Source organism: Dendrobates tinctorius, unplaced genomic scaffold, assembly GCF_039654945.1.
Source record: "Dendrobates tinctorius isolate UK_male_01 unplaced genomic scaffold, ASM3965494v1 ptg000018l, whole genome shotgun sequence".
In the NCBI taxonomy this organism is placed as follows: domain Eukaryota; kingdom Metazoa; phylum Chordata; class Amphibia; order Anura; family Dendrobatidae; genus Dendrobates; species Dendrobates tinctorius.
The window spans coordinates 4,478,686-4,547,500 of NW_027361686.1; the positions used below are offsets into that span (position 1 = coordinate 4,478,686).

Consider the following 68,815-nt stretch of genomic DNA (forward strand, 5'->3'; position numbering starts at 1 on the left):
CGCAGCTTAGCCAGGGGGGACGTGTTTCAGCTATGGTGTCTGGACGAAGGGCTGGCATGGCGTGGTGGGGTCGCAGTGATGGTGTCAGCGGGAAGTGTCTGCATGGACTGGTGGAGTGGCGACTATGGAGAGTGGCACTCACCATGTGGGACTTGGCTGCTGAGCTGGACTCAAGCATGCTTGACTTCGTGTCAGAAGCTGAACTCATTCTTGGGACTCTGGTACTAAGCAGCTGCAACTGGTGGTGGACTCTGCTCCGAGGCTGCACTAAGGTGGAGGATCCTGTTATGGTGATGGATCCAGGTGGAGGAGAAGATGCACGCAGGTGGTGGGCTCTGTTGCTAGGAGCGTACGCAACAGAGCAAAGCTAAGTGGTGTTTCCCCTGTATTGTCTCTTTCCCTCATGTGTGTTATTAGTGCAGTGGTGGGATTAGTTTCCGCACCGACCTATTCCCTAGTGAGGGTTTAGGTTCAGGCCGAGCTAGGGCGTTGAGGTATGCGTGCGGCGCTCGGTGCGAAACCGGCATAGGGAACGTTAGGAGTGCAGGGACACCTGCTCAGGGGAGCTTAGGAGGTCTCCACGTCCCCCATTCCCTATTGCAGGGCCCACCACTGTTGATGTTTCCCAGGTCCCCCTTATTATTAAAATTCGCCATACTGGAGGCGGGGTTTCCAGATTTTATGTATAACGTGTAATTCCCAAATTCGCCAGGTGGAGGCGGTGTATCCACCTGCACGTTTTATTATTTAAATGCGCCCCACTGGAGGCGGTGTTTCCAGGGTCACGTGTGTTATGGGTTCGCCTTGCGGAAACATCTGCGTCCAGACACACGTGACCATGACAGCAACAGGAGAAACTGCAAGAAGGAATCCCACTGAAGATGCAATAATCGAAGGAAGAAGTTATGTTGAAGAACCCATTATACAATGATCTGAAGACCCACTGACCTGGTGGAAGTGCAAGGCTGAAACATACCCCCGACTTGTCAAGGTGATGGCAGAAAGATTGTGTATAATAGCAACATCGGTACCTTCTGAAAGAGTTTTCTCAAAAACAGGCCAGATAATAACAGAGAGAAGAAACCGACTCAGCTCAGATAAACTGAAGTACTTAGTATTTCTTAATGCCAATCTAATATATAAAGCTCAAAGTGTGTATGTATGTATGTATGTATGTATGTATGTATGTATGTGTGTGTGTGTATGTCCGGGATAGGCATCCGCACCGTCGCAGCTACAGCCACAAAATTTGGCACAGTCGCACGTCTGAACCCCGAGAGCATCCTAAGCTATGTTGTGAGGCGAAATTTTAACCCCGCGTGTTCCAATTCACCAAACAATTTTGCCCCTATCTACATTCTGGGGAAAAAGTGTGTGCGTCAAGCCCCGCCCCTCATTATGATGTCATAATGCCCCTATTTGCATACTGGGGAAACAGTGTGTGTGTATCAAGCCCCCCCCTCATTATGATGTCATAATGCCCCTATTTGCATACTGGGGAAACAGTGTGTGCGTATCAAGCCCCGCCCCTCATTATGATGTCACAATGGTTGCCATGGCGACGCTGATGTCATCATAGGTTGCAAGCCCCGCCGCCGCTCATTATGATGTCATGATGGTTGACTATGGGATGGAGGATGTGTGATGGGTATATGGGCACTGGACTATGGGATGGAGGATATGTATGATGGGTATATGGGCACGGGACTATGGGATGGCGGATATGTATATTGGCACGGGACTATGGGATGGAGGATGTGTGATGGGTATATGGGCACTGGACTATGGGATGGAGGATATGTATGATGGGTATATGGGCACGGGACTATGGGATGGCGGATATGTATATTGGCACGGGACTATGGGATGGAGGATGTGTGATGGGTATATGGGCACTGGACTATGGGATGGAGGATATGTATGATGGGTATATGGGCACGGGACTATGGGATGGCGGATATGTATATTGGCACGGGACTATGGGATGGAGGATGTGTGATGGGTATATGGGCACTGGACTATGGGATGGAGGATATGTATGACGGGTATATGTGCACGGGACTATGAGATGGCGGATATGTATGATGGGTATATGGGCACGGGACTATGAGATGAAGGATGTGTGATGGGTATATGGGCACTCGACTATGGGATGGAGGATATGTATGATGGGTATATGGGCATGGGACTATGGGATGGAGAATATGTATGATGGGTATATGGGCATGGGACTATGGGATGGAGGATGTGTGATGGGTATATGGGCACTCGACTATGGGATGGAGGATATATATGATGGATATATGGGCACAGGCCTATGGAATGGTGGATATGTATGATGGGTATATGGGCACAGGCCTATGGGATCGTGGATATGTATGATGGGTATATGGGCACGGGCCTATGGGATGGTGGATATGTATGATGGATATATGGGCACAGGCCTATGGAATGGTGGTTATGTATGATGGGTATATGGGCACGGGCCTATGGGATGGTGGATATGTATGATGGGTATATGGGCACAGGACTATGAGATGGAGGATAATTATAATTTGCTATAACTAGCCACAGTTAGTTACTATGCCCGGGCAGCGCCGGGCTCTTCAGCTAGTCTGCCATAAAACTTGTGTTCAAGTGATCTCACATTGAAAATGCAGTCTTGTCTTTAAAAATTAAGTCATTTTGCAGGAGAAACTGAGCAGATTAATTAACTGGTATTTTGATTATGTAAAGTACTGGTCTTTCTATAGAGGCAGGTGTATCGGTGATAGGGTTTCTGGAAGCACAGCTGTATCTGTCAGTCACTTATTTGGAACATTTTTATGCTAGTAATACCAGAATGAGCAGGGATTTAGAATGATAAAATTAAGTTATTCTAAATTACTCCTCAAAAACATGTTTACTTGCTCAACTACACTTGCTCTATAACATGCTGCCTACAGATAAGACTTCGTATTTAATGTGACAGGTTTACTTGAGGCCAGTATCAATATATGCAAAAAGTGACTCCTAATCCCTTGTAAATTAAGATTTACTTTAATACTGTTTGCACTTTTATGCTGTTTTCATACATTTTTTATGGGTAATAATCCTGTATAAGGTGGTGAGATCACCTCAGTGTTTTTTTGTTCTTTTTTTGCACTATATTAAAGGTTTTGTCTGGTCACAGCATATTGACATTATATCAACAGGATAGGTCATCAATTTGAGAACATTGGGGTCAGACTCCAGCATCTCCACCCATCAGCTCTTATTGTCTCCTGTGGCTGCTCAATGTAAGCACTTTGAACTAAAGGCCCCGTCACACTAAGCGATATCGCTAGCAATATCGCTATAACGTCAATGGTTTTGTGACGGTATAGCGATATTGTAGCGATATCGCTATGTGTGATACTTTCCTCCGACCTGCTCCCCCGCTGGTTATCGCTGATCGCGTGAGAATGTCCTGGGCCATTTCTCGTCGTCAGCTTCCTCCTGGGCTTCCTGTGGAGAGACGAGCGACGCGTGGAGGCGGGCGGGAGGACGCAGGATCACCTAGTGTGACAGGTAAGTAGCAACCCCCGACCGCTGCTATGTTGCTGGTGAGATCTTCCTGTGTGGCAGCTCACTAGCGATCATTTAGCGATGCACCAGTGATCCTGACCAGGTCGTATTGTTGTCGGGATCGCTGGTGCATCGCTAAGTGTGACGGTACCCTTAAGTTGCAGAGTGCACAATAGATTTATTCAATTTATGGTGGCTGCTGTGGAGTAGTGTAATTTTCTTTTGAATAGAAGCTGTTTTGCAGTATCCACCAGTTGTGACTACAAACTAAATGGAGTTTTTTGCAGCTCTGTTCAAAGTTTTCTATTCAGCAGCCATTGAAGCATTTGAGGGAGTGTTGGGTGAGTGTCGGACATCAATATACCTTCACCAGACAAATCTTTAATTTAATTACTCGTTTCCAAAAACATTCCTGTCGGTTGCTATGAGTTGTCACATAGCACCCAGTTAGGTAGACTGCTATAGTGGTATTAATCCTCCTCTTGCAATAAGGCACGTAATGTGATATGTGAGAATCATGTGGGAATAGTGGATGAGGGCAGGTATATCTCGCCCAGATTCCTTTCCTATGTGGCCTAGTCTGGTCAGTATCGCACCGGCTTGCTAATGAATAATGGGAGGTGGATATAAAAGGATGTCAGGTGGTTGTGTGAGTGTCTCAGCCTGGGAACACAGAGAACCTGTCTGTGTGAGAGACACACGTGAGTGGAAGCAGTGCCCACTGCAACTGTGGTTTGGCTGGACGGGAGAAGCCCGCCAGTTGGTAGTTAGGTTGTCCATTGTTTAGTTAGTGCCAGACAGGCAAGGATTTGTTTTATGTTTTATTTCCTTTTGCATTGCTTTCACCGTTAATAAACCTGACCCAGGGTCAGTTACACTCGAATCCCAGCTCTGCGCCTGAGTTTCATGCTGAATGCACGTGACCTTTGACCCCAGCAAAGGCGATCCCGGAGTGTTTTATCACATTGTGGTGGAGAACGCGGGCATCACGATGCAAGCATGAGCATGGAGGACGTGGTGAAAGCGCTGGTACAGTCCACCGCTGTCCAGCAAGAAGCTAATCGGGTGATGATGGCCCAGCTGAAGGAGTTGGTGGACATGACAGTTACCGATCATTCGCTTCTCCAGCAGGTGGCGCAGCGCTTGGCAAGCTTACCTGAGCTTAACCTGGAAGCCGAGTCGAGAGTGATTCATGTGAGTCGGTACTGGCAGAAAATGACGCCTGATGATGACGTCGAGGCATACCTGACCACGTTTGAACGGACGGCGGTGCAAGAAAAATGGCCGAAGGCACGATGGGCCGGCCTGATTGCCCCGTTTCTTTCCGGTGAGGCCCAAAAGGCGTATTATGACTTGGAACCTGAAGCTGCGCAGGACTTTGACAAATTGAAAGCCGAGATCTTGGCCCGGCTGGGAGTGACGACCGCTGTCCGGGCACAGAGAGTGCATCAATGGACTTATCAGCCGGATAAACCACCGCGGTCACAGATGTTCGACCTGATCCACGTGACGAAGAAGTGGCTACAACCCGAGGTGTTGACAGCGCCAGAGATAATCCAGAGAGTCATCCTGGACAAGTACCTGAGAGCTCTACCGCCAGCCCTGAGGAAGTGGGTAAGCCATGGAAATCCTACGACGGCAGATCAACTGGTGGATCTGGTTGAACGTTACTCCGTGGTGGAAGGACTCCGAGACGACGCTACCCCACCTCGTTCTTCATCATCTCCACGTGGAACCGGTAAGACTGTTCCAGGGAGTAGGGGAGATGGAAAAATCCCTAAGACAGTGGGGGAGGAAAACGGGACTGCCCGCACTGCGAGGCCGAGAGTAATGAACTATGGTCTAAGCAAGGGGCCTGTTAGGTGTTTCCGCTGCCAAGAGATGGGACATATTGCTGCGAACTGTCCGGTCACTACTGAACCCATGCAGTGCGACGTCACAGACTCTAAAAACCGCATGTCTATGGTTGCACGGGTAGTGAGTGTGAATGCCGGTCAAAAGGATGTGGAAAAACACTTGTGTGATTTAACTGTTGATGGCAAAAATGTGGTGGCATTGTTAGACTCGGGAAGTGTGGTGACTCTGGTGAAGGCCATTCTGGTGCCAGCCCCGACTGGACCATCAGACAAATTCTCTGTAACGTGTGTGCATGGAGACACCTGTTCGTACCTCACCACGGTCATATGCATTACAACTTCCTATGGGTCTGTGCAACATAAAGTGGGACTCGTCCCGGCGTTATTGCATGATGTTATCCTGGGCCGGGATTTTCCCCACTTCTGGCAATTGTGGGAGAATCAGTTGATGCCCTCGGGTAATAGTGTACATGATTCTTCTCCCAGGGCGCGTGTGGGTCCCGAACCCCGGGAAGAGGTCTCCCCGGAAGACTCGGGGGAAGAGTCTGCGGGAAATGACCTGCAGTTCCCGTTTTCAGTCATGGCGGGTGATACGGAGGAGACCGGGGAAGAGGAGGAGGCTGACAGCCGTCCACCTCCCCGTTTGCCGGATTTAGAAGTTCAGAAAGATGACTTCCAAAGCGAGCAAATAAAGGATCCTACCCTCTCAGGCTAGGACAAATGTAAAAGTGATAAATAGGGTACCCGTAGAACCTGGCTCTAGGCTGGCATATCCTTACATGGTTCTGGAGAATGATTTACTCTATCAGATAGAGAAAAAGGGGGAAGATACGGTGCAACTATTAGTCGTGCCAAAACCCTACCGGCGGCAGGTGCTGGACCTGGCCCACGGACATGTGATGGGAGGTCACCTGGGAGTCCAGAAAACCACCGAAAGGATATTACACTGTTTTGTTTGGCCAGGCATGCATCACGATATCCGTGTATATTGTGAGTCTTGTCCGGACTGCCAAGCCTCTGCACCTAAGCCCCGGTTCTGTAGCCCTTTGGTACCCCTACCTATTATTGAAGTCCCGTTTGAGAGGATTGGGATGGATTTAGTTGGGCCCCTTCCACGGTCTGCACGTGGACACCAACATATCCTGGTCATCTTGGATTATGCCACTCGTTACCCGGAGGCCATCCCTTTGCGTAACACGGCCACCAAGATGATTGCCAAGGAACTGGTGCATGTGTTTAGTCGGGTCGGTATACCAAAACAGATACTCACCGACCAGGGGACCCCCTTTATGTCCAGGGTAATGAAGGAGCTCTGCCGATTGTTACAAATCGAACCGTTACGCACATCCGTGTATCACCCTCAAACAGACGGGTTGGTCGAACGGTTCAATAAAACTCTTGTCAGAGACACCGCACTGCACTTGCTCATAGAGCCAGTGCACGTGTCCTGAGTACAGAAGCAGTGCTAAGAGTTACCTGTGGAGCAGGGCAGCAGAGGTGACCAGGCGTGCTTCAGGCTAATAGTGTCAGGATCCAGTCAGTGCTGGAAAGTAAAGATGCATAGGACCTGCGGACACTGAAACTGAATAGTCTGCACGGGACCTATGGTCATGTGACTGCAAGGGGGCGGGGCTTAGCGTCCTGTATTCAGATAGGACAGGACACCATACAAACAACTCAGAGTCAAGCAAAACAGAGGTCACAGCAGTACGGGCAAACGAGGTACAGAGGGACAAACGGACGGGTAGTCAGACAGAGCCAAAGGTCATACACAAGAGGGCGACGTGGTACCAAGGGGACGAGCAGAGAGGAGTCGGGTCACAAGCAGAGAGTCATACACGAGAGGTAGCGCAGTACAAGAGGGTCAGGCAGAACTCGTAACAGGGACAGAACCAGATCACAACCGAACAAGCAAGCAAGATATCAGGCACAAGGCACACGTATACAAACAAGAGGTCACTTAACTCAGCCGAGGGCAGGAGTATAACTGACACCGGACCCAGGTCAAGTGAGCACTAAATAGCCTCCTGCTGCCAGAGAGAGGCAGCACAATTAACCCATAGTCTAACCAGGACGGGTCAAAGCGAAATCCCGTCCTGGATCATGACAGTACCCTCCTCTCAATGGGGGGCCACCGGACCCCCAGGTCTCTCAGGGTACTTGGCGTGAAAGGCTCGGATCAACCGATCCGCATGAACTGATCGAGCAGGAACCCACGAGCGTTCCTCAGGACCATAGCCCTTCCAATGTATCAGATACTGAAGGGCGCGACGGACCAACCTGGAGTCGACAATTCGTTCCACCTCGTACTCAGCCTGCCCATCTACCAGAACCGGTGTCGGGGAAGATGATGATCCCTCCCCACTGGACCTCACAGGTTTCAAAAGGGCCTTATGGAAAACATTAGGGATCCTTAGAGATGGCGGAAGACTCAACCGAAAAGCCACCGGGTTAACTGCTTCGATAATTACATAGGGACCTATAAACTTGGGTCCAAGCTTCGCAGAGGGGACCTTGAGCCTTATATTTTTGGTGGATAACCATACCTTATCTCCGACCTGAAACACTGGACCCACGGATCGTTTTTTGTCCGCAAAAAATTTAAATTTGTCCTGGGCCTTCGTAATGTTATTCTGGACCTCCCGCCATACCTCCCCCAACCGCTGGATCGTCTCGTCCGCCCCAGGACACCCAGAATTCAAGCGGGAAAATTCTCCAAAATGAGGATGAAACCCATAATTGCAAAAAAAAGGAGATGTACCCGTAGACTGGTTAGTGCGGTTGTTAAATGCAAACTCAGCCAATGGTAACACAGAACACCAATCATCCTGTCGGGCTGAGGTCAAACAACGCAGAATTTGCTCCAGAGACTGATTGGTCCGCTCAGTCTGCCCATTAGTCTCTGGATGGTAGGCAGATGAAAAGGACAGATCAATACCCAACCTCCTACAAAAAGCTCTCCAAAATCTGGACACAAATTGCACTCCCCTATCAGACACCACATTCAGGGGTACCCCATGCAACCGCACCACATGCTCCACAAACAATCTGGACAATGTTTCCGCATTAGGTAGAGCTGCCAAAGGTACAAAATGTGCCTGCTTACTAAACCTGTCCACTACGACCCAGACCACGGTATTACCCTTGGAAGGGGGAAGGTTGGTGATGAAATCCATGGACAGATGAGTCCATGGTCTCTCAGGAATTGGCAGTGGTACCAATTCCCCGGCCGGCCGGTTATGGGGAGTTTTCACATGGGCACAAACCTCACACACAGACACATACTCCCCAACATCAGAGGCTAAAGAAGACCACCAGAATATTCTAGCAATGGCCTTCCGGGTCGCTGAGATCCCTGGATGTCCACCCTGAACTGAGTCATGGAACTCCTGGAGGACCTTGAGACGAAACTGAGCTGGCACAAAAAGTTTATCCAACGGCTTAGCTGGAGGTGCAAGAGACTGGGCTTCTCGAATCTCCCGTTCCAACACATTAGAAACCTCTGCCACCACCACTCCAGGCTGAAGAATGGAGGATGGAGGTTCCGGGGGGGACACCGGATCAAGACTGCGTGACAATGCATCCGCTCTGATATTCTTGGATCCTGGTCGAAAAGTGATCGAGAAGTTGAATCGGGAAAAAAAAAGTGACCATCTAGCCTGTCTGGGAGTCAACCTTTTAGCTGACTCAATGTAAGCTAGGTTTTTGTGGTCCGTGATTACCGTTATAGGATGAACAGCCCCCTCCAAAAAATGCCTCCATTCTGCAAAAGCCAATTTTACGGCCAGAAGTTCCCGATTCCCCACATCATAGTTTCTCTCCGCAGGGGAGAACTTCTTTGAGAAAAAGGCGCAAGGTCTTAAATTGGTCAAAGTGGCGGGTCCCTGGGACAATACCGCCCCCACCCCCACCTCTGAGGCGTCTACCTCAACAATAAATGGTTCAGAGGGGTCCGGTTGGATAAGAACCGGGGCCGACATGAAACATTTTTTCAAAAACTGAAATGCCGCTACCGCTGCGGTAGACCAATTCTTGATATCGGCCCCCTTTTGAGTCATGTCTGTGAGGGGTTTAACCACCTGTGAGAACCCCCTTATGAATTTCCGATAATAATTAGCGAACCCTAGGAAACGTTGCAGACCCTTCAAATCACACGGTTGAACCCACTCGAGAATGGCCTGCACCTTATTAGGATCCATGCGATACCCTTCAGCAGACACAATGAACCCCAGAAAGGACAGTTCCTGAACAAAAAATAAACATTTTTCAAGTTTAGCAAACAGACAGTTCTCCCTGAGCCTTTGGAGAACTGCCCGAACATGACCAATGTGAGTCTGTTTATCAGGCGAGTAGATTAAAATGTCATCCAAATACACCACCATAAAACGTCCAATCAAATCGGAGAACACATGATTTATGAAATTTTGGAAGACAGCTGGAGCGTTGGTCAGGCCGAAGGGCATGACCAAATTTTCAAACAACCCTTCGGTAGTGAGAAAAGCGGTCTTCCATTCATCTCCGTCCCGGACTCGGATAAGGTTATACGCTCCCCGTAGATCTAATTTCGAAAACCACTTAGCTCCGGACAACTGATTGTATAAATCAGGAATAAGTGGAAGGGGATAAGTATTCCTCACAGTTATTTTATTTAACTCACGAAAATCGAGGCATGGGCGCAAACCACCGTCTTTTTTTTTTTTACAAAAAAGAACCCTGCCGCCACAGGAGAAACAGAAGGACGAATATGTCCCTTACGGAGGCTCTCGGAAATATATTCCTTCATCGCAGCCCGTTCCGGACCCGAGAGGTTATACAGGCGGGCTTTGGGCAATTTAGCACCTGGAACCAGGTCAATGGCACAATCAAATGGGCGGTGTGGTGGTAAAACCTCAGCCTCTTTTTCGGAGAAAACGTCAGTATAATCTATCAGGCACTCCGGAATGCCTTCTAGACCCACGGACGACACAGACACAGAAACAAGACATTTCTCAGAGCAATAGGGACCCCATTTAACAATGTCCCGAGATTCCCAATTAATCACAGGATTATGCAGCTGTAACCAGGGGAACCCCAACACCAGTCCCGCAGGCAGGTTGTTCATTACAAAACATGAAATACGTTCCTGGTGTAAGGAACTCACTTTAAGGAGAAACTCTTCAGTACAAAACACAATGTCATTCTTAACCAGTGGTGTTTTGTCAATAGCAACAAGGTGAATCGGAGTCTCCAACCTAACTGTCCCTAACTTACACCTGGCCACCAAGTCAGAGTCAATAAAGTTCAATGATGAACCGCAATCCACGAAGGCAGAAGTGGATGTGGAGACACCCCCACAACAAAGTTCCACTTGAAATGACATTTTAGAAAATGCAGAAAAGGGTACCTGAGAGCCTGGGTGACCTCCACGATAATCACCCGGGCTCAGTCGCTTGCTGGTTAGTGGCCGGGAGGGGCAATCCTTTTTCCAATGTCCAGACTCGCCACTGTGAACACAGCATTTTCTCACATGCAGTTGTCTCCTTTCTTCCTCCTTAAGGTTGATGGTTCCCATCGCCGTGATTTTCAATGAAGAACTGGCTCCCCTTCCTTGGGAGAATAATGATGTCTCGGTTTGTATCACTCCCCTTGCCCGTAACCTGCGATCCATTCGGACGGCCTGTGTCATAGCTTCCTCCAGGGTATCAGGTGGGGGGTGGAGAGCCAAGGCGTCTTTCAGATGCTCAGGCAGGCCTCTACGGAACAACCCCCGGAGAGCGGCGTCGTTCCAGTAGACCTCAGCAGCCCAGCGTCTGAACTCTGAGCAAAACCACTCGGCTGAGTGTTTCCCCTGACAAACATTCATCAGCCTGTCCTCAGCCATACGCACCCGATCAGGCTCATCATAAATATGCCCCAGGGCCTCAAAAAATGCATCCACAGTCATACGCTCAGGGGCCGTGGTAGGAAGGGAGAAAGCCCAAGCTTGGGGGGCTCCCCTTAAAAGAGACATAATGACCCCCACTCTCTGACTTTCATCCCCAGAAGAGTGTGGTCTTAAGGAAAAAAAAAGCTTACAGCCCTCCTTGAAAACTCTGAAGTCATCTTTATCTCCAGAAAAGGTATCTGGTAACTTCACTGGAGACTCAGGGGAAATTAATGTAACATCCCGAGCCCCCAATGAAAGAACCCCCTGCACAGTGTCAGCGATCAGCTGCTGAGACTGAGCCAGGACTCTTTGTTTTCCAAAGAGTTTCTGAGACATCTGCGTCAGATGCGTAACCTGCTCAGAAAGAGCGTGCACAGGATCCATCACACACACAGGTGAATGGGAGCTGAGAAAAAAAAAATGGTATGGGTCAGTTATAATGTCAGAGACACTACACTGCACTTGCTCATAGAGCCAGTGCATGTGTCCTGAGTACAGAAGCAGTGCTAAGAGTTACCTGTGGAGCAGGGCAGCAGAGGTGACCAGGCGTGCTTCAGGCTAATAGTGTCAGGATCCAGTCAGTGCTGGAAAGTAAAGATGCATAGGACCTGCAGACACTGAAACTGAATAGTCTGCACGGGACCTATGGTCATGTGACTGCAAGGGGGCGGGGCTTAGCGTCCTGTATTCAGATAGGACAGGACACCATACAAACAACTCAGAGTCAAGCAAAACAGAGGTCACAGCAGTACGGGCAAACGAGGTACAGAGGGACAAACGGACGGGTAGTCAGACAGAGCCAAAGGTCATACACAAGAGGGCGACGTGGTACCAAGGGGACGAGCAGAGAGGAGTCGGGTCACAAGCAGAGAGTCATACTCGAGAGGTAGCGCAGTACAAGAGGGTCAGGCAGAACTCGTAACAGGGACAGAACCAGATCACAACCGAACAAGCAAGCAAGATATCAGGCACAAGGCACACGTATACAAGAGGTCACTTAACTCAGCCGAGGGCAGGAGTATAACTGACACCGGACCCAGGTCAAGTGAGCACTAAATAGCCTCCTGCTGCCAGAGAGAGGCAGCACAATTAACCCATAGTCTAACCAGGACGGGTCAAAGCGAAATCCCGTCCTGGATCATGACAACTCTGAAGCAGATGCTGAGAAAGGTGATAGACAAGGATGGGAAGAACTGGGACTATTTACTTCCGTATTTGCTTTTTGCCATCAGGGAAGTACCCCAGTCTTCCACGGGATTCTCGCCTTTCGAGTTATTGTACGCCCGACGTCCTCGCGGACTGTTAGACATTGCAAAAGAAACCTGGGAGGGTCAGGTCACTCCGTTTAAAACAGTGATAGATCACGTCACACAAATGCAGGACCGTATTGCGGCTGTTATGCCTATCGTCAAAGAACACATGATACAGGCTCAAGGAGCCCAAAAAAGAATCTATGATAGGGGCGCCAAGATCCGTACGTTTGCACCCGGAGATAGGGTGTTGATCCTGGTCCCACGGTGGACAGTAAGTTCCTGGCAAAGTGGCAGGGCCCCTTTGAGATCAAGGAAAGAGTTGGTGAAGTAAACTACAAAGTATACCAGGCAGGTAAATGGAAACCTGAACAGATTTATCATGTAAATCTGATAAAGCCCTGGAAGGATCGGTCTGCCTTGTCAGCGGAGCTGGCCCGTCCTGTCTGCTCGCATACCGTACCGGAGGTACGGGTTGCAGAGACTCTCTCGGAGCGGCAAAAGACTGAGGTCAGGCAGTTTCTACTTCACAACCAAAAGTTTTTCTCAGAAAAACCCGGGCAGACTACGCTAATAAAACATGACATCGTAACGGAACCTGGTGTCACAGTTCACGTAAAGCCCTACCGAATCCCGGAAGCGCGCCGTGAAGCCGTTTCCCGAGAAGTGAAGGCAATGTTAGAGTTAGGTGTCATTGAGGAATCGCACAGTGCTTGGTCCAGCCCGATTGTGCTAATTCCTAAACCGGACGGCACCATCCGGTTCTGCAATGACTTCAGGAAACTGAATGCGGTCTCAAAATTTGATGCCTACCCCATGCCCCGGGTCGACGAGTTAATAGATCGGTTAGGAAAAGCCCGGTATATTACGACCCTAGATCTAACAAAGGGGTATTGGCAGATCCCTCTGGTGGAGGCTGCCAGAGAAAAGACAGCATTTGCTACCCCAGAAGGTCTGTTTCAGTATGTGTATATGCCGTTTGGACTGCACGGAGCACCGGCGACCTTCCAGAGACTGATGGATCGAGTCCTGAGGCCACATAGGCAGTACGCTTCGGCCTATTTGGACGACATTGTCATTTACAGCTTGGACTGGGAGACTCATCTCCAGAAAGTACAAGCTGTGATTGACGACCTGTGGGAGGCAGGTCTAACCGCGAACCCCAAGAAATGTCACATCGGGCTAGAAGAAGCCCAGTATTTGGGGTATGTAATTGGGAGGGGTGTTGTTAAACCCCAGGTTGATAAGATTCAGGCGGTTCAGGACTGGCCACAACCTGTCAACAAGAAGCAGGTGCAAGCCTTCCTGGGGATCGCCGGTTATTATCGCCGGTTCATACCCAATTTTGCAGCCATCGCTACCCCCCTGACAGATCTTACAAAAGGGAAAGACTCTGTCATGATTAAATGGAGTTTAGCGACTGAAGAAGCCTTCCATAGCCTAAAACGGGCACTTTGCTCTCAGCCCGTACTGGTGACTCCGGACTTCCGCAGTGAGTTTGTGGTACAAACGGATGCCTCTGATACCGGTATCGGGGCCGTACTCTCACAAGTGAGGGACGGAGTGGAACACCCAGTCCTCTATCTCAGCAGGAAGCTGAATAAACACGAGCAAAGGTATGCAGTCGTAGAAAAAGAGTGCCTCGCCATTAAGTGGGCTCTAGAGGCCTTCAAATATTACCTGGTGGGCCGAAAGTTCAGGTTGATCACTGACCATGCCCCTCTCAAGTGGATGCACTTGAACAAGGAACGGAATAGCCGGGTGACCCGGTGGTTCCTTGCCCTGCAGGCCTACACTTTTACGGTGGAGCACCGCCCAGGGGTACAGATGGGAAATGCCGATGCCCTGTCCCGAGTGCACTGTTTGGCGGGTGTCATTGCTCGACCGGAGTGGTCTGAGCAGAAGGGGGGGATATGTGACAATCATGTGGGAATAGTGGATGAGGGCAGGTATATCTCGCCCAGATTCCTTTCCTATGTGGCCTAGTCTGGTCAGTATCGCACCGGCTTGCTAATGAATAATGGGAGGTGGATATAAAAGGATGTCAGGTGGTTGTGTGAGTGTCTCAGCCTGGGAACACAGAGAGCCTGTCTGTGTGAGAGACACACGTGAGTGGAAGCAGTGCCCACTGCAACTGTGGTTTGGCTGGACGGGAGAAGCCCGCCAGTTGGTAGTTAGGTTGTCCATTGTTTAGTTAGTGCCGGACAGGCAAGGATTTGTTTTATTTCCTTTTGCATTGCTTTCACCGTGAATAAACCTGACCCAGGGTCAGTAACACCCGAATCCAAGCTCTGCGCCTGAGTTTCATGCTGAATGCACGTGACCTTTGACCCCAGCAAAGGCGATCCCGGAGTGTTTTATCACAGATAGTATTAAAATAGATATTTAGCATAGTTGTATACTGTTTTCCTACAGGCTGCTAAAAGTACTGTTAGTGGTGATGCCATCTTTTGACTCAAATATTTTTGTTGCACTATTTACTGTTATTTGGCTGTATTTTTTTCTTGCAGATTAGTATGGGTTTAATATAATCCAGTTGAAAGTGGCAACAACACCTGACTTTTACAATGATTGCACTGCTTACAGCAATTTTCTGCTGTTTTTCTACCTATTACTAGCATTAGTACATAATGGTGTTGTCTTTAAAAAAAAGTATCTGCTGTATAGCTGATAACTTGGTGATACTGATTACTGATAAGTGGTTGTCCAACCACTGGGACCTGCACCAGTTAGCAGAAAGGTGAATTTGTAATGCTTTTACAAAATAGAATGGTAGGTTAGATGCCCCACTCATTCTGTTTAGGGCTGCTGAAAAACTAAAAACAAGCTAAGCAGCTTCATAAAGAATGAACCATGTGCCACACTGCTGCTATATTGTAATGGGGTGAACACCCAGTGATCAACAAGAGATCACTGATCCTGTGGATAAGCAATTTCCTATTTTCATTGGACATCCCATTTACACCTGTTTGCGCCACTTTTTGAATGACTTCTCTTAGTTGCACTTTGTTTTATTTGCACTATGTACAACTATTTTATGCTGTTTTCCTATGTGTTGCTATTGATATTTACAGAGGTTGTCCATGACTAGCGCTGATGGCCTGGCCTTACTTAATGTCAGGTGTGGGGAACTCCAGGCCCAGAGGGCTGCCAACTGCGCATGTTTTCAGGATTTCCTTAGCATTGCACAGGCGTTGCAATCATCACCAGTGCATGGGATTATATTATCACCTGTGCAATACGAAGAAAATCCTGAAAACAGGTTCTGTTGGCAGCCCTCTGGGCCTGGAGTTCCCCACCCCTGCTTTATTTGATCAATGTGAGATCGCGGGAGGGCAGCACCTACAGTCATGGCCAAAACTATTGACACCCCTGCAATTCTGTCAGATAATACTCAGTTTCTTCCTGAAAATGATTGCAAACACAAATTCTTTGGTATTATTATCTTCATTTAATTTGTCTTAAATGAAAAAACACAAAAAGAATTGTCCTAAAGCCAAATTGGATATAATTCTACACCAAACATAACAAAGAGGGTGGACAAAAGTATTGGCACTGTTCGAAAAATCATGTGATGCTTCTCTAATTTGTGTAATTAACAGCGCCTATAACTTACCTGTGGCACCTAACAGGTGTTGGCAATAACTAAATCACACTTGCAGCCAGTTGACATGGATTAAAGTTGACTCAACCTTTGTCTTGTGTCCTTGTGTGTACCACATTGAGCATGGAGAAAAGAAAGAAGACCAAAGAACTGTCTGAGGACTTGAGAAACCAAATTGTGAGGAAGCATGAGCAATCTCAAGGCTACAAGTCCATCTCCAAAGACCTGAATGTTCCTGTGTCATCAAGAAGTTTAAAGCCCATGGCACTGTGGCTAACCTTCCTAGATGTGGCCGGAAAAGAAAAATTGACAAGAGATTTCAACGCAAGATTGTGCAGATGTTGGATAAAGAACCTCCACTAACATCCAAACAAGTTCAAGCTGCCCTGCAGTCCGAGGGTACAACGGTGTCAACCCGTACTATCCATCGGCATCTGAATGAAAAGGGACTGTATGGTAGGAGACCCAGGAAGACTCCACTTCTTACCCCGAGACATAAAAAAGCCAGGCTGGAGTTTTCCAAAACTTACCTGAAAAAGCCTAAAACATTTTGGAAGAATGTTCTTTGGTCAGATGAGACAAAAGTAGAGCTTTTAGGGCAAAAGCATCAACATAGAGTTTACAGGAGAAAAAAGAGACATTCAAAGAAAAGTACATGGTCCCTACAGTCAAACATGGCGGAGGTTCCCTGATGTTTTGGGGTTGCTTTGCTGCCTATGGCACTGGACTGCTTGACCGTGTGCATGGCATATGAAGTCAGAAGACTACCAACAAATTTTGCAGCATAATTTAGGGCCCAGTGTGAGAAAGCTGGGTCTACCTCAGAGGTCATGGGTCTTCCAGCAGGACAATAACCCAAAACACACTTCAAAAAGCACTAGAAAATGGTTTGAGAGAAAGCACTGGAGACTTCTAAGGTGGCCAGCTATGAGTCCAGACCTGAATCCCATAGAACACCTGTGGAGAGATCTAAAAATGGCAGTTTGGAGAAGGCACCCTTCAAATATCAGGGACCTGGAGTAGTTTGCCAAAGAAGAATGGTCTAAAATTCCAGCAGAGCATTGTAAGAAACTCATTGATGGTTACCGGAAGCAGTTGGTCGCTGTTATTTTGGCTAAAGGTTGTGCAACCAAGTATTAGGCTGAGGGTGCCAATACTTTTGTCCGGCCCATTTTTGGAGTTTTGTGTGAAATGATCAATGTTTTGCTTTTTGCTTCATTCTCTTTTGCGTTTTTTCATTTAAGACAAATTAAATGAAGATAATAATACCAAAGAATTTGTGTTTGCAATCATTTTCAGGAAGAAACTGAATATTATCTGACAGAATTGCAGGGGTGTCAATACTTTTGGCCATGACTGTAGCATCCCTGATGATCAGCTGTTCTCGATGTCGGCCAGAGTTGCTGAGTTATTAAGGTGCTCCATCTACTAAGTAGTGACTGCAGCTAAGTACTGCACATCTGCTCTCCAGCAATCACACACTAATCACCTATAGTAAGGGCAGGACATTATTATTATTATTATTGTGCATTTGTATAGTGCCATTTATTCCATGGCGCTATACATGTGAAAAGGGGGAAATAAAGACAAGTATAATAAACATATGTAAGACCGGGGTCACACAAGTACATAAGGAGAGGGGACCCTGCCCGCGAGGGCTCACAGTCTACAGGGACATCCGTGTTAGTCATAGACAACCTCTTTAAAGTTGTTCAATGTGTAATACTACCTCAATGACATTTACTGTAACTTAATTGTTAATAAAGTTGGTATGTAACTAGGGTTGCATTGCCATATTCTGTTTGACTTGCTGATATTTGTAGTGCTGTGCACCACCAGCTGAAGAAGATGACACCATGTTATAGTATTTATACATTTCTGTTCCAGGTTGTGTTGAAATAAACTGATTTTACCATTCAGTATGCTTTGCTTACATATTTTGGAGTGTGTGTGTTGGCACAGTGCTTCCAACATACCTTTTACGGATTATACTCTTATACAGCGCCAACACAGATTGCAGCACTTACTAATGCAGACAGGACACGTACAAAAAACACCACAGAATAGAAAGGAATACATGTAAGACTGTCTACAACCAAGGAGCCGGGGCCTGACCACAAGAACTGACAATCTGAGGAGACAGCAATGCTGAATAACAGTCTACACTGCCTCACTAGATCCTTATATAGGTGGAGAATGAGGCCCTCACTTTACAGGCAAAGACCTGGAACGAGGACTGTGGAAAACGGATTAATATTAAAAAATAAGAGCCAAAAGAGCCGGCTCTTTATGGTGAGCGGAGCCGAATGAGCCAGATCGCCAAAAAGAGCCGAACTTCCCATCACTACAGCCTTATATACCCCTAAGGGGGAGGGGAATACAACCCCCCCCCCCCCCCCCCCCCGGACCAGAAAAGGCCCAAGGGCATAAGGCCATTAATACAAAGAGGGGGAGGAGTATTGCCTCTCTTAACCCTTTCCGTGCACCTAGGAAAAAGAGGGCAATCCACCTAAAACCAACAGTCAGGGGCCCCACGACAAATAAAGCCAGGTTCCCTCAGTGTGAGACTCCTCTCAAATGAAATGACACAAGAAGTGAAGTAAAAAAACACATTTAGTGATTAGCAGGTAGGGAGAAAAGCAGAGTAGTTTATATTAAAGCTACTTACAAAAGTGATTAGGGTGTAAAATTAGATATAGAGGATGGATATTTTAAGTACTGGATCAACCCTTTAATATTACAGAGCATGCCTTGCACAAGCTACATATAACTTCAGTATCACTAGAGAGTTAAAGCTGGATTGTGGGTGAGAAAGAAAAGGTGAGTAGCATTTACTTTTTTTTATAAAGTACTGCATCTACTGTATGTTTTAAAAAAATATCAATTGGATAACCTTTTTATCCCAGTTGTTGGCTCTTGAGTAACTATTCATTATAGTTTTAATAATAAAAAAATAATAAATACATACACAGTATATATCATTTTTCTTTGTAATGTTTGGCTTTCTGCAAAATGATTTCAAAATTGCAATTCTTTCTTAGGCTGGTTTCACACTTGCGCTTTTTTGCGCTGCTTTTGTGCACACATGCGCATACGGTTTTTTTCCTATACTTAACATGGGTGCGCATAGTCATGCGTTTGTACGCGCATGCGTTTTTTTGTAGTGTGCGCCCGCCCGGGCGCACAAAATGCATCCTGTTGCATTTTTTGTGCGTCCAACCTGTCTCAAAAAAGCGCATGCGCACGCAATGCGCATGAAATTCACCCAAAACGCATTAAAGTCTATGAGAGCGCTGACGTGCGCATTGTCATGCGCACGTCAGCGCAAAAAAAGCATGCTTTTTTTGCAAAAACTATCGCATTAAAAACGCATGATGCGTTTTTATGAGCATTTGCACTGCGCACGCAGTGCAGTGCAAAAAAATGAAAGGGTGAAAGTAGCCTTAGACACTTAAATTGACAAAAGGGTATTATGGTTCTAAAAGAAACATACAGTTTTTCTTGTGACAGTTTAAAAAAAACAGTTATTAACTACTTGATAAAAAATTGTATTTCCTTTAATTACAGTGAATGCTTGGCTGGACAGGTGATTGTTCCAGCCAAATAAAGATAAAAGTTTTAAAAGAAAAACAGTTGCAATAAATCATCAGTAAGTCATGTTAAACCTCTCCCATCTTCATGGTACAAGTGTTATCTAGATGCTTGAAGTGTATCATTTAGCGTACACTGATCGCAAGCTACCTAGCACTGAATTTCATTGTGTTATTCCTGGTGATATTTTCTCAATCCACAATGTTTAATGTCAAAATCTGAATATTTACAAGGTTTAATGGCATCTCCTTGACTTGATATAAATGAACACGACCCGTACATTAAAGAAAATCAGATATAAGCATGACATTTGCATTTAGAAAGTGGACAATACTCTCAGGAATACCATCTTCTATTGATTCACTGATAAGCAATTTCAATAAAATACTAATTTTAGGTGAAATATTAAAACATTTCCTTTGTACTTACTTCAAAATTGTGTTGAATTACAAAAGCACCATAATAGAACATGCATATGAGGGAATACTAGAAACATGCTCTGCATATACAAGACTTGCCACATATTCAGCACCCAGTATTAGTATAGTCAATCTACACAGCAGCATATCTCTGCATGCTATCAAATGACCCTTTGGATTGATATTTGAAATGCCTGTAATGTAAGGATGAACTAATAAAAATTCCCTTAGAAGTTTGCAATATTTGCAGATTCTTGTGAAAAAATGGCAGTCAGGCTGTCCCCATTTTGGTGCATTCATATGGGTTAAAAACTATTTTTTTTTTAAATCATATTTACCCAGCTCTACTCCCATTACTGCTGAAGTAGCTCTCCATCTGACCTGGGCTTTCCAGGCCCCCAGTTCCCACTGCCACTGGTCTCTACTGTCTGTTTCTTGACCCTTCCTTTTACCATGTTTTGGTGTTGGGAGGCCTCTGAGTATAAGAAATTACTTTTTATGGCAATCAGGTCTTACAAAATTAGCTTGGAATAAATTTGATGCAAATCAAATATGTCTAACAATTTTTGTTTTTGTCAGATTCACATATTTCTAAGCTATAAACTGGAAATGAGTGTGTCAATCCACGGAGGACCGACATTGAGTTGAATTTCAAAAGTCGCACAGTTCAACATGAATTTGAACACTCTACTGACTTTATTTGCCAGGGTTGGCAAAAATAAAATGCACTCTTGCTGAAGACTCAATGAGCAGGCTAATGGCATCAAATACTGTGCTATGATGGAATACGAGCTCAGAGCACACATCATAGGGATAGAAAAAAGGTCTAATGTGATTGTATTGTACTACTTCAATTCTGATACTCATCACATCGCTCATCTAAGTTAGATCTTGACCAAGTAGCTTCTGACACTGTAAAGAAGAAAGCAGTTCGTTTGATGCAGTGAGTAACCAGAGACAGAGAAAGGGTTAACAAGCATTTACTAAACAATAGATAACAGTAATACTCCTCGCAGGGAGGTAAAGGCAATGGCAAAAGGTTATACAAGACAAAAGGGAACACTTATCGGTTGAAGTTCTGGCAGGGGGAAGGCTGCAATATCTCCCCGCGACGTCTCAAGCGATGCACAAAGTCTCTGGCTCTGCTACGAAGAAACAAATAACACTGCTGCCCGACAGTGCCGAAGGATTCAGTCCTCTTTGTCTTTGGTATGCTGGAAAATGGAAACAGTCCTTTGCTTGAATGTCCCAGCAAAGGCGCAGGGCACGGGTCATAAGCACATGCACTAGCCGCAACAATAAGCAGTCGCTCGGAGTAGTCCTTAAGCTGTTGTTCGGGTATCTTGGGTAAAACAGGGGCAGTCAGCACTACAGTAGCAGACGGTAATTCAATATTGTCAAGAGTATTTTCAGAGTCAGCACATGGAGGTCTGAGAACAGAGGAGTCGTCAGTAAGAACTGTGGAGAGGGAGTTAACCGTCTCCAGTCGCCTTCACGCCAAGTCTGTCACATTCCCATGCTCAGGCCCTCATAAATACCCCGCGCCCCCTGCTGTCTGACCAGATGTGTCTTCCTCTCAAAGCAAGTCTCCCCCGCTAGCAGTGGTGACAGCCCCGATAGCTCCGGCCTTAAATGGCACCACACACCGCTGACTCCAACTTGTCTCACCTCCTTACACCCCCCCTCTCTTTTCACTCACCATTCCACAGGCGAGACTTCTAGAACACAGCTAGTGAGTCTATTTACAGATTCAGCGGTTTGCCGCCAAATTAACTGGTCTTGATGGTACCGAATCCAAGCAAAAATGAGACAGTCAGTTAGGAGCGCCAGCCATGCGTGACTTAGGGCATGAGATGCAGCTCCAGCTGGGTGCCTCAGAAGAGGAAGAAAGTTGCAAAGTTTGGTGACCCGGTCCAAAGGAGCGCAAAGAAGGGAGATGAGAATAGTAGCCATTCTTATTTTTATTTAGTAGTCCACGATGCGTTTCAACAGACAAGTTCTGTCTTCCTCAGGTGGCAATATAAATAATATACAAGGGGCAGATATTTAAAGGGGCAGTAACCAATGAAAAGCAGTGAACAATTAATGACATCATGCATGGTTAAAACATGGTAATACAAATAAAAGCAATAAAAATAATAAAAATCATCATGCAAAGGGTAAAAGCAAACACATTATAATAAAAGATACAGGATAAAAGCTGTTAACACCAAAAAAAATATTTTTTTATTTTTTTATAAAATGAACATAGAAAACCAGCGGATCTTAATTAGTTTTCTGAAATGTGAGATTTAACCCCTCTGGAGCCAGAGTGCCAAGTTTAAAAATCCAAAAACTCTCTCTTCTGATTAGATTGTCATAACGGTTTGCTACGTCATCACGAATGTGATCTATGATCGTTAGTTTCATTGAACTTGGATTTTTATTATGTACTACAAGGAAATGAACTCTTGAGGACCTGGCGGCTGGACGTGATGATGAGATAGGTATGATACCACCATCAATACGTCCACGGTCGACGAAATTTCCCCCTTTAGTATCGTGTCCCAACATTAACTTATTTGTGCGGGTGGTCACTGAAGACTTTAATAAAATCCCTAAGTATGGTAGACGTGATAATCTAACCAGATGTGAGAGAGAAAGATTGTGGTATCTGCAGAATTTGTCTAATGTGGTTATTAAACCAGCAGACAAAGGTGGGAATGTGGTGATTTGGCCTACACAAATGTATGAGAGAGAGGCATTTCGCCAGCTTTAAAATCCATCATGCTATAGGAAACTTACCTACAACCCTCTCTCGTCATTTGTGGCCAAACTGGACCACATCCTGGAGAAAGCTGTGGTGAATGGTATTATCTCCAAACAACTGTCTTCTGCACTTACCGTAAAAGAACCCTCCATCCCCACGTTGTACCTTCTACCTAAAATTCATAAGGACCTAAATTGTCCTCCCGGTAGACCAATCATCTCGGGAAGGGGGAACTTTCTTGAAAACGTGAATAGATGGATTGACCATCACCTCCAGCCGCTTGTGACATGCCTCCCTTCGTTCCTTAAAGACACAGGAGATCTATTGCGGAAGATCGACGGACTATGCTTGGAGGGTGATACTCTCTTGGCTTCAGTTGATGTTGAGTCCCTGTACACCAGTATTAGGCATCAAGACGGACTCTCTGCTGTCCGGTTCTTTCTTGAAACTTCCACACTTTCTAGGTTGTTTAGGGACCTCATCCTGGAGCTACTTGAGTTCACCCTAACACACAACTTTTTTGTGTTCAAGGGATCCTTCTACCTGCAGCTCCAGGGGACTGCTATGGGTGCCGCTTTTGCGCCATCCTATGCTAACCTCTTCCTGGGGCTGTGGGAGAGGGATCTCTTCCTGTCCGACAAACAGGGGTCGATTGAGCGTGTCCACATATGGGCACGGTAAATCGACAATATCTTTTTTGTCTGGCAGGGTAGTTCCATCGATCTTTTGCAATTTGTGTCTATCCTTAACTCCAACGATCTGAATATTAAGCTTACTTTGGTATGGGATCTACATAAAATTAGTTTTCTTGATGTTGCCATCAAAAAGGATGCCAAGGGGTACAGTCAGACTGATATCTACCGTAAAGATACTGCTACCAATACTCTTCTCCATGCTTCCTCTTGCCATCCTCAACATCTTATCAAGGCTATCACTGTGGGTCAGTTCCTGCGACTACGACGTATCTGTTCCTCTGATGCTGATTTCTACACCCGAGCAAAGGAGTTACAGATCCGATTTCTGTCACGCGGTTATAGCAAGCGTTGTGTTAAGAAAGCATTTCAACGTGCTAAACACGCAGTACGCAATGAGTTACTTTATGGAAACTTTACATCTGTTAAGCCTAGAACTGACAACACTATGAGATTTATTACTTCCTTTCACCCTCGGCATGATATGATGCGGCTGGCAATCAAAAAAGCATGGCCCATTTTGAAGTCTGATCCAACTCTCAATGCACTCCTCCCAGACCAGCCTGCCATCACATTCAGACGGGCAAGAAATTTACGAGATAGTCTGGTACATAGCCATTATGCCAACTATTCAGTACCTACCTTTCTAGATAACATCACCTCTAGACATGGTTGCTCACCATGTGGCAGGTGTGTTGCCTGCCCCAATCTTGATCGATGCTCTACCTTTTGCAACCATGATGGTACCAAAACTTTTCAAATCAGACACCGGATTTCATGTATCACACGTTATGTGATCTACCATGCTATGTGTCCGTGTGGTCTGGTGTATGTGGGTATGACTACCAGACAACTCAAAGTTCGTGTGAGAGAACATGTTTTGGGAATACAAGCTGCAGCTACGTGTAATGATATTTCACTTTTGAAAACGTTACCTCGCCACTTTAAGGAGTTCCACCAGTGCAACTCTACAGCCCTTAGGGTCTGTGGGATAGATACCCTTAATATTACTATCAGAGGTGGAAAACTCTCTACCCGCCTGGCACAATTGGAGACCAGGTGGATTTGGCGATTAGGTACTGTACACCCTAGAGGTCTAAACGAACATTTATCCTACGCCCCATTTCTCTAACTTTGTCTGCTGGCTCTATGGCCATCGTTTGGCATTTGTTTTTATCATGCTCTTGTTTTCATTTTATTCATATTTTCTTGTTTTAATCTTATTTTAGTTTTTCCTTGATGTTTACACCAGTGGAAACCCTATCCCGACGGTTTTGTTATGTATACCTTCTTATGACATCTGATGAAGATAAAATCCATGGACGGCCATCTATTCGTTTGACTCCTGGGAGATGTTATTTCGTCTTCGGTCTGCAGATGTATACATATCTATACATATTTTTGGACATTTTTCTCATACAGATACGTTGGTTATATTCATATTTAGGTGTATTTTGTTCTTTCTTGTGGTTTGCTTTTGCGTACCTGGACAGAAGAATTTTTTGATTGGTCCTGAGATGAGTCTCTATACAGTTGAGTATGTATATGTATGTTTTTGTCACATTGAACTTTGTGAACATGTGCATATTTTATTGTCTATATTGTCATTCTTGACTCAACTCTATTCCTTTATTGGAATTTTGTGATTTATATATGTCCTACTATTAAAGGTTATATTGTGATCATGTTTGACTGTTAAATCTGAGGGACATCTCTGTATAATTGAGTATTTGTCACATATATTTCTGTGACATATATTTACTTCAGTGTCCAAATTGACATCCATGACCCAAGTCGAATTTCCTCCTTTTTTGATTTTTGTGACACATGTGTGTCTTTTTCTATTCTTGCATTTTGACCAACAGGCTTTTCTCCTGGGTATGCCATATACAGTATGTTCAACTTATAATATCAACTACATGTGTGTATATGGATGTGCACACACACGCGTGTACATACACGTTCATGTGTGTACGTGCATCTCTACTGCATGTACCTTTTGGCTGTAAATGATATTTATATGATTATTCGCCTATGGATTTGTCTCTTGCACTATTTTGTATTACTATTTGTTTGGCTATATATTTATTATTTATTTTTCATTTTTTTCTATTTTCTATTTTTGGTTTGTCCGTTTTATATGGCCCTTGTTGTGGGTGGTGCATATTAGTTTATATTGACATCATTTGGTTCTCTAGCCCCCTCATTTTTCTACATGCCCACATCTATAATGGCGGATAGGGTTCCCCTGTCTTCTTGCGCTTGCGCATTGCTCCGTCTGCTTGGTGATCGCCCCCGCCCCCTGGCTTGCCGGACCACGTGGGGCCCGCGTGTTTCCTGGCAAGTACCGGGGGCGGGACGATGCAGAGCATGACGGACGCGTGCGCGTACCAACCACTCGTTGGCTGGCGCTGTATTTATACCTCACATGGTTACGTTGTTAGCCACGCCCCCTGAGGAAGGAGCCGAGCGCTCCGAAACGCGCTTCGGGGTCCGGCCACTTCACATCTCCTTGTCTTCTCCAGGTAATTTATGCCACCATATGTATGGCGACCCTGTTTGCAATTTTGTGCCAAGGCTGATGATTCCCCTTAGTCATGTAGATGGCTACTGATACTGTCAGCATATTCTACTAATTACTTTGTATCCATGTGTACATGTCGTGCCACCAGTTCCCACAAGGGATGATCTATGCTATTAATGCTTTACTTTGTTTGGTCCTGGTATTCCATATTTACGGTCATTTAGTCTGACAGTATGCTTAATACATATCTACACTATATCTTTGCCAGGGGAACATCGTTGCATTAATGCGTTTATGGGATATTTTCTCTATATATTTAATCACTTCTGTTTCCTGGAGCACCTAGGTGACGTATTTGGCCGCATTTGCCATTTGTATGCCATAATTGTTGGTTTTCCCTCCCCCCCTTGTTTAATTCCTGGTCTATGTTTTATCTATTTATATTAATAAAGTACTTCCTTTTAATGGACATTTATGACTGTTGTGCCTTCCTCCTTGTATATTCTGTATATTGTACAGTTGTCCGCGATTTAGTCCTGCAGGTATATGTGGCCTGGAGCGACATTTCGTCATTTATTTGACCATCTTTTTGGCCACATGTATACCATATGTGCCTCAATCTTCCTTTACAAGGAAATGTTTAGAGAGGATATGCAGCAGAAATCTGTTTTTGATATTTTGACGGTGTTTGTTAAGTCTATTGTGCATAGCCTGTACCGTCCTACCCACGTACAGTAATCCACAGTCACATTCGATCAGATATACAACGTAACTTGACTGACAAGTAACACAGCAGTTGATTTTAAACATTGTACCGGTGGTTCGAGATTTAAAATGTTGCACTCCATCCAGAGTGGATGTAAAACAGAGGCACATTGGGGCCCTGCATGCAAAGCACTAGAGTTGAGCGAAATGGGTCGAAAAAATTCAAAAGTCGCCGACTTTTGGCAAAGTCGGGTTTCATGAAACGAAACCCGACCCTAGGATGAGGTCGGCCACGAGGTCGGCGACTTACGCGCCAAAGTCGCGTTTCAAAAGTTTGTTTTGCGCTCTTTTTCAGCCAATCAGGATCCACGGACACTGTGGGCAACGTGATGACCTAGGCACGGGTCACCACCATCTTTCAGAAGGGCATGCAAGTGATTGGCTTGCTTTGGTGGGCGTCACAGGGGGTATAAAAGGGCGTGCACGCCGACCGCCATCTTACTTCTGCCGATCTTAGTATAGGGAGAGGTTGCAGCTGATTCTGTAGGGAGAGCGTTAGGCAGGGAAGAAGACAAAAGAACTGCTTCTGCTGCTAGCGATTTGGCCTGCACAACACACAAGTCACTGTGTGTGCAGTGCAAGGGGAGGCTATATAGTGGTGTATCAGTGGTGTTGGTTGTTGGGCTGCCTTTTAAGGCTTCCTGACACGCTGGCATTGCTGTTTACCCACTGCTCCGCAAACTGCTTTTTTAAAAGCAATCCAATCTCCCTTATCCTCTAGTCACTTTTGTCACAGCTGTGCCATCGAGCGTGTCACATAGCGCTCAGATATCAGTGGGCCTCACACAATCCACAAGTGTCCAGTGTCCAAAAGTGTGCGCAGAGATTCAAAATCTCCATTATCCTCTCGTCACTTTGGTCACAGGCAGCTGTGCCATCGAGCGTGTCACATAGCGCTCAGATATCAGTGGGCCTCACACAATCCACAAGTGTCCATTGTCCAAAAGTGTGCACAGAGATTCAAAATCTCCATTATCCTCTCGTCACTTTGGTCACAGGCAGCTGTGCCATCGAGCGTGTCACATAGCACTCAGATATCAGTGGGCCTCACACAATCCACAAGTGTCCAGTGTCCAAAAGTGTGCGCAGAGATTCAAAATCTCCATTATCCTCTCGTCACTTTGGTCACAGTTAGCTGTGCCATCGAGCGTGTCACATAGCGCTCAGATATCAGTGGGCCTCACACAATCCACAAGTGTCCAGTGTCCAAAAGTGTGCGCAGAGATTCAAAATCTCCATTATCCTCTCGTCACTTTGGTCACAGGCAGCTGTGCCATCGAGCGTGTCACATAGCGCTCAGATATCAGTGGGCCTCACACAATCCACAAGTGTCCAGTGTCCAAAAGTGTGCGCAGAGATTCAAAATCTCCATTATCCTCTCGTCACTTTGGTCACAGGCAGCTGTGCCATCGAGCGTGTCACATAGCGCTCAGATATCAGTGGGCCTCACACAATCCACAAGTGTCCAGTGTCCAAAAGTGTGCGCAGAGATTCAAAATCTCCATTATCCTCTCGTCACTTTGGTCACAGGCAGCTGTGCCATCGAGCCTGTCACATAGCGCTCAGATATCAGTGGGCCTCACACAATCCACAAGTGTCCAGTGTCCAAAAGTGTGCGCAGAGATTCAAAATCTCCATTATCCTCTCGTCACTTTGGTCACAGGCAGCTGTGCCATCGAGCGTGTCACATAGCGCTCAGATATCAGTGGGCCTCACACAATCCAAAAGTGTCCACTGTCCACAAGTGTGTGCAGAAATTCTAAATCTCCCCTGTCCTATAGACACCTTGTACCTAGTTTTACATTGCTATATAGTTTGTTGGATTTTGTCTACATTTCTACCAAAAATGAGGAAGGCTGGTGGAAGAGGCCGTGGAATTGGGCGGGGGTTGGCAGCTGGTAATGATGGTGTTGTTGGTGGATCTGATGGTAGTGGCAAGAGCAAAATAGGACCGAATGCAGGAGGTGCTGACCCTGCGTCATCGTCTGTCTACATAAGGCCTCGAACGCTTAGTTTTCTAGGAGTTGGCAAACCGCTTTTAAAGGCAGAGCATCAGGAAAAAGTTTTGTCTTACATTGCTGACTCAGCCTCCAGCTCTATCGCCTCCTCTTCTTCAGTTGTAAAAAGTAAAAGCACTGAGTCGTCATTGGAGGCTCATGTTCATGAACCACACCTTTCCTTGTGTCCTTCACCCCAACCAAGATTGAAGGATGACGCAGGCCATACTACTGATTACTCCATGGAGCTGTTTTCACATACCATGCCTGGATTATCAAGTCAAATGGTGAATTACCCAGGCCAAGATGAATCTGACATGGAGTGCACTGATGCACAGCCGCTGATGGATGATTCTGCTGGTACATTCACTCAGAGCACTACATTGTCCTCGCAGTGTACAGAGTCAGATTTTGACCCTGATGAGACTCAGGTGCCCCTTCCCGCACACTATACCACCATACACGGTGACACAGAGGAAGGTGCACATGACATAGAAGAGGAGGTGATGGATGACCCAGTTGTTGACCCAGATTGGCATCCATTGGGGGAAGAGGGTGCTGCTTCCAATAGCTCAGATGAGGAGCATCCACAGCAGACATCGACATCGCAACAGCTGTTATCTGGCAGGCCCGGAGCACTCCAAAGACAGGTTCCAAACATCAAAAGAGTTGCTGGACAGCTTGTCCAGAGGGTCAAAAGATCACAGCGTGCTAGGCCGCAAAATGTCTGCCAAAGTAGGAAGAGTGCAGTGTGGCACTTTTTTGAACAAAATCCTCATGATCAGGCCAAGGTTATCTGTAAGAAGTGCGCAAAGACCTTTAGCCGAGGGAAAAATCTGAAAAATTTGAATACCAGTTGCATGCTTAGACATTTAACCAGCATGCACTTGCAAGCGTGGACACAACACCAAACCTCAAGTGCCACATGTGCAACTGATCACAACGAAGGTAGTCCGCAACGCTACATTGTTTCCCCCACTGTAAGCCCACCGGTTAGCACAGCAGCAAATGTTGAGGTGTCGTTGCAAGGCCACAGCAGTCAGGGAATCCCACTGTTATATCAACGAAAGACTGATTCTAGGCCATCAGAAAGAACACCAACTCCATCACCATCATCAACCCTCTCTCAGTCCGCCCTGTCCACCACTACTTCCACCATATGCAGCTCTCAAGTCCAGCTCACCCTCCCAGACACTATGAGTAGGTCAAGAAAGTACTCAGTCTCTCATCCGCGTACACTGGGTTTGAACGCCCACATTGCCAAACTAATCTCGTTTGAGATGATGCCCTTTCGGTTGGTGGAAAGCACAGCTTTCCGCGAACTCATGGCCTATGCAGTACCACGCTATGACCTACCCAGTCGCCACTTCTCTCGCAAAGCCATCCCAGCCCTCCACCATCATGTGAAAGACCGCATTGTCCATGCACTCAAGCAGTCAGTGAGCGGAAAGGTGCACCTCACAACTGATGCATGGTCCAGTCGGCATGGCCAGGGCCGTTACGTGTCCATCACTGCGCACTGGGTTAATGTGGTGGATGCAGGGTCCACAGGGGACAGCGGTGGTGGGACAGTGCTGCCTAGCCCACGGTATAGGAAACAGTTGGCTGTAGGCGTTCGACCCTCCTCCTCCTCCTCCAGAAGCGAAAGCTCGTCCACAGAGCGCAGTCGTACGAGCACTCCATCTGCAGCTGCCACTGTTGCACACGATGTGTCCCCCTATCGAGCAGCTAGTGGAAAGCGTCAGCAGGCTGTGTTGCAGATGATGTGTTTGGGCGACAGACACACCGCCGAGGTGCTGGCCGAGTACTTGAAGCGACAAACTGAGTCATGGCTGGACAGTGTACATCTTGAGGCAGGCAAGGTAGTTAGTGATAACGGGCGTAATTTTGTGGCAGCCATAGCCCTTTCAAAACTCAGCCACATACCTTGCTTGGCTCACACCTTGAACCTGGTGGTGCAGTGCTTCCTCAAAAATTATCTGGAGTTAACAGCCCTGCTCCAGAAGGTGCGAAGACTGTGCGCGCACATCCGCCGGTCGCCTGTACACTCCGTTCGTATGCAGAAGCTGCAGCGATTGCTCCACCTTCCCAACCACCGCCTCATTATCGACATTGCAACAAGGTTGAACTTCACCCTGCACATGGTGGAGCGGCTGTGCGAGCAGAGGCAGGCCATAATGCATTTGTGGGAGGATACACGGCCAGGCACTTTGAGAGCAGACATGGAGTTGACAGGCGTGCAGTGGTCGAAGCTGAAAGACCTTTGTAAAGTCCTTCAGTGTTTTGAGGAATGCACACGGCTGGTAAGCGCAGACGACGCCATCCTAAGCATGAGCATCCCACTTATGCGTCTGCTCATGCAAACTTTGACGCACCTTAAGGATCAGGCGTCTGCAGCCAATGTTGATGAGGAGGAAGAGGAGGAGGGAATCCTTGATGACATTCAGCCATTGTCTGCTCAGGGACCTCTCCTGGACGAGGTGGAGGAAGAAGAGGAGGAGGAGGAGGATGATGGGGATGATTACTTAGGGGAGGAGGATGCATCTCGTGGGGCAAGTGAAAATGTTGGCGTGGCAAGGTCTGGTACAGGGTTTGTGCGTGACTGGAGGGATGTGGATTTGCCAGAAAGTGCTCCTCCACCCAGCACTCGCAGTGCATCATTGACACCGGGAACATTGGCCCACATGTAAGATTATGCCTTGCGGATCCTAAAAAGGGACCCCCGCATTGCCAAAATGATGAACGATGACGACTACTGGTTGGCCAGCATCCTGGATCCACGCTATAAAGGCAAATTACAAAACATCATGCCACAGGAGAACCTTGACCTAATATTGGCTAATAAACAAGCAACTCTGGTAAATCGGTTGCTTGAGGCATTCCCAGCACACAGCAGCGGTGATGGTTCTCACACGAGCCGTACGGGCCGGGGGCAGCTTGGCAGAGGTGTTCGTGGTGCACACAGCAGAAGTGGCGTTGGAGACAGGGGTTTCATGACAATGTTGTGGACTGATTTTTCAAATACCGCTCACACAACTGGTAATACTGCATCGATGGAAAGTGACAGGAGACAGCAGTTGTCAACTATGGTTACAAACTACTTTTCCTCCCATATCGATGTTCTCCCACACAGGTCATTCCCCTTTGACTATTGGGCCGCTAAACTGGACACCTGGCCTGAATTGGCACAATATGCCTTACAGGAGCTCGCTTGCCCAGCTGCAAGTGTGCTATCGGAAAGAGTCTGCAGTGCAGCTGGATCAATCCTGACAGAAAAAAGGACCCGTCTGTCATCCCAAAATGTGGATGATCTAACCTTCATTAAAATGAACCACGCATGGGTTTCCAAGGATTTTGTCCCACCTTCCCCTGATGACACATAGGGTGACAGAAAAATGGCTTGCTTTGGTCCACCTCTTCCTGGTACTTCACCTATTTCGCCTTTTGCATCAGCTGAATGTCCAACATCAACATATGCCACTTTCTAAAACTCCCTAACTGTGCTGCCTCCCCCCCCATGGCCGGGGTCACCACCTAGCGCACGACACCGTGCGACTGCCGTTGCCCTGGACAGGTGGGTAGGCCGACTCTTGGGCGCGGGCACTGGCACAGGGTCCCTCATAGTGCAATCAAGTGTCTCTGACGGTGGTGGTGCACACCCGCCGTCAGACACACCGCTGTACTATGAGGGGCCCAGTGCCAGTACCGACGCCCACGAGTGGGCCCCCCTTGCTTGGGCAGGGCCCCAGCATTTGCAATCTTTACCTCTCCCTGCTCCTCCGCTGTGTAATCTGGGCCGTCAAATCCATACTGTGCCTGACACCGTCTGAGCTTGCCTCCTGAGACATATATTTTGAATGTGTACGCTATCCATACATGTTATCCGGGGATACGGTACCCTTTCTAACCTTTGTGCAATCACGTGCAATCCATACTGGGCCTAACACCGTCTGAGCCTGCCTCCTGAGACATATATTTTGAATGTGTACGCTATCCATACATGTTATCCGGGGATACGGTACCCTTTCTAACCTTTGTGCAATCACGTGCAATCCATACTGGGCCTAACACCGTCTGAGCCTGCCTCCTGAGACATATATTTTGAATGTGTACGCTATCCATACATGTTATCCGGGGATACGGTACCCTTTCTAACCTTTGTGCAATCACGTGCAATCCATACTGGGCCTAACATCGTCTGAGCCTGCCTCATGCTGTATAGAAATATATTTTGAATGTGTACGCTATCCATACATGTTATCCAGGGATACGGTACCCTTTCTAACCTTTGTGCAATCACGTGCAATCCATACTGGGCCTAACACCGTCTGAGCCTGCCTCCTGAGACATATATTTTGAATGTGTACGCTATCCATACATGTTATCCGGGGATACGGTACCCTTTCTAACCTTTGTGCAATCACGTGCAATCCATACTGGGCCTAACACCGTCTGAACCTGCCTCCTGAGACATATATTTTGAATGTGTACGCTATCCATACATGTTATCCGGGGATACGGTACCCTTTCTAACCTTTGTGCAATCACGTGCAATCCATACTGGGCCTAACACCGTCTGAGCCTGCCTCCTGAGACATATATTTTGAATGTGTACGCTATCCATACATGTTATCCGGGGATACGGTACCCTTTCTAACCTTTGTGCAATCACGTGCAATCCATACTGGGCCTAACACCGTCTGAGCCTGCCTCCTGAGACATATATTTTGAATGTGTACGCTATCCATACATGTTATCCGGGGATACGGTACCCTTTCTAACCTTTGTGCAATCACGTGCAATCCATACTGGGCCTAACACCGTCTGAGCCTGCCTCCTGAGACATATATTTTGAATGTGTACGCTATCCATACATGTTATCCGGGGATACGGTACCCTTTCTAACCTTTGTGCAATCACGTGCAATCCATACTGTGCCTGACACCGTCTGAGCCTGCCTCCTGAGACATATATTTTGAATGTGTACGCTATCCATACATGTTATCCAGGGATACGGTAGCCTTTCTAACCTTTGTGCAATCACGTGCAATCCATACTGGGCCTGACACCGTCTGAGCCTGCCTCCTGAGACATATATTTTGAATGTGTACGCTATCCATACATGTTATCCGGGGATACGGTACCCTTTCTAACCTTTGTGCAATCACGTGCAATCCATACTGGGCCTAACACCGTCTGAGCCTGCCTCCTGAGACATATATTTTGAATGTGTACGCTATCCATACATGTTATCCGGGGATACGGTACCCTTTCTAACCTTTGTGCAATCACGTGCAATCCATACTGGGCCTAACACCGTCTGAGCCTGCCTCCTGAGACATATATTTTGAATGTGTACGCTATCCATACATGTTATCCGGGGATACGGTACCCTTTCTAACCTTTGTGCAATCACGTGCAATCCATACTGTGCCTGACACCGTCTGAGCCTGCCTCCTGAGACATATATTTTGAATGTGTACGCTATCCATACATGTTATCCAGGGATACGGTACCCTTTCTAACCTTTGTGCAATCACGTGCAATCCATACTGGGCGTGAGAACGGCTGGCGAGCTGTTAAGCAAGCTACAGCACCTGTCCAGACAAGTACAGGGATTCCCTAGCGAGGAGGCTTATTTGATTGTTTTCAATGTTGGGACAGCAATTTTTGGGGAGCACTATACTCTGGAGAATGATAGATGGGGACCACCATACACTGGAACATTCCAAAGGTGGACATCAGACACTGGAGCAGCATTTACAGGGCCCATTATACACTAGAGCATTAGAAATGGGGCCCATTATGTTTGGAGCATTATTTGGGCCCATAAGACAGTGGAGCTTCATCCATGGGGACCAACATATACTGTAGCATTATGTGGAGCTCATCATATACTGTTTCAAACATTATATGGGACCAATGATTCTGTATGGAGAAATAGATGGGCCTCGTCATGAGATGTAAAAAGTGAGGTATTTTTCATTGTACTATACCGCTATTTATCTGCCGTATCGGAGCATGATGAGTTGTGGTATGTGTTAAAGGGGCGCTCTTTCGCCCAGGGCACATGAAAACCTGCAGCCAGCCCTCCCCCCCCCACAACTTTAGCCAAATAACCCCCATTTTTCAGTGCGTAACTTATATTATGAAGTTAATTAAGGTTGACAAGCTTAAGTAAGAAGAATTGATGCTTTTGGCATTCAAATGGGCACTGTAGGTGTGTTTCCTGTCCTCCTCTCACTGCCGACTTTTATTCCCCATTGACTTACATTGGGTTTCGTGTTTCGGGACGACCCCGACTTTTCCCTATAATCGGACGATCTTGCTCGACCCGACTTTTGGAAAAGTCGGGTTTCACGAAACGAAACGCGACCCTAAAAAACCAAAAGTCGCTCAACTCTACAAAGCACCCTGAGTTGGGAGAACTCTGGGTGGTTGGAGAAGGTGAATACCTAACAGAGATGTTACTAGGAGCCACGATATTCCGAAGGGTTCAGTTTTTCCTAAAAATGGCGATAGGCTGCGCCGGTAAGTGTACTGACAGAACCGGATCACCCTTCAGGATAAACCAGTACTTCTTAAGTAGATTGCATATAGAAGCATGGGATTAATTGAAAGTCATGATGAGGCTCCGTTTGGCCAAATCAGAAGATTCATCATTCCTTTTTGGATCAATTTTGCTCATGCTTCTGTTCTTAATTTTCTCAATACAACTTTTTTGTGAGAACCCGCTGGCCCTAGTAAAATCATCCTGCAGTAATTTCTTATGTTAACCCTTATTTGTGAATCAATCCTTCAGAATTTTGGCCTCTTTTAGAAAGTCAATGTCGTTAGAATAGTTCTTCCGGACCCTCCAGTACTGCCTGTAGGGAATATTGGAAATCCATTCGGGAGATGGCCACTCAAAAAAAACTATTGACATCTACTTTCTTAAAGAAAGTGGAGGTGGAGATTCAACCATGATGATCAACATTGATCATGAGGTCCAAAAATTGAATAACTGTTTTGGATAAGTTGGAGGAAAATTTTAGACCCCAATTGTTCAGGTTCAAGGAGTGGGTAAATTCACGTGCTTCTAACTCCGAACCAGTCCATATAATGAAAAGATCATCAATGATGAGTCGATACATCGCTATCTTGCCAACCGCCAGTGGGGACTGCACAATAAAGATGGACTCGAATGCCCCCATGAACAAATTAGCGTAACTAGGGGCAAATCTCATCCACATCGCGCAGCCCCTCATTTGGCGGTAGCAGGTATTCACAAAAGAAAAAACATTGTTATTGAGAACAAACAAAATAGCCTTTTTCAAGAAATCTTTCTGTAAGGGAGGTAGAAGATCATCAGTTGAAAGTGTTGAACCGCCTCCAACCCCAAATCATGGGGGATATTAGTATACAGGGCCTGAACGTTAAGGGTTATTAAAAGGCAATTAGCCATAGTAGGTAGGGAAAGGAGCAGGTCAATCAGATGAGATGAGTCCTTGAGATATGAAGCCAGGTTTAAAACATATTTTTGTAAGAACAAATCAATATAATGGGAGAGATTGCAGGTAATAGACTTAATCCCCGAAATAATAGGGCGGCCAGGAGGGTTTATGGGATCTTTATGGATCTTAGGTAAGAAATAAAAGAAAGGCAATTTAAACTTGGAGTTTTAAATCAGAAGGAATTTAAATTCCTCAATATTTCTAAGTGACCTAGCATCTTTAATAAATATGGTATATTCAGAAAAAATAGAAGGTGATGGGTCTTGTGTAAGTTTATCATAATAATCCGAATCACTCAGTAGTCTAAAACCCTTTTGAATATAACGGTGTCTGTCTTGATTGTACCGAATGGGGGGCTGGCCGGCCGTTGCTCGTTCAGAGTGACGTGGATTGGAAGGAATAGTGGAGTTTTCTGATAAAGGCAAGGTCGAATCTTCATTTGCCATGACATTGTCTTCCGAAGTCTCAGGTCCCTGATCCACGGGCACACTTCTGAATGGTTGTTCAAGATCTTCCTCCCCTACAGTCACAGGAGGAAGTTCTTCAGAAATTTTGGGAGGCTCTTTTCTCTGCCTGGGATCTTCGGAGAGACATGGTGTTAGGTGTCGAATTTCCCACACTGCACAGGGGGAATCTCGAGCCATGTCCTCTGTGGTCTCCCATTTCTCTGCAGTCACAGAGATTCCTGCTCAGCAAAGACGTCAGTACCGGCGTCTTGCCCAGGATGATGCTAGGCGTCTGGTTGCTTCTTCTGGCTCTGCTATAACGCCATCCTTGAGTCAGCAGCAAGTAGACGCTTCTGGGACTAAGTCCTGTCTTTTGGGTACTGAGCATGCCAGTAGGACAACCTCTCATTGGAGGCTGGAGGTCACATGCGCAGGTCCCGTTCCTGTTTGGATTGGTCCACTACTGGAAAGGTCCCAGGAGGACGCCGCTATAAAAGAGCCGCATGGCCGCTCGGCCATGCGCTAGTATAGACAGTTATGGGTAGTGTTGTGTGTGATGATGGATGCTTGTGAACCGCTGAATGACTCATTAAGAAACCCCTTCCCTTTCGTATGTATGGTTTAGGGTCTTGAGTCAGTGCCAAGTGGTGACACTGCATAGCGCCGCAGTGCTCCTAGCACCTATTACACACTCAGCCACAGAGTGACCTCTGCACGAGACACCTCTGTACCGCATACACCGCAGTGTCCGTCTCAGCAGTGCTGTGCGCAGTTATTGTGCTTTCCAGTACTAAGTTTGAGCTGGTTAGTGGCATCCGCCAGGGCGATGCTGTACACGCAGTGGGGTAACACCACTGTCGGCTGCGCCCTGTGTTAGCTAACAAGGCACAGCGTTTCTCTAGGGTTAATCCCTAGCGCCGCAGTAGCAGTTCATTTAGCCATAGCCTGTGAGGTAACAGGCTTCGGCGTCTCTTTCTGTGGCTCTGTGCTGTAACAGAGTTAGCTACTGTGCACACCGGGTCTGCGGTCACTCCGCCGGTGTTCATTTGGCGTCTGCCATTACCGAGCAGCAGTTTGTCACCTCTGCACGTTGGACTCCGGGTTGCGATCGCACTTTATTATATTTTATATTTAGTGCAACCGCAACCCTAACACATGGCTGGAGCATATTTCATTGGACCACTCTGGTGGGTGCATTCTCTTCTCCTTCTGGAAAAATTTCATAAACAGGCCCTTCCACACCAACTCGATGCTTCACTGTGTATGGCCTACTCTCCCAGTGACTCTCCAGCTTGTCACGTGGGCGCTGGATCACTCGATCATCCACCTGAAGATCTGTCCCTCAGAGAGGAAGTTTCTCAACATGTTCCAGCTCCCAGAGCTGGGTCAGCACTAGACAATGCTAGTTCTGCAAACGAGTAGTTTACCCCTGGATCCAGTTCCAGCTCCGTGACGGCCTTCCCTGCTCGGCCAAACAACAAGGAGTAAAGTGTTTGTCCGGTGGTTTGATGGATTAGATTGTTATAGATCCATACGATTTCAGAGACGCATTCTGGCCACCTGGCCTTCCGATCATCTTCCAGAGTTCTTAACATTTGAATCAGGGTACAGTTGAATCGTTTGCAGGCCCCTGAGGATGGTATGGTGTAGTATGTGACCTGTCAAATCGGTAAATCCGCTGCAATTCATACATCACTTTGCCTAAAAAACATGCGCCCTGATCTGAATGGATCCACTGTGGACACCCGTACACCTGAATGAAATGTTTGCAGATAGCATACGCAGCAGTCTCAGCTGTTGGATCTCGGGTGGGAGTCACCACCGCAAATTTTGTGAAATGGTCTACCATCACTAGGCATTGGTCATATCCCTGAAGGGCTGGCCTGATAGTTAAATAATCAACAGTCAACAGTTCCAGGGGAGCTGAGGTCACTATTGTCTGTATGGGGGCTCATTGTTCTGGGGATTTTGCCAATTCACAGGCCCGACAGCCTCCAAACCTCCTCGACCGCTGTTCTCAATAATGGATGGTAAACGAACCATTGGAGCCACTGAAACGTTTTCTCCAGGCCGAAGTGAGCCCCCCTCATGAGCTTCGGTAGCCAGCGTAGTCAGTACTGTTTCCGGGATCACCACCTGCCAGGAAGCTCCCAGTTCTCCCCGGAGTTGCACCTTCCAGTATAACAGTCCATTTCTCATTTGCGGCCGCTCCCACTGCCAGAAGATCTTCAAAGCTTCTGGGGTCAAAGCACTTCACTGCTCTGGATTGGTCAGCTCCCCGCCATCACCCAGGGCCTGAACAAAGCGAGTTTACGGTCCTCCTGCTGTAATTGAACCCACTCATCTCGAGTTCTTCCCAATACACCTTCATGACAGAGAGCTTGTATCTGGTCCAGCATGGCCGCCACCATCCCAGAGGTCCTCTGAAATCAGAGTAATCCCTCCCCTTCCAGCAATTCATCTCTACTCTTTCCTGGTGGTGCATGTCTTCCTCTAGACAGGGCGTCAGCATGTGTATTCTCTGCCAATCTCCTGTAGGCGATCCGGTACCGTAACTTTGCCATCCTGGCCACCCAATGTTTTTATAAGGCACCTAGTTAACACCTTCTCTAGGTGCGCCAATGGGTTATTATCGGTACGCACCAGAACCTCCGAGCCAGACAGGTATTCTGCGAATCTCTCCGTCATAGCCCACACTATCGCCAGCAACTCCAGCTTCAAGGAGCTGTAGTTGTATGAGTTGTGCTCGGAATCGTGAAGGGACCGACTAGCATAGGCAATCACCCTCTCTCTTCCGCCCTGCACTTGTGATAACACAGCCCCGAGCCCGTGAAAGCTGCCATCAGTTTGGAGAATGAACGGTAAAGAGAAGTCTGCGTAAACCAGTACCGGGGACTCGGTCAGCTCTTTTTTTTAGTTCACAGAACGCCTTCTCCTGTCTCTCTTCCCAATGAAGTTTTACGGCAACCTGATGTCTCACTTCCATTTCAAGTGGAGGTAGACGCTTCTGAGATTGGTGCAGGAGCTGTTTTGTCCCAAAAAGACCCTGTGACTTCTAAGATGAATCCCTGTGCCTTCTTTTCTCGAAAGTTCTCCCCATCTGAACGCAACATATCTCTACAGATTGTGCAGCACGGTAGCTCAGTGGATAGCACTGCAGTGCTGGAGTCCTGGGTTCGAATCCCACCAAAGACAACATCTGCAAGAAATTTGTATGTTCTCCCCATGTTTGCGTGAGTTTCCTCTGGGTACTCCGGTTTGCTCCCACATTCCAAAGACATATTGATAGGGAACTTAGATTGTGAGCCCCATCGGGGACAATGTGTGCAAACTGTAAAGCACTGTGGAATATGTTAGTGCTATATAAAAATAAAGATTATTATTATTATTATATCTCACATACACACTCACACATATATACTGTACATACTACAGCTACCACACACAAGTATTACACACACACTAGATACCTCATACACACTCTCCTCTGTGGTGCAAGGGAAGCTAATTATTATTATTATACATTTATATAGCGCCATTTATTCCATGGCGCTTTACATGTGAAAAGGGGAAATATAGCCAAGTACAATAAACATGTGCAAGACAAGGGACACACAAGTACAGAAAGAGAGAGGACCCTGCCCGTGAGGGCTCACAGTCTACAGGGAGAGTGAGGATACATTAGGAGAGGGTAGAGATGGTTGTGCGGTGGTTCAGTAGACTGAGGATCATTGTAGACTGAGGATCATTGCAGGCTGTAGGCTTGTCGGAACAGGTGGGTCTTCAGGTTCTTTTTGAAGGTTTCCATTGTTGGTGAGAGTCTGATGTGTTGCGGCAGAGAGTTCCAGAGTATGGGGGAAGCACGGGAGAAGTCTTGTATGTGGCTGTAGGAAGAAGAGATGAGGGGGGAGTAGAGAAGGAGATCTTCAGAGGATCGAAGGTTGTGTGTGCGGGTAGGTACCGGGAGACCATCTCACAGATGTATGGAGGAGACAGTGTCATGATCCATTCTTGGATCTGTTGCAGAATCTGGATTCTCTTTTATAAACCTTTTTTCCTTTCAGGCCTGGGGGGTTAATATGAGTTTTTGCCCCCAGTGGTCGCTCGTGTTACTACACTTTCAATTAGTCAGCAGGTGGTAACCCCCCCTCCTTCCTATAAAAGGTTATCAGCTGCTGCAGCTCCCTGTTGGTAATATTGGTCATTCACTAACCAACCTTTCTGAAGAGAGGAGCTATCTGGAGCAGTGCTGTTGCAGCTTATCTGGAGCCTTTGTGTTTCTGCTGGAAGCTGTATCCAGGTGCCCTACTCTGCCATCCTGTGCATGACTGCAGAGCAAGCTAAGTGTTGTTTGTTTTTCCCTGTCTGTTGTTTTCCCCGATGTTTTACTAGTACAGCGGTGAGGACCAGTGTCCACACTTGCCAGTTCCCTAGTAAGGGATAGGTGCAGGGCAAGTGAGGGACTGAGGTATCCTGGTCGGCGACAGGTTGAAAGAACCTGTATAGGGAATGCTTGCACGTGACTTTTTGCAGCAACTGAGCAAGGACGTACAAAGTCGGATTTCCCAGAATGCTTGCACGTGACTTTTTTCAGCCACTGAGCAAGGACGTACACTGTGGGCAATGAGATGACATGTGCAGCGTCTGGGGTGAAAGAGAGAGAGAGAGAGTTTTCGCGCACTTTAAAAAAGTGATCCGGCATGTAGGTGTGTTTACTGTCCTCCACTCCCTGCCGACTTTGCTTCCCCATTGACTTGCATTGGGTTTCGTGTTTCAGTCGGACCTTTGACTTTTAACAATAGTCAGCTGATTTAGTTCATGAAACACGACTCGACCCTAAAAAAGGCAAAGTCGCTCATCTCTACAAAACACCTAAAGGGGTGGCAAAAAGCTTTCCAAACAGCTATAATTAGGTGTAGACACCATGAAAAGTAGCATCTATTGACCCACAGTAGAAATTTGCTAATGGCATAGCAGCAGTCAGCCATGGGCCATGCATGAGGTATCGTGGTCTGGGCCAGCATTTAGAGCTTTGAATTGAAGTTTCAATTAAGACCTGGTGTTTAAGGGAGTGATGTAAGCCTTTTTTTGCTGGGAGCCCTGATATCTCATGCAAAAGGTTTTATTTTTCCAGCCACACTCAAATGACACAAACATCAGTTTCATAAAGTACTATTGGTAGAAAAATGTAAGGAAAGTAACACAGATAGTCGACTGATCTATTGACCCACAGTAGAATGTTTTATAATGTCACACATGGCTAAAGTTGCATCAATTTCCACTGAGTAGAAACAATATAATTAGGCCTTTGACATGCCTTTTACTACAAGCAACCCACCAGATGGAGACCCAACTTGGACTCTCCACATTTCATAAAAAGTTTGTAATATCAGCAGGAGTAGCAACAGCAGGCACAGAAGCCACCACAAAGGTGTCACATACTGCAATAACGCAAGAACAATGAATGACACTAAAAACAACACCATTACCTTGTCTGACCAGTCCACGACTGGGATGCAAAAGTCATTGGAGATGCATCACTTGTTCATTTTGATGAAAGTTAGTCAGCCTACATGTTCAGGGGACAGCCAGATGCGCTTATTTGTCAGGACATCACCAGCAGCGCTGAAGACTCGTTGTCACGACTCTGTTGCTGGGTGACCCAGGACCAGGGCCTCCTTCCCTGTCACTAACGCTAGGGGCACCATAGCATGCCCTATTCCCAAGATTACTTCTGATGATGAAGATGCCGGGCCACATACCTTGACTTAGCTCCTGCCTCAATCTGCCCTTAGTCTTTATCCTTCCCAGACCCAAAGAAGAGGGAAGCAATAGTATACCAAAGTACACCAACCAGACTAACCAGACTAACAAGGTAATACAAACAGGGTAAAGAAAAATGACAAACATACAAATATATTCACACAAATAACAAAGGAATGCAACGGAGAGTTGAAAATGGGGTTAAACCAATATAGGAGAAGAAAGGGACTTATCACACACTCAAAACCTAACAACAGTCATAGATAAACCCACCAATCCCCTTCTCCTAGACCTGTGTGAGATCACTTGGCACGGTGACGACGGAGAAAGAAGCAGAAGATTTGATTGATGGGACAGCCAGTGGTTGGCGAGGCTCGATAGTCAACATTTTAGCTCAATGAGATTCCCAGACTAAGTCATGTTGATCACGAAGGTGCCTCATCGTCATCCTATCTGTTCTCCCACTCCTCACCCTGAGTGGCACTCTCCTCCCCTTCTTGCCCTATCACAGTACAGTCTGCATGCGCCTCTGGTATCTGAGTCACATCAGGATCACCTCCACTCCTAGTTGTTAGCATCTGGTGACGAGGGTCTGGATTCTGATCTGACCCTACTTCGTCCAGCACCCGGATCCAACATGAAAAAATTTTGGGCATTGGTGCAGATGTTTTCCTCCTTTGGATTCTGTGAATCTTTCAAGCAGACCTCTGATGCCCATGGAATACAATTTGTGAACAGCTCTGCAGAATGGCCCATCTGTGGTTCCACACAGTCAATTAGGCATTTGGAAATTTGTGACACAGAGGAAATAAGGGTGATTGGGGTGCCACCTCTGAGGATTGTACTGTGTGTGATGTTAAGGTGTAGGGAAAAGAGGAGAGGCCACTTGATGCAGCAATTGCCATCCACTGGAGCACATGCTCTTTCTGACCCTCATCTACAAAGTGTACTGATGTGCAGCTGCCAAAGAAAAAGAGTGGGGTAGCCCGTCCAGTATCAGATGTAGTCAGTGGTCTTTGGATAGAATGAGACAATGTTTGTTTAGTTGAGCTTTCATTAACATTAAGACCTAACTCACGTACACGTCGAACACCAAGCCTATTCCACCTACCACCTCAATCTCTCTTTTTCCAACTCATGCTGTATATACCCTTGCCCTCTTCTAACCTTTCACAACCTTAGATACACACCAGTCAGTCATCTGTCACTAAATGAACAATCACTATTATTTTAGATAGGTATAAGGCTGTGTGCACACGATGCAGACTTGCAGCGAATCCGCAGCGGATTTTACCATGCAGAAACGTTGCATATCCGCATTGTGATGTAGAGTAGCCTTAAAATCAATGAAAAAAAACCCGCTGTGCAGACGCTGCGGATTTTTCCACGCAGTTTTCCTGCGGTACAAAATCCACAGCATGTTACTTATTTTGTGCGGCTTTCCATCTCCCCTGTCACCAAATCCGCAGGGGGAAAACCGCAGTGGAAAATCACACAAAAACCGCAATAAAACCGCAGGAAAAATGGAAGAAATCCGCAGGAAAAATGCAGGTCATTTGACCTGCAGATTTCTTCCATTCTGCGCGGAAAAATCCGCAGGGGGAAAACCGCAATGGATAACCGCACAAAAACCGCAATAAAACCGCAGGAAAAATGCAAGAAATCCGCAGGAAAAATGCAGGTCATTTGACCTGTGGATTTCTTCCATTCTGCGTGGAAAAATCCGCAGGGCTAAAAAGTCCGTCTGCACTCAGCCTAAGAGAGTTGCTCAGGCACACTAACAATTTTGATGAGCAAATATGGCCTCCAAAATCCTCACTGCAACACAGTTTTATCCCAAACAATTTGGATAAACAAATAGGGCCTCCTGGCTGAACCCCATTATTAGGCTAGGTTCACATTGCGTTAATACAGCCAGTTCAACACATAGCGTTAACGGGCTGCGTTAACCCTATAGCATAATGCGATATGTGTTATGCTATACCGCTAGCGCTGATGATTCATCAGCGCTAGCAGTGACGGAGCCCCAGACGCTGCAGCCCACGTCCGAGGCTCCGTCACTGAATGATGGCACATCGCGAACGTGTGCCACTTTACGGCATGCGTCGCGATGCGCCCGACAATGGGGCTGAATGGCAGTGTTAACGGACTGCGTTACACCACGTTATACCGCGGTGTAATGCAGTCCGTCTAACGGTCTGCTAGAACGTAATGTGAACTCAGCCTTAGGCCTAATGATTTTTAAGGAGAAATGGAACCTCGTGATTCCTCACTGCAACACATTTTTATCACAAATGATTTGGATTAGCAAACAGGGCCTCCTGGTTGAACACCTATGTCAGGAAAATATGAATTATTTTCCATTGTTCTGGTTACACATCCAGAGCTGCTTGCTACTCCTCCCCCACTGGTTTCTGTACAACCAAAATACTGATGTAGCCCCGCTGACTGCTGCAGCCTCCCTTCCCCCTCCTTCTTGAATGCGAGTTTATTGCCTGCCAGCAGAGAACCGAATGTGTTTCCCGCCAAAAATCTCTTTGCCTCCTAAGCTAAATACTCAAAGTCCAATTCAATAACAAACATTAATCGTAGGAACATGAAAATTAGATTTCCAGGATCAGGGTAATTGGGGATACGCATGGCAGAGTTTTGCGGCATGTAGGGCCATCTGAAACCTGGGAAATCAATTTCTGCCCACCAGAAAATCACAGACATACCGTTTTTGGACTCTAATGAATGGTAAATTCACAGGGGAAAAAATAATGCCAATATTGTTGGCCTGCAAACTTCCATGACAAAGATATGGAGAAACAAAGTTTTTGATGATTTTCCAAAATAGGTGTTCCTCCCAAAAACAGCCCACATGTGAGGTCAGCAAACGAGGGAGTTCCTGAGTTTATGGCCAAACCATAAAACAGGAATATCCATTTTTGGGAGGCATTGCTGCTGAATCATTCCTTTGGGAACTCTTCTTCCCTTTATTGACACATCATACCTGTGACTGAGACTTAGTAAGTTTCATACCTTTATCCCTTTTATTTTATAGCTGATTGTGCATACTTGTATTTTGTCTCTTTTTGGTAATATCTTTTGTAAACACTGCCGACTTTTTCTGGAGTAAACTTATAAAATATGCTAGCTTTGTTCTTCTAGCTCTATTACCGATCTGACATGTACTCAGTGCAAATTCACACTACCTGGAGTTGGTTTCTGACCCATTATAGGCTTGGTAACGGACTGGTCTTATATCCAATGAGGACCTGGTGGCAGCATACCATTCTGGGGTTAATAGGGAATCCTGGAAGTGACGGATCGGAAGTTTATATATGTATTCTCGGCCTGGGACTGGGTGTATATATATATATATACAGTATATATATATACATACCTCACTGCAGAGTGCCTTGATAACTAGAATGTGACAGGGCAGCCTCTCCGGTGACTTCTTAGCCTAGGCGCAGTTCCCTGACTGACCTGAGGGTAAGGGGGGCACCAGAGAGCTGCAAGTTTCATGAACTGAAACAAAAAGCAGATTTCCCTGACAACCTATATTAGACCTAACGATTTTGAAGAGGAAATGGGGCCTCCCGATTCCTCACTGCAAAAAAGTTTTTTCTCAAACAATTTGGATTAGCAAATTGGGCCTCCTGACTTCAACACAGTTTTAGTACAATCTGATTAGATGCTGGAAGATCAGTTTTACACAGGACAGGATCCTATCTAGCTAACTGGCAAGTTCACTTTGAGGAGATGCAGCAGGAGCGGTCTCTCTGTGTGGTTACACTGAGAAAATGGCACCAGCAAACCAAGATATCTGCTTTTTATATGGACAGGGGTATGTGACTTTCGGCATCCAATCACAGAAGACCTTGTGTCATGACATTGTGGATGGTTTCTGCGCCCAGATTGACTGCTGAAATGTACACACATTAAGTTCTTACAGAAAATAAAATAAAAAAAAAAATGACACTCCGCTGCTCCTCTGAACTAGGCACACCCCTTCCCCTCATAAAATATGCCCCCTCCCATTATACAGCACCACTACCCTATACAAAGTCAAAACAAAAGCATTAGTTGAAATGACATCATTTACCAATATGTGACCGAATTTTGGAGACTTTGAGTAAAAATGCTCAGGAAACCGTACATGAATCCGAATGTGCTAGTTTTGAGCCGAAATTGAGATTTGTGAATGTTTTTCAAACATGTTTGTTCATCTCTACTGCTGATGTTTGGGAATCAGATCAGGATATCAAGGAGATTATGTCATTAGATGGGGACAGTGGTAGAGTCAGCATTAAAGAGCAGAGCCGATTCCTGGTCAGCAGATCTGTTATGGAAAAATCTTCTTCTATTGCAATAGGCTCAAGAGAAGGTGATGTCGCAGCTGATGTTCTTAAAAGAAACCTAATAATTCCTGAAAGCTCTGGTGCTGGTCATGAATGTGTCGAGTATTATGTATAGGCATCTCAGATGTGACCAATCTATTGCAGGGTGTAAGCTCTGCTGTTTTAAAATAAGTTGTGTACATCCAGGCACACATTGACGTGGAACTATGTCTATCAGCAAATTAAACGAAATCACTTGCTTAGGCTGGTTTCACATTTGTGTCTGTGCACGCAGCGTTTGATCCGCATGCATCATGCGTATGTATATTTATCATGGTGTACGCAGGGACATGCATTTGCATGCGTTAGCTTGCGGATGCGTACACATGCGTCGTTTCATGGTCTGCGCAGGGGCCGGCAAACACAACATGTTGCATTTTTTGAGACGTCAAATATGCGCAGGCATGAGTGCATCAAAAAACGCATTACTGTCTATGGGAACGCATGTGTACACAAGGACATGCATACGCTTGTGTTCGATACGTATGCGTTAATCAAAATACATGCAGAAATCCCATGAGACACGCCTATTTTTGTTTGATGTCATATTAAACGCATGCACATAAACAATGCAAACGCATGTAAAAATGCACACAAACAGATGCACATGCAGCGTTTTTTTCCCGTCATGCATAAGATGATGCGCATAAAAAACGCTACCTAAACATTTCTAACGTTTGCGGATGAGGATGATACGCTGCGGACTCAAACGCTAATCTGAACCTAGTCTTATATAGGGAAAGCAAACTGCCCAACAAAATGAGCAAGTCTCAACCTGTTCTTTTTCTTCTCATAATCATCATTTTTTTAGCCAGTCCACACCTACCAGTAATGCCTGGTCATTGTCATTGTGTCCATCATCCTCATTTTTTTGAATTCCATACTCTTCTTACTCTCACTCATGCATCATGTCATTTTGGGTGTCAAATAAAGTTCGGACTCAAAGAAAGATACCCAACTATCTTTTTTTATTAAATAAATAAATCTCTGCTTAAGGGTGTGTGCACACGCTGCGGATTCTGCTCCGCTGCGGATCCACAGCAGTTTCTGCTGCGGTGTACAGTACCATTCCCTATGGGAAATGGAAACCGCAGTGCAGATGCTGCAGAATTTTCTGCGCGGATTATCTGCGGTTTCTAAACCGCAGAAAGATTTGACATGTCAATTCTTTCTGCGGATTCCTATCTCCAACATTGTGGAGATTGTGACCGCAGGGGCAAACTGCAGGATAATCTACAGCAGATTCCGCAGCGTGTGCACGTACCCTAATACTTTTAAGTGGCAGGCAAAATTGTCTGCTCCTTGAAATTGACATTGGGTTGCAAGTTCTAATTCACATTCAATAACAGCAATTTCGTCCTGAGACTTTCAAGTAATTCACAGCCAATCCCATTGAATTAATATTTTTCATGATGATGATACATGACCAAAACTTGGCTGACTTTTTACTGGTGGTGACTAGAGTTGAGCGAAACGGGTCGAAAAAATTCAAAAGTCGCCGACTTTTGGCAAAGTCGGGTTTCATGAAACGAAACCCGACCCTAGGATGAGGTCGGCCACGAGGTCGGCGACTTACGCGCCAAAGTTGCGTTTCAAAAGTTTGTTTTGCGCTCTTTTTCAGCCAATCAGGATCCACGGACACTGTGGGCAACGTGATGACATAGGCACGGGTCACCACCATCTTTCAGAAGGGCATGCAAGTGATTGGCTTGCTTTGGTGGGCGTCACAGGGGGTATAAAAGGGCGTGCACGCCGACCGCCATCTTACTTCTGCCGATCTTAGCATAGGGAGAGGTTGCTGCTGATTCTGTAGGGAGAGCGTTAGGCAGGGAAGAAGACAAAAAAACTGCTTCTGCTGCTAGCGATTTGGCCTGCACAACACACCAGTCACTGTGTGTGCAGTGCAAGGGGAGGCTATATAGTGGTGTATCAGTGGTGTTGGTTGTTGTGCTGCCTTCTAAGGCTTCCTGACAGGCTGGCATTGCTGTTTGCCCACTGCTCCGCAAACTGCTTTTTTAAAAGCAATCCAATCTCCCTTATCCTCTAGTCACTTTGGTCACAGCTGCGCCATCGAGCCTGTCACATAGCGCTCAGATATTCATTGGGCCTCAAACTGCTTAAGCAATCCCAATTTTTTTTTTTTTTGTCCTGCTGAGAAGAAAAAAAAAACTGCTTCTGCTGCTGATAGCAATTTGGCCTGCACAACACACCAGTCACTGTGTGTGCAGTACAAGGGGAGGCTATATAGTGGTGTATCAGTGGTGTTGGTTGTTGGGCTGCCTTTTAAGGCTTCCTGACAGGCTGGCATTGCTGTTTACCCACTGCTCCGCAAACTGCTTTTTTAAAAGCAATCCAATCTCCCTTATCCTCTAGTCACTTTGGTCACAGCTGTGCCATCGAGCCTGTCACATAGCGCTCAGATATTCATTGGGCCTCACACAATCCAAAAGTGTCCAGTGTCCAAAAGTGTGTGCAGACATTCAAAATCTCACTTATCCTCTAGTCACTTAGGTCACAGCTGTGCCATCGAGCCTGTCACATAGTGCTCAGATATTCATTGGGCCTCACACAATCCAAAAGTGTCCAGTGTCCAAAAGTGTGTGCAGATATTCAAAATCTCCCTTATCCTCTAGTCACTTTTGTCACAGCAGTGCCATCGAGCCTGTCACATAGCGCTGAGATATCAGTGGGCCTCACACAATCCAAAAGTGTCCAGTGTCCAAAAGTGTGTGCAGATATTCAAAATCTCCCTTATCCTCTAGTCACTTAGGTCACAGCAGTGCCATCGAGCCTGTCACATAGCGCTGAGATAACAGTGGGCCTCACACAATCCAAAAGTGTCCACTGTCCAAAAGTGTGTGCAGATATTCAAAATCTCCCTTATCCTCTAGTCACTTTTGTCACAGCAGTGCCATCGAGCCTGTCACATAGCGCTGAGATATCAGTGGGCCTCACACAATCCAAAAGTGTCCAGTGTCCAAAAGTGTGTGCAGATATTCAAAATCTCCCTTATCCTCTAGTCACTTTTGTCACAGCAGTGCCATCGAGCCTGTCACATAGCGCTGAGATATCAGTGGGCCTCACACAATCCAAAAGTGTCCAGTGTCCAAAAGTGGTGCAGATATTCAAAATCTCCCTTATCCTCTAGTCACTTAGGTCACAGCAGTGCCATCGAGCCTGTCACATAGCGCTGAGATAACAGTGGGCCTCACACAATCTAAAAGTGTCCTCTGTCCAAAAGTGTGTGCAGATATTCAAAATCTCCCTTATCCTCTAGTCACTTTTGTCACAGCAGTGCCATCGAGCCTGTCACATAGCGCTGAGATATCAGTGGGCCTCACACAATCCAAAAGTGTCCAGTGTCCAAAAGTGTGTGCAGATATTCAAAATCTCCCTTACCCTCTAGTCACTTAGGTCACAGCAGTGCCATCGAGCCTGTCACATAGCGCTGAGATAACAGTGGGCCTCACACAATCCAAAAGTGTCCAGTGTCCAAAAGTGTGTGCAGATATTCAAAATCTCCCTTATCCTCTAGTCACTTTTGTCACAGCAGTGCCATCGAGCCTGTCACATAGCGCTGAGATATCAGTGGGCCTCACACAATCCAAAAGTGTCCAGTGTCCAAAAGTGTGTGCAGATATTCAAAATCTCCCTTATCCTCTAGTCACTTAGGTCATAGCAGTGCCATCGAGCCTGTCACATAGCGCTGAGATAACAGTGGGCCTCACACAATCCAAAAGTGTCCACTGTCCAAAAGTGTGTGCAGATATTCAAAATCTCCCTTATCCTCTAGTCACTTAGGTCACAGCAGTGCCATCGAGTCTGTCACATAGCGCTGAGATATCAGTGGGCCTCACACAATCCAAAAGTGTCCAGTGTCCAAAAGTGTGTGCAGATATTCAAAATCTCCCCTGTCCTATAGACACCTTGTACCTTGTTTTACATTACTATATAGTTTGTTGGATTTTGTCTACATTTCTACCAAAAATGAGGAAGGCTGGTGGAAGAGGCCGTGGAATTGGGCGGGGGTTGGCAGCTGGTAATGATGGTGTTGGTGGTGGATCTGATGGTAGTGGCAAGAGCAAAATAGGACCGAATGCAGGAGGTGCTGACCCTGCGTCATCGTCTGGCTACATAAGGCCTCGAACGCTTAGTTTTCTAGGAGTTGGTAAACCGCTTTTAAAGCCAGAGCATCAGGAAAAAGTTTTGTCTTAAATTGCTGACTCAGCCTCCAGCTCTATCGCCTCCTCTTCTTCAGTTGTAAAAAGTAAAAGCACTGAGTCGTCATTGGAGGCTCATGTTCATGAACCACACCTTTCCTTGTGTCCTTCACCCCAACCAAGATTGTAGGATGACGCAAGCCATACTACTGATTACTCCATGGAGCTGTTTTCACATACCATGCCTGGATTATCAAGTGAAATGGTGAATTACCCAGGCCAAGATGAATCTGACATGGAGTGCACTGATGCACAGCCGCTGATGGATGATTCTGCTGGTACATTCACTCAGAGCACTACATTGTCCTCGCAGTGTACAGAGCCAGATTCTGACCCTGATGAGACTCAGGTGCCCCTTCCCGCACACTATACCACCATACACGATGACACAGAGGAAGGTGCACATGACATAGAAGAGGAGGTGATGGATGACCCAGTTGTTGACCCAGATTGGCATCCATTGGGGGAAGAGGGTGCTGCTTCCAATAGCTCAGATGAGGAGCATCCACAGCAGACATCGACATCGCAACAGCTGTTATCTGGCAGGCCCGGAGCACTCCAAAGACAGGTTCCAAACATCAAAAGAGTTGCTGGACAGCTTGTCCAGAGGGTCAAAAGATCACAGCGTGCTAGGCCGCAAAATGTCTGCCAAAGTAGGAAGAGTGCAGTGTGGCACTTTTTTGAACAAAATCCTCATGATCAGGCCAAGGTTATCTGTAAGAAGTGCGCAAAGACCTTTAGCCGAGGGAAAAATCTGAAAAATTTGAATACCAGTTGCATGCTTAGACATTTAACCAGCATGCACTTGCAAGCGTGGACACAACACCAAACCTCAAGTGCCACATGTGCAACTGATCACAACGAAGGTAGTCAGCAACGCTACATTGTTTCCCCCACTGTAAGCCCACCGGTTAGCACAGCAGCAAATGTTGAGGTGTCGTTGCAAGACCACAGCAGTCAGGGAATCCCACTGTTATATCAACGAAAGACTGATTCTAGGCCATCAGAAAGAACACCAACTCCATCACCATCATCAACCCTCTCTCAGTCCGCCCTGTCCACCGCTACTTCCACCATATGCAGCTCTCAAGTCCAGCTCACCCTCCCAGACACTATGAGTAGGTCAAGAAAGTACTCAGTCTCTCATCCGCGTACACTGGGTTTGAACGCCCACATTGCCAAACTAATCTCGTTTGAGATGATGCCCTTTCGGTTGGTGGAAAGCACAGCTTTCCGCGAACTCATGGCCTATGCAGTACCACGCTATGACCTACCCAGTCGCCACTTCTTCTCTCGCAAAGCCATCCCAGCCCTCCACCATCATGTGAAAGACCGCATTGTCCATGCACTCAAGCAGTCAGTGAGCGGAAAGGTGCACCTCACAACTGATGCATGGTCCAGTCGGCATGGCCAGGGCCGTTACGTGTCCATCACTGCGCACTGGGTTAATGTGGTGGATGCAGGGTCCACAGGGGACAGCGGTGGTGGGACAGTGCTGCCTAGCCCACGGCATAGGGAACAGTTGGCTGTAGGCGTTCGACCCTCCTCCAGAAGCGAAAGCTCGTCCACAGAGCGCAGTCGTACGAGCACTCCATCTGCAGCTGCCACTGTTGCACACGATGTGTTTCCCCCCTATCGAGTAGCTAGTGGAAAGCGTCAGCAGGCTGTGTTGCAGATGATGTGTTTGGGCGACAGACACACCGCCGAGGTGCTGGCCGAGTACTTGAAGCGACAAACTGAGTCATGGCTGGGCAGTGTACATCTTGAGGCAGGCAAGGTAGTTATTGATAACGGCCGTAATTTTGTGGCAGCCATAGCCCTTTCAAAACTCAGCCACATACCTTGCTTGGCTCACACCTTGAACCTGGTGGTGCAGTGCTTCCTCAAAAATTATCCGGAGTTAACAGCCCTGCTCCATAAGGTGCGAAGACTGTGCGCGCACATCCGCCGGTCGCCTGTACACTCCGTTCGTATGCAGAAGCTGCAGCGATTGCTCCACCTTCCCAACCACCGCCTCATTATCGACATTGCAACAAGGTGGAACTCCACCCTGCACATGGTGGAGCGGCTGTGCGAGCAGAGGCAGGCCATAATGCATTTGTGGGAGGATACACGGCCAGGCACTTTGAGAGCAGACATGGAGTTGACAGGTGTGCAGTGGTCGAAGCTGAAAGACCTTTGTAAAGTCCTTCAGTGTTTTGAGGAATGCACACGGCTGGTAAGCGCAGACGACGCCATCCTAAGCATGAGCATCCCACTTATGCGTCTGCTCATGCAAACTTTGACGCACCTTAAGGAGCAGGAGTCTGCAGCCAATGTTGATGAGGAGGAAGAGGAGGAGGGAATCCTTGATGACATTCAGCCATTGTCTGCTCAGGGACCTCTCCTGGACGAGGTGGAGGAAGAAGAGGAGGAGGAGGATGATGATGGGGATGATTACTTAGGGGTGGAGGATGCATCTCGTGGGGCAAGTGAAAATGTTGGCGTGGCAAGGTCTGGTACAGGGTTTGTGCGTGACTGGAGGGATGTGGATTTGCCAGAAAGTGCTCCTCCACCCAGCACTCGCAGTGCATCATTGACACCGGGAACATTGGCCCACATGTCAGATTATGCCTTGCGGATCCTAAAAAGGGACCCCCGCATTGCCAAAATGATGAACGATGACGACTACTGGTTGGCCAGCATCCTGGATCCACGCTATAAAGGCAAATTACAAAACATCATGCCACAGGAGAACCTTGACCTAATATTGGCTAATAAACAAGCAACTCTGGTAAATCGGTTGCTTGAGGCATTCCCAGCACACAGCAGCGGTGATGGTTCTCACACGAGCCGTACGGGCCGGGGCAGCTTGGCAGAGGTGTTCATGGTGCACACAGCAGAAGTGGCGTTGGAGACAGGGGTTTCATGACAATGTTGTGGACTGATTTTTCAAACACCGCTCACACAACTGGTAATACTGCATCGATGGAAAGTGACAGGAGACAGCAGTTGTCAACTATGGTTACAAACTACTTTTCCTCCCATATCGATGTTCTCCCACACAGGTCATTCCCCTTTGACTATTGGGCCGCTAAACTGGACACCTGGCCTGAATTGGCCCTATATGCCTTACAGGAGCTCGCTTGCCCAGCTGCAAGTGTGCTATCGGAAAGAGTCTTCAGTGCAGCTGGATCAATCCTGACAGAAAAAAGGACCCGTCTGTCAACCCAAAATGTGGATGATCTAACCTTCATTAAAATGAACCATGCATGGGTTTCCAAGGATTTTGTCCCACCTTCCCCTGATGACACATAGGGTGACAGAAAAATGGCTTGCTTTGGTCCACCTCTTCCTGGTACTTCACCTATTTCGCCTTTTGCATCAGCTGAATGTCCAACATCAACATATGCCACTTTCTAAAACTCCCTAACTGTGCTGCCTCCCCCCCCATGGCCGGGGTCACCACCTAGCGCACGACACCGTGCGAGTGCCGTTGCCCTGGACAGGTGGGTAGGCCGACTCTTGGGCGCGGGCACTGGCACAGGGTCCCTCATAGTGCAATCAAGTGTCTCTGACGGTGGTGGTGCACACCCGCCGTCAGACACAACGCTGTACTATGAGGGGCCCAGTGCCAGTACCGACGCCCACGAGTGGGCCCCCCTTGCTTGGGCAGGGCCCCAGCATTTGCAATCTTTACCTCTCCCTGCTCCTCCGCTGTGTAATCTGGGCCGTCAAATCCATACTGTGCCTGACACCGTCTGAGCCTGCCTCCTGATGTATAGACATATATTTTGAATGTGTACGCTATCCATACATGTTATCCGGGGATACGGTACCCTTTCTAACCTTTGTGCAATCACGTGCAATCCATACTGGGCCTAACACCGTCTGAGCCTGCCTCATGCTGTATAGACATATATTTTGAATGTGTACGCTATCCATACATGTTATCCGGTGATACGGTACCCTTTCTAACCTTTGTGCAATCCATACTGGGCCTAACACCGTCTGAGCCTGCCTCATGCTGTATAGACATATATTTTGAATGTGTACGCTATCCATACATGTTATCCGGGGATACGGTACCCCTTCTAACCTTTGTGCAATCACGTGCAATCCATACTGGGCCTAACACCGTCTGAGCCTGCCTCCTGAGACATATATTTTGAATGTGTACGCTATCCATACATGTTATCCGGTGATACGGTACCCTTTCTAACCTTTGTGCAATCACGTGCAATCCATACTGGGCCTAACACCGTCTGAGCCTGCCTCCTGAGACATATATTTTGAATGTGTACGCTATCCATACATGTTATCTGGGGATATGGTACCCTTTCTCACCTTTGTGCAATCACGTGTAATCCATACTGGGTGTGAGAACTGCTGGCGAGCTGTTAAGCAAGCTACAGCACCTGTCCAGACAAGTACAGGGATTCCCTAGCGAGGAGACTTATTTGATTGTTTTCAATGTTGGGACAGCAATTTTTGGGGAGCACTATACTCTGGAGAATGATAGATGGGGCCCACCATACACTGGAACATTCCAAAGGTGGACATCAGACACTGGAGCAGCATTTACAGGGCCCATTATACACTAGAGCATTAGAAATGGGGCCCATTATGTTTGGAGCATTATTTGGGCCCATAAGACAGTGGAGCTTCATCCATGGGGACCAACATATACTGTAGCATTATGTGGAGCTCATCATATACTGTTTCAAACATTATATGGGACCAATGATTCTGTATGGAGAAATAGATGGGCCTCGTCATGAGATGTAAAAAGTGAGGTATTTTTCATTGGACTATACCGCTATTTCTCTGCCGTATCGGAGCATGATGAGTTGTGGTATGTGTTAAAGGGGCGCTCTTTCGCCCAGGGCACATGAAAACCTGGAGCCAGCCCTCCCCCCCCCCACAGTTTGTAGCCAAATAACCCCCATTTTTCAGTGCGTAACTTGTATTATGAAGTTAATTAAGGTTGACAAGCTTAAGAAAGAAGAATTGATGCTTTTGGCATTCAAATGGGCATTGTAGGTGTGTTTCCTGTCCTCCTCTCACTGCCGACTTTTATTCCCCATTGACTTACATTGGGTTTCGTGTTTCGGGACGACCCCGACTTTTCCCTATAATCGGACGATCTTGCTCGACCCGACTTTTGGAAAAGTCGGGTTTCACGAAACGAAACGCGACCCTAAAAAAACAAAAGTCGCTCAACTCTAGTGGTGACATTTCCCATTCCCACTAGCAGTAGTGAATAAAATTGTATGAAATGTCACACATGATGACTCCTAGTAAGTGAGAAAGATAAAACCATTGTGAATGCCATGCTCAGCACGTCATCAAAATTATACAGTCTGGAGCAAAATTCTGCTCTTGGCCAGAAAAGTTTTTGTGGTGAATAATGACCACCAGGAATTGCAGTGGCATAACTATATGGCCACCGGCTGATTTGCAAAGTTAAAACATGATGCATATATAAGGTGCTCGAGCGAGGAAATCATGAGTGAGCTTTAGCACCTTCATGTTTTGGCACCCTACAGGAAAATCGTGTCCCATTCTCAGTGTGCTGTTAGGTATGGGGTGCATCATGGACTCATGAGTCCATGAGGCCAAATGGCCTAAACAAAAATTTGTCGTATGGGGTGCAACACACTCACTTGTGGGCTATAGGCCTCCACTGACTCCAGGTTTCTATCTTCAGGAACTGCCGCACACAATACAGGAAAGACCAAGTGCTTTTTAACAGTCAAACTTTTACTGAGCAGTTCACAGTCACTATAGTAGAGCATTTGGGATAGGGCACAACAGGTTACAGTCTTTTCCTCAGGTAGCGGAAATAACGTCAGCGCTATCACTCGTTCATGATGGAGCATCCCTTTCACCACTGATTCCACTACCCCTAGGAATCTCTCTTCATCGGTGGTAGTGCATCAGGAATCCATCAATCTCTGCCTTTGAGAATCTTTGTCCTCCTTCCCCTGCAGGCGTGATGCGCCCAATGGCCTCAGCACCAATCTCGATGTCCTGGGCACGACGAATGGATTTGCATGGAGGAGCTGTATGGCAATCCACTGTCCAGTTTGATAGGCCCATGTTGGCCCCAGCAGCCCACTGCACTTGAGTTCCATGAAGAACTTGCTTAAACCTTCCACTCTTAACCATGAAGTACCTATCCTTTCATTAACACTATTCCCCTTCTATTTGTGGGCCTGTATCTAACATTAACTATTCCTTATCTATTTCCTCTTACCTCTTAAGCCCCGTCTCACATAGCGAGATTGCTGAAGCGTCATCGATTTTGTGAATCAACAGTAACATTGCCAGCCGTCTCGCTACATGTGACACACAGAGGGGACCGACCCCCCCCCCCCGCTGGATATCACTGATCATGCTCGAATGTCCTGGGCCATTTTTTTCATCGTCGGTGTCACGCTGGCCAGCGCACATCGCTGTGTTTGACCCGACGAGCAACCTCGTTGGTGACGCAGAACTCAGGGACGCAGACTGGAATCGTTCAGAAAAGCTGCTGTGTGACAAGGTACCAACGACCGCCAAGGATCGCTGGATGGTTGCTGTGTCGCTGAAGAGATCTGCCTGTTTGACAGCTTACTAGTGACCATTTAGCGATGCACCAGAGATCCTTACCAGGTTGTATCGTTGTCGGAATCGCTGGTGCGTCGCTAAGTGAAACGGAACCCTTACTTTTGAGACTAATCCATCCAGATCAATGTTGTCTTATGCATCTTCAAGGGGTAGCAAATGTATATTAAACAGTTTTCTTGAGAATTCATTCTTCTTAAAAGATTTCAGTTTCAACAATTTAATTTATATTTTGGTTGGGTAATTCTTCTGGTGAGTATCTATTGCTGGTTCTTCAGTAACAATATCTTAATTCTCTAATACAGGTTTTCATTAAGCAGGATACACAGATAGAGTGTCGTTGACACAAGAATGGATGACTGCCATGAAATCCAGGACTCTGCGGTCATCATTTATATAATGCAGGTCTATTAGCTTTTGATGTAGAATATAGGCCTAGGCAAATTAGGTTGAGTTGCAGGAAATGTCACTCATTTTCATGGACTTACAGACAATTACATAATGGTGTGTTTGATCAGGAAAGACTCAAACAAAATATTTGGAGAGGTTTTTTTTTATTTAAAAAGCATGTTGTGTGTTATACAACAGCCTGTTGGTTATGACCGGTTACCAACTATTTACCTCCATTCAGATATGTTGAGGTCACTTGGATTTTACTAAGGCTGCATTTGTGTTAAAGGGTTCAAAAGGGTTTTAATGCAGTTCTAGGAGACCTCAGTAAATTACATAAGGCAAGTAGAGGCTTTGCAGAATTGGCATCTTTAGAGAAACTGTTTTCTGCAAATCAAATGTTAGGGAAAAATTAATCAATTTGAATTTCAAAAGATTCAATCATCTCTAGTTGAGTCAAATGGACAATCTTTAGACAAACGCTGAATGAAGAAAACATGACACCAGATAGATAACCACCCCACAGCATGAATGATAAATTCTTTTGCTACATAGGGTGGGGCAGTCGCATATTAAATAAGAAAATGTTGCTGAGCACTGTTGAACTAAAATTCTTGTAGTAGTTTTGCATATTTTTTTTTTAAACTAAGTTACTAAAGTCACATATAGTATTTTTGTATGCTCATCTCAAGACTTGACGAAGAACCCCTACAAACTAAATGTATGTTCTCAAACATGATGTGGATATATCAGGAGTTTGTCCAACAATAATGGTTATATCAATTACTTTTGATAACATTGGAAAAACTGTGAAAGAAGTAAACATTATTATAGCTTAGTCAACTATGTTGTGTCTTGTGCACACATCAAGAATGATGAGTTGTTCTATTATTTAGTGCAAATTGCACAGGTAAAAAAACATGAATTTCACACTGGTCGATCTGCTGAAAGCCAATGCTAAAAATCAATGGTAAATAACTGTTGAACTATTGCTGCTTTTGAAGACATCGACAATTTTATATAGAACAGTAATGTTTTTAACTCCATCCTTATTACATAACTTTAAGGGAAAAATACAACTGTGTCGTCTTACTTCTCCATAAGCTTCCAACAGGTTACCAAGTACCACATAGTCCCACAACTAGATGAAGAAGTTACATTTTTCATTTTAAAGCTGCACATTTACATTAAATTCATACATTATGGCCCCAATTCAACATTTTAATTCTTAAGTTTTTTAACATAATTTTTTCCTTTTATTTTTTTTGGCGTTGGCCATATTTTGTACAAATTGACAATAAAAGCTTACACTCTACACGAGAGAGAGAGAGAGACGGAGGGAAAGAGAGAGAGAGAGAGGACCTTCTCATTTTAAGAATTTACTCTGATTTCAAAAGTTTATACTCTATATGAGAGAGGGAGAAAGAGAGCAATTGAGAGAAAGATGGTAAAGCAGAGGGATCACAAGAGTAGAAATTAGATAGAAAAAAGTAGATGGAAAGAGAGAGAAAAGAGGAAGAGAGGAGGGAGAGAATGATACCTGCCAAGTGACTCTGAAGCTGGAAAATGACACTGTCATACAAATTATGCTCCACTTTGTACCGCTGATCTGTGATGGTGTTGAGGAGAGCCTTAAGATAAAATACTTAATTGACCTCAAGATATAAGAGATTGAGAGGAACTACCCATAAAGTGTATTATTTCATCTTACATGATCTTTTTCAGATCAAAGTGTGACACTAAAGATGGCTGCCATTTCCTATTTCACCACACACCATGTGCTCCATGAGCTGGTATCCAAGATGCCAAGATGATGCCCAGCCTGAAGACCTCATGGATCTGTCCATGATGACGCCCACTCTGATGACCTCATGGACCAACCCACCCTGATGACCTCATCGATCCGCCCACGATGAAGCCCTCTCTGATGACCTCATGGATCCACCCACGAACTAGCTCACTGCCCAGCCCACTAACCAATGGAATACATCCAATCACTCCTAATTTAGAGCTAACCCAGGCCCCTTACAGGGGATATATAAACCTATGTTTGGATTAAAAAAGTCTCTTGTAGCTGTGCCATAGTGCCATAGACTGCTCAAAGAGAGGTTACATCCAACTGTCTCTGGTGTGATTTCTTTAGTGCGCACTTATCAATATCCATTGGGCCAGGAGCAGGAAACTAGTGAACATTTTTTATTGTTCACCCTAACAATGGCTCAGGTAGTGACCCCTTACACAAAGTATGATAATCTGTTACTTGACATACTGTAGTTGCAGGGCATTATCGGGAGGCCAACCTGGCAATGCAAAATTACATTCACCCTGTCTCTGATGCTTCAACAGTGTGGGAAATCCTTACACAAAGTGTGATAATCTGTTACATGACATACAGTCATGGCCAAAAGTATTGACACCCCTGTAATTCTGTCAGATAATACTCAGTTTCTTCCTGAAAATGATTGCAAACACAAATTCTTTGGTATTATCTTCATTTAATTTGTCTTAAATGAAAAAACACAAAAGAGAATGAAGCAAAAAGCAAAACATTGATCATTTCACACAAAACTCCAAAAATGGGCCGGACAAAAGTATTGGCACCCTCAGCCTAATACTTGGTTGCACAACCTTTAGCCAAAATAACTGCGACCAACCGCTTCCGGTAACCATCAATGAGTTTCTTACAATGCTCTGCTGGAATATTAGATCATTCTTCTTTGGCAAACTACTCCAGGTCCCTGATATTTGAAGGGTGCCTTCTCCAAACTGCCATTTTTAGATCTCTCCACAGGTGTTCTATGGGATTCAGTTCTGGACTCATTGCTGGCCACCTTAGAAGTCTCCAGTGCTTTCTCTCAAACCATTTTCTAGTGCTTTTTGAAGTGTGTTTTGGGTTATTGTCCTGCTGGAAGACCCATGACCTCTGAGGTAGACCCAGCTTTCTCACACTGGGCCCTAAATTATGCTGCAAAATTTGTTTGTAGTCTTCTGACTTCATAATGCCATGCACACGGTCAAGCAGTCCAGTGCCAGAGGCAGCAAAGCAACCCCAAAACATCAGGGAATCTCCGCCATGTTTGACTGTAGGGACCGTGTACTTTTTTTTGAATGCCTCTTTTTTCTCCTGCAAACTCTATGTTGATGCTTTTGCCCTAAAAGCTCTACTTTTGTCTCATCTGACCAAAGAACATTCTTCCAAAATGTTTTAGGCTTTTTCAGGTAAGTTTTGGCAAACTCCAGCCTGACTTTTTTATGTCTCGGGGTAAGAAGTGGGGTCTTCCTGGGTCTCCTACCATACAGTCCCTTTTCATTCAGATGCCGACGGATAGTACGGGTTGACACTGTTGTACCCTCGGACTGCAGGGCAGCTTGAACTTGTTTGGATGTTAGTCGAGGTTCTTTATCCAACATCCGCACAATCTTGCGTTGAAATCTCTTGTCAATTTTTCTTTTCCATCCACATCTAGGGAGGTTAGCCACAGTGCCATGGGCTTTAAACTTCTTGATGACACTGCGCACGGTAGACACAGGAACATTCAGGTCTTTGGAGATGGACTTGTAGCCTTGAGATTGCTCATGCTTCCTCACAATTTGGTTTCTCAAGTCCTCAGACAGTTCTTTGGTCTTCTTTCTTTTCTCCATGCTCAATGTGGTACACACAAGGACACAGGACAGAGGTTGAGTCAACTTTAATCCATGTCAACTGGCTGTAAGTGTGATTTAGTTATTGTCAACACCTGTTAGGTGCCACAGGTAAGTTACAGGTGCTGCTAATTACACAAATTAGAGAAGCATCACAGGATTTTTCGAACAGTGCCAATACTTTTGTCCACCCTCTTTTTTTTATGTTTGGTGTGGAATTATATCCAATTTGGCTTTAGGACAATTCTTTTTGTGTTTTTTCATTTAAGACAAATTAAATGATGATAATAATACCAAAGAATTTGTGTTTGCAATCATTTTCAGGAAGAAACTGAGTATTATCTGACAGAATTGCAGGGGTGTCAATACTTTTGGCCATGACTGTAGTTGCAGGGCATTATGGGGAGGCCCACCTGGCAGTGCAAAATTACATTCACCCTGTCTCTGATGCTTCAACAGTGTGGGAATTTTTTTTTCTTTTTGCTTATTGCAAATCAAAGATAATCAAATTGAAGTGTTTGAATTCGAGTAAAACCAATAAAATTTGGAGATATTTGACTCAAACTCCGCTCATCTCTAAAAGAAGGATTGTCAAGGTAGCTAGACTATATTTGTTAACGAGCATTCATTTAACATTTTGATGAACACTCTCAATCACCCCATTAATCATTACTAACCTTCAATTTTAGTTTGTGAATATTGTACATCTTACAAAAAACTTTCTTTTAAAGAGGATCTTTTACTCATTATCTTTTATTTAAGCCGAGTGCTTTCACTAATTGGTGCAACTCCACTGGATCAGTTTTTCTTTTTGTTCTATGCGCCACCATTCCAAAGTTATGACCCAATAAAGATACAAATTTTCCATTCAACCAACTGAGCATATACCATAGTACTTCTCCAGGGGTTGACAATGTTTATTTTGGTCAAGATCAGAGAAGAAAAGCAACACCCCCAGAGAAGATATATGATATACATTCTAATCAATCAGTGCTTGTGTACCAGGCTCCTAAGGGGAAGTGTCCACGTTCATTATTTGATGCGGATTGGACGCTGCATACAGCCACAGCGTGCAAACCGCAGCGGCCAGATGTTACAGCATGGTGGAGTTGATTTTATGAAATCCCATCTCCACTATGCCTTCAAAGATGCAGGTGGCAGACCTGCATATACGGACATGCGGCGCGTCTTTATAGACCGCAGCATATCTATTTATCTTGTGGAGACGCTCAGTGTCCGCAAGTTAAATATCATAGTCTATGTATTTGATGCGGTGATTCCACATGTTCATGAACACATGCAGAATCACCGCACGTACAAAAGCCGGCAGCGCTTTGGACGGAGCTGCGGCCAAAACGCTGCCAATACTGAACATGGAGACATAGCCTTACACTGACTAACAGATAATGATGACTGAATGATTAGTTATAGATTGCTCTATCCTCGTGTCATGTTATCGGCAGCACATTTCCTGTGTTCAAATGGCAATATGCTCACTGGATAAACTGGAAGACTTCGTCAAGACAATTTTCAAAAAATTACTACTGACACTTACAGACCAAGATCTCATCATAGATAGGATCCACAGACTTCCCAAACCACGGAATATCGATAAAGATCTACCTAGAGATACCATCTTAAGGGTACACTACTTCAAGATTAAGGAAAAAATTCAACAATCGGTTAAAGATCTAGGAGGTTTTCCAGAACCCTATGTTCACCTTCAGCTATTTACGGGTCTTTCAAAGAAAACGATTGAAGGAATAAAGTCTTTTAAGCCAGTCACTTCCACCTTGAGGGAAAATAATATCCCCTATAAATGGGGCTTCCCACTTAAACTTTTGATAATCTACAAAGGAAAGACGACCGTCCTATTCTCACCTAAAGAAGGAAGAGATTTTCTGTCCTACTACAGGATACCTGACCGCCATAGAATCTCCAACTCTCAAGACCCTGGGCCCTCGTCAGAGAAGGGATGATCCAACGGAGAGACCTGGCCAATATATTTACTCACCTTGTGTAGGCCTCTCTACACTTCTTGATCATTTGGTCAATGTATTGTACTGTACTGCTTATTATTCTTCATTCCACAGGTTTTCCCAATTCTCTACTACTTTATGGACTCATATATCACATGAGATTATTTTCCTTCTGGGAATAGTGTTGTTATGCCAAGGGATGCCTCCAATGGGATCCATACACAAAATTTCCCCACTAAGGAATTAGAGCCTTCCGGATTCAGCTCTTCCTGAAGGTCAATTTTGTTCTTATTGTTTTTTGTGTCTCTTTTGTTTTTGGTTTCAAATAGGCATATAGTTTGAGGTTTTTGGACAACTAAGTTCTACAAAGGTAGGTGCACTCTGGTTTCTGCACTTCCTCTACCCCACTTCATACGAACCCAGCCATTCTTGTAACATGAAAATAAAATTCGTATCATACAATGTCAGGGGGCTAAATAGCCCTTGGAAGAGATTTTCCATTGGTAGGGAGATTAACGGGATGCATCATGAGGTTGTATGCCTTCAAGAAACTAAGTTCAAAAACGACAACCACCCTTCTATAAATCTCAAAAATTTCCCATTTGTATTTGAATCTTGCGGCCCACGAAAGAAAGCTGGGGTTTTAACCCTGATTAGTAACTCAATTTCTTTTGAATTGCTTTCTGAAGTAAAAGACGAAAAAGGACATTATCATATTCTCCTGTGCAAATTGAACAGCCAAACCTTCACAATAGTTAATACTTATGTTCCCACCATCAGACAAATTAGCTTCCTGAATAAGCTAATGAAAAAATTAGACACCTTACGATCAGGAACCCTACTTTTGTTAGGGGACTTTAATATGGTGCTAGAAGGTGTTCTAGACTACACCTTTCCTAGCAGACAAAAAACGCAATCCTTGAACAGCTGGATTTATAATCACGAGCTATTCGACTCATTCCGCTGTTTGAACACCACATCTAGAGTATTTACTCATTTTTCTGATGGCCATCAGTCGGCATCTAGAATAGATCTGATACTCACAGATGTCTTCTCCTTGCCAAGGTTCTCCTCCAGCTCCATACTTAATAAATCTATTTCAGATCATTCCCCGGTAACTGCAGAACTGATAATAGGGTCCCCAATTCATCCCCAGTTTATGTGGAAATTCAACTCCTCTCTGTTTCTTAACCCCACCATCAAATCTGAAATCAGCTCAGCCTTACAAAATTATTTTAGTGGAAACGAATCAAACCTCCTTAATCCGTTTACCTATTGGAATGCTCACAAGGCGGTGTTGAGGGGAGTCTTGATTCAAATTTCCTCCAGACAAAAAAAAATTAATAGGGATAAAATCCTTACCCTACAACAGTCTATTAAATCTAAAGAAGAGGAACTATGTCGATCCTCTGTTTCCTCTAACAAACAAGCTGTATTATCAACTTACTGATCTCCGGTTGCAGTTAAGGAAAATCATATTCAATTTTTACGACTCAGCTATTAGATCAGCAAAATGCTAACATTACTTATCTATAAATCGCCCTTCAAAATACATGTCAAACAGAATTAAGAATATATGGAAACAGAATAGAATTGACAGTATAACTTCCTCTAATGGTACATCCCTGGTCCACCCTAAAGATATTGTAGGAGCTTTTGCCGATTATTACAAAAATCTGTACAATATCAACCAAGACAACCACAATATGCAGCCATCTACCTCACAGATTGGATCATTTCTTTTCAGCATGAACCTTCCAAAGCTTAACCCTGAAGAATTATCATTTTTGTCTTCTCCCTTCAATGAACAAGAAGTCCTAGATACCATAAACAAACTTAAAACATTCAAATCACCCGGCCCAGACGGGTTTAGTAATGATTATTTCAAGTCTAAGTAATATATTAACTCCCCACCTTGTCAAAATATTTAACTCAGCTTTCCAAACAGGTCAATTTCCTAAAGAGATGCTGGAAGAGACAATTATCGTAATCCCAAAACCAAATTCTGACACTAGCCAAATTTTTAATTAGAGACCTATATCCCTCATCAATACAGACGTAAAAATTTATGCAAAGATCCTGGCCAATAGACTAAATCAATTCCTCCCGAGTTTAATTTCCAATGATCAGATAGGCTTCATCAAAGGAAGACAATCCATAGATGGTACTAGAAGACTCATTAACATAATTAAGCTTATTTCCTCGAACAAACTCAGGGCCATTGTTATCTCTCTTGACGCTGAGAAGGCGTTCGACCGCCTTAATTGGTCATATCTTGAAGCAACTCTCAAAAAATTTGGAATGGCTTCTCAGATCACGAGAGGTATTATGGCTTTGTACTCCGGCCCTGGTGCGAGAGTTTATTCCAACAATCATCTATCCTCTACGTTTAATATAGCTAATGGGACCAGACAGGGTTTCCCATTGTCACCATTGCTGTTTGTATTAGCTATTGAACCTCTGGCCCAACTAATCAGGAACAGCACAAAGATCTCGGGAATCAAAACTTTGCACAGAGATTTTAAAATAGCGTTGTATGCAGACGATATTATTCTTACCCTCACAGATCCAAGCAACTCTATCTCTGCCTTACAAACCCTAATCCAGACTTTATTTTAAAATAAGAGATTTTAGCAAAACGACTCAAAATCCAAAATACTTGGCTTTAACCTAGGATCAGACCAAGAGGAAATTGAGGGCCTCTCACCTTGGGGGTGGGCCACTGATGGGCTGACATATCTAGGCCTAAAATTCGTCAAAAACGTAAACTCTCTAATAAAAATAAACTTAGAGCTGCTTACTAAAAAGCTTTTTAATGAATTCTGTACATCTAGAGATGATGGGCTTTCTTGGTGGGGAAGAATCATGATGGTCAAGTCGATTATTTTCCCAAAAATGCTATACCTACTTCGCTCACTGCCTTTAAAAATACCCACTTCCTCTCTCACAAACCTTCAAGCCTCCTTAAACTCCTTTATATGGAATAACAAAAGACCCAGAATAGCAAAAAATATTCTATACAACCATAAATCTTATGGTGGAGCTGGTTCCCCAAATATTACAGCCTATTACATTGCAAATTTAGTCAAACAAAGCTTATACTGGTGGCCTCATGATACGACACCAGCTTGGTATGAACTAGAACTGTTCTTTAATAATTATAAACCTCTTCACCTACTAATTCTGAACCAACTCCTTCATAAAAAATTAATTACAAATTCTCATCCGATTTTTCAAGCTATTTCTGAAGCTTGGAAAAAATTTTCTGCTCCAAAAAGAGGCTCTAACTAAGAAGTCACAATAAAAAATCTGGCTCTATCAGTTATCTTTCAAGCGTCTAATCAGACCATTGACCCCATTTGGTCTGAACTTGGATTTTAAAAAATTAAAGATTTATACGATGGCGTTACTTGTACACCTTACAATAAACTCAAGGAAAGATTTCAATCTACTACCCCTGCTTTCTTACAATATGTTATCCTCAAAGACATAATTCATGAGTGCCTTACTATCTACCCGAGAATCTCTGAACCAGCAGTTAACCTTATTTGTAATATATATCATAATATTTTTTGGAGTTTTGAATACACGTACATATGGTGTAACAATAGCTTTGAAGCGGTAAAGACTCAAAATATTGTCAAATGGGAAACCGAATTGCACACGAGAATTGACCCTTCTGACCTTGAACAGGCATGTACCCTCTCATATGCCTCTTCCATTTCCTTATCACTACAAGTGACCCACTTCAAGCTTTTAACGAGATGGTATTATACCCCCGTTAGACTTCATAGAATCAACCCTGACAATTCTCCGCTCTGTTGGAGGGGTTGTGGAATGCCAGGAAATATCTTGCATATATTTTGGCAATGTCCCAAAATTGTTCCCTTTTGGAGACAGATTTCTAACCTTATCGATTTTATCCTAGGAACACGACTTATTTTGTCTTTTCGTCTGGCCCTTCTTTCTCTGGACGCAGACAAAATTGATACTTCTAACAGGCTATTGATTATGCACATTTTGCTAGTCTCCAAACATAGTATTGCCTTTCTTTGGAAAAACCCAAAACCCCCACAAATTAATGAAATTATAGACAAACTTAGCCTTCATCATTCTTTTGAATTGAAATTTGCGAATGTGTATGATCAATTTGCTAAATATGCTAGGAAATGGTCTAGATGGCTGGAGTTGTTCTCTTAAGTCTTCACCCAGAGTGCACCTGCCTAACGCCCCTTGTGTTTGGGTCTTTGGAACATATATATTAATATATTATATGCTTAAATACCTTCCTTTGTAATAATTCTATGCATAATATGCTTCTGCATTAACTTGTTTCATTTTATGTCTTCTTTATATTTGGACTTTATTGTCCTTCCTTTTTCCTTCTTTCCCTTTACATTTTTTACTCCTCCCCTTTTTTTTCCCCCCATCTTTCCTCCCCCATCCTCCCCATTTATTGAAACTCAAATAAAACATTTGGAAAACAAATGGCAATGTGCTGCTGAGAAAAATGATTCTTGCTCCGGCATAAGCAAAATACAATAACCAAGGTCGATATTACCACGATATGGTGACGTCTCTATCTGGAAGAAGCATAGCTAATGCAAAATAGCTGTCGCTCATTCATTCCTAAAGTCTGTGTTTTTCTGGAAGTGATCAAATCAAGTGCTGACAATTCACATGACAGTGGTGAATACCATTGATTTTTTTTCAATGTTTCTACCTTTTGTAATTTTATTGAAGTTTTTGATTCTTCAAATTATAAACAAAATAAGTACTGATAATTAATGATGATCTAATATTTCAATATTCGGTTCGGATTACAATCTCTGTATTTGCAATATTCACCGAACATAGCCGAACCCCATTGGAGTCAAAGGGAGTACAGATGAGCGAATATGTTTGGAAACGATCATCAAAAATAAAATCGGCACGAATATGGCAAATTCGGATTCGACGATCGTTTTCCGAACATGTTCGATCATCTATACTGATAATCACCTCAATA

At 45.4% G+C, this 68,815-nt stretch overlaps 1 long non-coding RNA gene across 1 annotated transcript; it reads left to right on the forward strand.

Annotated features, from left to right (window-relative positions):
* Positions 1-45,489: 45,489 nt before the first annotated feature.
* On the forward strand, positions 45,490-60,305 carry LOC141082507 (uncharacterized). The gene is made up of 2 exons (XR_012230519.1): positions 45,490-45,611; positions 59,912-60,305. It is a non-coding gene; the product is annotated as an uncharacterized lncRNA (long non-coding RNA).
* Positions 60,306-68,815: the final 8,510 nt, after the last annotated feature.